Source organism: Triticum urartu, chromosome 2A (assembly GCF_056163025.1).
Source record: "Triticum urartu cultivar PI428250 chromosome 2A, HENAU_Tu73, whole genome shotgun sequence".
Taxonomy (NCBI): Eukaryota; Viridiplantae; Streptophyta; class Magnoliopsida; order Poales; family Poaceae; genus Triticum; species Triticum urartu.
In genome coordinates, this window is record NC_141874.1 from 344,217,454 (window position 1) to 344,289,542 (window position 72,089).

Sequence of the window (72,089 nt, forward strand, 5' to 3'; positions counted from 1 at the left end):
CCCCCGTGGCCTCTCTCGCGCCGCCACGCGTCCCTCCTGGCGTCCTGCGCCGCCGTGGCCCGCCCAGGCCTGGGGCAAGCCCGCAGAGCTCATCGGGGCCCGTCCCTGACCCCGCGTGCCGCAGCCTCTGATCCAGATCGTGAGATCCAGATCCAGCGCATCCCCGCTGCCTCGCGACCCCGCCGCCCGCTCATCGCCGGCGACCTCTCAGGCCAGCCCTGTCGCCTCGCCTCTCTGCTTCCCTCTCCTCCTCCCTCGGCCTCCCTCCCTAACCTCTCTCTCTCTCTCACAGGTGCGTCGCCAGAGGCCCCGTTCGCCGCCGCCTCGACTCAGTTCGTCACAGCAGGGAACCGTCGCCGCCATGGCCTTCCTCGACGCCGCCCTTGTTCAACTCCGGCCGGATCCGGTTCCTAGGGGTCGGATCCATCCGTCCTCGACCTTGTCTCTGGCTGTCCCGCTCCCTGGACCTCGCTGGAGCAGCGCTATGCCGCCGTCGTCCTGCTTCAGGGAGGAGCAGGAACCACTCGCTCCTCTGCTTCATTGACCGCGGCCACCTCCCCATGGGCCGATTCCCAGCGCACGGCCCGGCCTGCTGCAGCCGCTCCATCGAACTGGCCCACGAGGCCCATGGTGAGAAGCCGCCCAGACCCTATGCACTCTTGGGCCCGCCTGTTTTTGTTTCCTTCTGCGAATTTGTCTATTATCCAGTGGTTTATAGATTTGCAGAAAAACCCCTAAGCTCCATGCATATCATAACTCTCCAACCGTGCATCTTTTGTAAAAACTTTATATATGGAAAATGCTTAAAATTGTGTCTAGTTCCATAATATGCAACTTCCAACCATGTTTAAAATGTTTAAACTGTTATTTGATTAAATTTGCTTAAATAACTTGTTAAAATGTTTTATTTCATAATTAAATAACCGTAGCTCCAAATTTAATAAACTTTATACGTAATTGGGGTAGAAAAATGCCTAGTTTATCATGGCGACCTTACTTTGCATGTTTAACAACTCTAAAATATGGTTTAGGGCAGAACAGTACCAAACCTAAAATATGCACATGAGTTTCTGGACTTGTCGTTTGTTGTTCCAGCCTCATTTAAACTTGCCTAGATAGGTAGGTCCATTATGCTTCACCCCTTGCCATGCTAACCAACATTTAATTTTGTTGAGTACATAAACGGGAGAGAACTAAATAAGTCATGTGGTGTTTCATCAATATGCAACTCGTTGCATATTGAGCTCCACTCAACTTTTAGTTTTGCTTGTGCACTTTGCCATGCCATTCTACATTAAACCGGACATGCATCATAATTGGTTGTGCATCATGCCATGTTTATGTGATGGTTGTTTACTATGTTGTTTGCTTCTTTCCGGGTTGCTTCTCTCGTTACCTTTGGTTTCATTCCGGAGTTGTGAGGATACGTTCGACTACGTCCGTTCGTCTTCTTCATGGACTCGTTCTTCTTCCTTGCGGGATTTCAGGCAAGATGACCATACCCTCGAAATCACTTCGATCTTTGCTTGCTAGTTGCTCGCTCTATTGCTATGTCGCGCTACCTACCACTTGTTATATCATGCCTCCCATATTGCCATGTCAAGCCTCTAAACCACGATCCTAGCAAACTGTTGTTTGGCTATGTTACCGCTTTGCTCAGCCCCTCTTATAGCGTTGCTAGTTGCTGGTGAAGCTGAAGTTTGTTCCATGTTGAAACATGGATATGTTGGGATATCACAATATCTCTTATTTTAATTAATGCATCTATATACTTGGTAAAGGGTGGAAGGCTCGGCCTTATTCCCAATGTTTTGTTCCACTCTTGCCGCCCTAGTTTCCGTCATACCGATGTTATGTTCCTTGATTTTGCGTTCCTTACGCGGTTGGGTGTTATGCGGACCCCTTGATAGTTCGCTTTGAATAAAACTCCTCCAGCAAGGCCCAACCTTGGTTTTACATTTTCTAACAACCTATTACCCTTCCATTGGGTCGGCCAACGCAAGGGTCATCTTTATTTTAACCCCACAGAGCCAGTGCTTCTCTAAGTGTTGGTCCGAACCAAGCCACCTACGGGGCCACCTCGGGGAAACTCGATGTTTGGTTTTACTCGTAGCCTGTCTCATCCGGTGTTTCCCTGAGGACGAGATATGTAAGACTCTATCGGGATTGTCGGCACATCGGGTGGCTTTGCTGGTCTTGTTTTATCATTGTCGAAATGTCTTGTAACCGGGATCCCAAGTCTGATCGGGTCTTCCGGGGAGAAGGAATATCCTTCGTTGACCGTGAGAGCTTGTGATGGGCTAAGTTGGGACACCTTGCAGGGTTTTGAACTTTCGGCCTCTTATAACGTTGCTAGTTGCTGGTGAAGCTGAAGTTTGTTCCATGTTGAAACATGGATATGTTGGGATAACACAATATCTCTTATTTTAATTAATGCATCTATATACTTGGTAAAGGGTGGAAGGATCGGCCTTATGCCCGGTGTTTTGTTCCACTCTTGTCGCCCTAGTTTTCATCATACCGGTGGCATGTTCCTTGATTTTGCGTTCCTTACGCGATTGGGTGTCATGCGGACCCCTTGACAGTTCGCTTTGAATAAAACTCCTCCAGCAAGGCCCAACCTTGGTTTTACATTTTCTAACAACCTATTACCCTTCCATTGGGTCGGCCAACCCAAGGGTCATCTTTATTTTAACCCCCCGAGCCATTGCTTCTCTAAGTGTTGGTCCGGACCGAGCCGCCTGCGGGGCCACCTCGAGGAAACTCGATGTTTGGTTTTACTCGTAGCCTGTCTCATCTGGTGTTGCCCTGAGAACGAGATACATAAGACTCTATCGGGATTGTCGGCACATCGGGTGGCTTTGCTGTTCTTGTTTTACCATTGTCAAAATGTCTTGTAACCGGGATCCCGAGTCTGATCGGGTCTTCCGGGTAGAAGGAGTATCCTTCGTTGATCGTGAGAGCTTGTGATGAGCTAAGTTGGGACACCCTGCAGGGTTTTGAACTTTCGAAAGTCGTGCCCGTGGTTATGGGCAGATGGGAATTTCTTAATGTCCGGTTGTAGAGAACTTGACACTTGACTTAATTAAAATACATCAACTGCGTGTGTAGCCATGATAGTCTCTTTCCGGCAGAGTCCGGGAAGTGAACACGGTTCTTGTGTTATGCTTGAACGTAAGTAGTTTCAGGATCACTTCTTGATCACTGCTAGTTCACGACCGTTGCGTTGCTTCTCTTCTCTCTCTTATTTGCGTATGTTAGCCACCATATATGCTTAGTGATTGATGTAGCTCCACCTCATTACCTTCTCCTACCCATAAGCTTAAATAGTCTTGATCTCGCGGGTGTGAGATTGCTGAGTCCTCGTGGCTCACAGATACTTCCAAACAGTTGCAGGTGCCGATGATACCAGTGCAGTTGACGCAACCCAGCTCAAGTGGGATCTCGATGAAGATCTTGATTGTTGTTTTGTTTCATTTCCTGTTGATCAGCAGTGGAGCCCAGTTGGGACGATCGGGGATCTAGCATTTGGGGTTGTCTTCTTTTATTTTGGTTCCGTAGTCGGACCTTCATTGTAGTCTGGATGATGTATGTTTAACTTGTATTTGTGTGAAGTGGCGATTGTAAGCTGACTCTTTATCCCTTTCTTATTCAGTACATGGGATGTGTAAAGATTACCACTCTTGCGACATGCCTACCATGCGGTTATGCCTCTAAGTCGTGCCCCGACACGTGGGAGATATAGCCGCATCGTGGGTGTTACAAGTTGGTAATCAGAGCCTTCCCCGACTTAGGAGCCCCCTTCTTGATCGAATCGCTGACATTGTTGAGTCTAGAACAAAATGTTTTGAGTCTTAGGATTATATATATCGGAGAGTAGGATTCTTTTTACTCCTCAGTCCCTTCGTCGCTCTGGTGAGGCCTCCTGATGTAGAGTTTTGACTCTTTTCTCCTCCAATTTCACGAAAAAAATTAGGATCACGCGGGTATCTTGGAATCGTTTCGATGGTTTTTTGACGAGAACATTGTTTTTGGTGCCTCCTGACATTTAGGGGTTGTGGCAGTGTCCCGGGGAGTTGAGCTCCGAGGTGTTGTCATCACAATTTTATCGTTGCAGTTCTGGAATACCTAAGTTCGCCAACATCGAAAATCTCTTTTATGAAGTTGCTGGTGAGATAACCTCGAGCCACCCAGTACTGGGGCGGGAGTTCGGGAGTATTGCCATAACTCGTATAACGGATGCTTTTCGAAGGTTGAGGTACACGATTTCCGAAGGTTTCTTGGTTATGTGTTGAAGGATGGATACAGTTGGATGTAGGATTTGTTAGTTTTGGGTGAGATATTATGCTTCCCCTATATCCCCAACACCTGATTGCATAACCAGAAAGTTTCAGGAGTTTATAAGTGGGAATTCAAGTAGCTCCTAGAATATCTTTCCAACAGACACATGATACGATGTGGGATCTATCATATGTTTGTTTCGGCTTATTTTGCAAGCCAATCCTTTGTTTTGTTTTGGATTGTGGTATTCGAGTTGCTTCAATGTCAAGTGTTGATTCCATACCTTTCCTAAGCGGTGTTCTCATATTTCTATGTGAATACTTATCCTTCATGATTATCGAGATTGTCTTGTCAATCCTTTTCAACCGCCGTGTTTTCTCTTCAAGTGGATCCGATCATTTCAACATTCACGAGATAAATTCTAAGTTTTCTCAATGTTATTTGTTTCATCCGTCCCAAGTTTCCTTTGTTTTCCCGCCGTCCCACCCTTTTCTTCAAGGACTCAAATTTTCTTAATCAAGTATCCTTTTATTGATGGGAAGTCTCTTCATTCTTTTCAATCAATGTTTTTATCCGGTGATTCTCAGGAAGATGCTAACGGAGCTTCAAGTTCATCATTCTTCATTCTCTTTTCTTCTTCGGTAGATTCATGTCAAGCTTTGTCGATCATATCCTTTCCTCTTTTCAAATGTCTTCTCAGGCCGGTGCACCTCTTAATCATCCACTTCTCGCCATTCATTTGTTCTAGAGTGCTGAAGATATCTCAGAAGATTCGCGTTTCCATTGCTAATTCGTTTAAGCTATCTCGAGGTTGTTATCTCATTCAAGCCATTAAATTCAACCAGTGCAACCCCTATTTTAAATCGTTCAATGGTATTTTCTTTTGAGTGGGCCCTAACCCACAGGTCTTTTTCCAGGATCTTACCTAACTCTTCTAATTTTCCCGGAGTTATTCTCAAATTCATTTATAAGTTTGACGCAAGAATGATTTCAAATATCTTTCTCCAAGATCTTTCAAATTCTTTTCATCGCCGGTTCAACCTTTCTAATATTCATCCCGGAGTATCTCAACGATTCATGGCGGTGTTTCTCATTGTCATTCTCAACATTTGAAGACTGAAGAGGAGTTTCTCTTCAATCTTATCTGTTCTCTCGAAGATTCATGGTTCTAGCGTTATGCCATCCTCACAAATTATTCCGTTTGTCAGTAATTCTTTTCTTACCCATCCGGAGTAATTCAGGAGCCTTTTCAGTTTGAATCTTCTGAGCCCTTCATCTCAGAATTATTCATTCTCAGCATTGATCTCTCTTTCCCAATCTTACCGGTGCATCATTCAAGTATGCTCTAATCAGCTAGGGATCTCTTCGTTCACTTGCATCTAAATTCTCTCAAGTATCTTCGTTCATTTTCTAATTCTCCCCGGTGTTTCTTTATCTTTTCTTTGTTCATTTTCAATTCTTACGGTGGTTCATTCAAGATTTCTCTTCCTCCGTTATCATATCAATTCATTCATTGTTTCAAAACCCCACCGGTGGTTCGTCGAAGACCTTCTCAAGTTTGCTCTATATCTTTCCTCAATCCTTTCCAACGAGAATAAGTAGTATGTCAAATCCGTTGCTTGTCATCAATTTAAATTGGGGATGGATAAGCATAATGTAATTCTTATTCTTGTTTCATCGAGTGAATCCAATTTCTTATTCTGGAGGTTCATCAAAATTCTTGATCTCTTTTGTTCATCTTTCTTTTCCGGAGTTCCAAGTTTTTCCGCATTATCTCCTTGCGAAGATCCATCTAAATCATTGCAAGGCTTCACCTTGTGTTTACAACTTCTCTTTCTTTTTATCATCCTTTTATAACCGGAGTTCTTCATGGAGGCTCTACGTGGTGGCTCATCAAGGATTCCTTTCATTCTTCAATTGTTCTTCAAGTTTTCTCTCGGAGTTATGATACGCCAAGCTATACTCTAAAATAAACATGGTGCTCAACACATGTTTTGTTTTGAGGAGTTCAAGCATTTTTATCTTGCATTTGGAAGTGCAATTCTTTCTACCTTATCATTTGAGGTGGTGTTTTGTCATTCTCCATAATTTCCCTTTAGGTTTCATGATTCACAAGTTTTCAAAGAGTAACATATTTAAATCCATCATTTTCTCTTCGCTCAAGAGATCTTTTCAACCAATCAATCCTTTTGTTGGAGTTACCTTGGGTTAGTTTTCACCTAAAGCCTTCCCTAAGGAATGTTGCTTATTGTGGTGTCTATCAATGATTCATGTTTTTCTTCTATCCTCTCGGTGAAAGGAGTTGTCATCTCCTTGTTGACCTCAATCCAATCTTTTGTTTCCGTTAGTGGCAGAATTTCACCTCATAATTTTGAGACGTTTTCCATAAGCCCACAACAAGCTTGTTTCTTTCGTATTGTTTTCCCAACAACTCTGTCCAATTCTCTATGGAAGGATGCTTTCAAATTCATTCGAGGTAGAAGATGTTGTTTTCTCCTTCGTTACTTTCAATTTGTTCTATCTTTTGTTCCGGAGGCAGTGTGTTGTTGATTTCATCAAGTATCCTTTCATCTTGTCAAGCTCATGTTCAATTCCGTCCATTTACAATCGGAGTGCTGTCCAAATGATATCATTCTTATTCCTTCTCTATCTTGTTTTTAACCGGAGTGGTTTCAATATCTATCTTGCCACTTAACCTCTAGATTCTCGTCATATCCCATGTTCCTCTTATCTATCAGAGTGTTTTCAACTTCTTGCATCTTTGTTGGCTTCCTTCTTTCAATTTGTTCAACCTCGCAAGGTTCTTTGGTTTCACTCATTTGTCAAAGAAGCAACTTTGTTTTAAATCTTCATCTTTCGTTTTCTCTCCGGTGCCATCCTAGATCTCGGGACGAGATCCTCTCGTAGTGGTGGAGTGTTGTAACGCCACAAGACCATTGTGCCAAGTGTCTTCCAGTTATTCGCTATCTTTGCCATGTCATTTGATTGCGTGTTGCATCTTGCCATGTCATCATGTGCATTGTGTCATCATGTTTTCAAAACTTGCATCCGTCCCGGTCTCCCTGTTCCTTCCGTTGTCCGCTCTGAGCCCAGACACACTCGCATGTGCCCGCGGCATGTCTGAAATATTATTTTATAAGTGGCCAGAAAATGTTCTCAGAATGGGTTGAAAGTTGGCATGCGGTGTTGTTATAGTGTAGATAGGCCGCCTGTCAAGTTTCATCGCATTCGGAGTCTGTTTGACGCCCCAATGGATAACTATAGCGATAGTATAGCCGGTCTATCGTCAGACATTTTCGGTCTCCGGAAACAGTTGTCGAGCTGCACTCCTTCCCTCTCATCTCAGCCCAACCCCCTCTCTGCATAGCTCACCAAAACCCTCCTCGCTTTTTGAACCGTCCGATCGAGATCAAAAGGTCCGAAAACGGACTAGTTCACCTAACCCTAGCCCCCTTTCTATTTATAGATGTCTCCCCTGCCATTTTGGCCTCCTACCTACCCCCCTCCTTAATTTTCGCAGCCAACCGCCGCCTCCCTCCTCGGATCAGCCGCTGGCCACTTCTTCCCGCCACTTGGCAAGCCGTGAGTGGCTGCACCGCCGCCAGCCGCCCCCTGTGGCCTCTCCCGCGCCACCACGCGTCCCTCCTCGCGTCCTGCACCGCCGTGGCCCGCCCAGGCCCGGGGCAAGCCCACGGAGCCCATCGGGGCCCGTCCCCGACCCAGTGCGCCGCAGCCTTTGATCCAGATCGGGCGATCCCAATCCAGCGCGTCGCCGCCGCCTCGCGACTCCGCCGCCTTGTCGCTCATAGCCGGCGACCTCTCAGGCCAGCCCTGTCGCCCCGCCTGTCTGCTTCCCTCTCCTCCTCCCTCAGCCTCCCTCCCTAAACTCTCTCTCTCTCACACAGGTGCGTCGACAGAGGCCCCGTTCGCTATCGCCTTGCCTCAGTTCATCGCAGCAGGGAACCGTCGCCGCCATGGCCTTCCTCGACGCCGCCCTTGTTCAACTCCGGCCGGATCCGGTGCCTGGGGGTCGGATCCATCCGTCCTCGACCTTGTCTCCGGCCGTCCCGTGCCCTGGACCTCGCCGAAGCTGCGCTATGTCGCCGCCGTCGTCCTGCTTCGGGGAGGAGCAGGAACCGCTCGCTCCTCTTCTTCGTTGACCGCGTCCACCTCCCCATGGGCCGATTCCCAGCGCAGGGCCCGGCCTGCTGCAGCCGCTCCATCGAACCGGCCCACAAAGCCCATGGTGATCAGCCGCCCAGACCCTATGCACTATTGGGCCAGTCTGCAGATTCGGCCCGCCTGTGTTTTTTTCCTTCTGCGAATTTGTCTATTATCCAGTGATTTACAGATTTGAAGAAAAACCCCTAAGCTCCATGCATATCATAACTCTCCAACCGTGCATCTTTTGTAAAAACTTTATATATGGAAAATGCTTAAAATTGTGTCTAGTTTCATCATGTGCAACTTTCAACCATGTTTAAAATGTTTAAACTGTTGTTTGCTTAAATTTGCTTAAATAACTTGTTAAAATGTTTTATTTCATAACTAAATAACCGTAGCTCCAAATTTAATAAACTTTATATGTAATTGGGGCAGAAAAATGCCCAGTTTATCATGGTGACCTTACTTTGCATGCTTAACAACTCTAAAATATGGTTTAGGGCAGAACAGTACCAAACCTAAGATATGCACAGGAGGAGTTTCCGGACTTGTTGTTTGTTGTTCCGGCCTCATTTAAACTTGCCTAGATAGGTAGTTCTATTATGCTTCACCCCTTGCCATGCTAACCAACATTTAATTTTGTGGAGTACATAAATGGGAGAGAACTAAATACTTCATGTGGTGTTTCGTCAATATGCAACTCGTTGCATACTGAGCTCCACTCAACTTGTAGTTTTGCTTGTGCACTTTGCCATGCCATGCCTCATTAAACCGGACATGCATCATACTTGGTTGTGCATCATGACATGTTTATGTGATGGTTGTTTACTATGTTGTTTGCTTCTTTACGGGTTGCTTCTCTCGTTAGCTTCGGTTTCGTTTCGGAGTTGTGAGGATACGTTCGACTACGTCCGTTCGTCTTCGTCATGGACTCGTTCTTCTTCCTTGCGGGATTTCAGGCAAGATGACCATACCCTCGAAATCACTTCTATCTTTGCTTGCTAGTTGCTCACTCTATTGCTATGCTGCGCTACCTACCACTTGTTATATCATGCCTCCCATATTGCCATGTCAAGCCTCTAACCCACCATCCTAGCAAACTGTTGTTTGGCTATGTTACCACTTTGCTCAGCCCCTCTTATAGCGTTGCTAGTTGCAGGTGAAGCTGAAGTTTGTTCCATGTTGAAACATGGATATGTTGGGATATCACAATATCTCTTATTGTAATTAATGCATCTATATACTTGGTAAAGGGTGGAAGGCTCGGCCTTATGCCTGGTGTTTCGTTCCACTCTTGCCGCCCTAGTTTCCGTCATACCGGTGTTATGTTCCTTGATTTTGCGTTCCTTACGCGGTTGGGTGCTATAGGGACCCCTTGACAGTTTGCTTTGAATAAAACTTCTCCAGCAAGGCTCAACCTTGGTTTTATATTTGCCTACAACCTATTACCCTTCCCTTGGGTCGGCCAACCCAAGGGTCATCTTTATTTTAACCCCTCGAGCCAGTGCTTCTCTAACTGTTGGTCCGAACCGAGCCTCCTGCGGGGCCACCTTGGGGAAACTCGAAGTTTGTTTTTACTCGTAGCTTGTCTCATCCGGTGTTGCCCTGAGAACGAGATACGTGCGACTCCTATCAGGATTGTCGGCACATCGGGTGGCTTTGCTGGTCTCGTTTTACCATTGTTGAAATGTCTTGTAACCAGGATCCCGAGTGTGATTGGGTCTTCCAGGGAGAAGGAATATCCTTCGTTGACCATGAGAGCTTGTGATGGGCTAAGTTGGGACACCCCTGCAGGGTTTTGAACTTTTGAAAGTCGTGCCCGCGGTTATGGGCAGATGGGAATTTGTTAATGTCCGGTTGGAGAGAACTTGACACTTGACTTAATTAAAATACATCAACCGTGTGTGTAGCCGTGATGGTCTCATTTCGGCAGAGTCCGGGAAGTGAACACGGTTCTTGTGTTATGCTTGAACGTAAGTAGTTTCAGGATCACTTCTAGTTCATGACCGTTGCGTTGCTTCTCTTCTCGCTCTTATTTGTGTATGTTAGCCACCATATATGCTTAGTGCTTGCTGCAGCTCCACCTCATTACCTTATCCTACCAATAAGCGTAAATAGTCTTCATCTCGCGGGTGTGATATTGCTGAGTCCTTGTGACTCACAGATACTTCCAAACAGTTGCAGGTGCCGATGATACCAGTGCAGTTGACGCAACCCAGCTCAAGTGGGAGCTTGATGAAGATCTTGGTTGTTTTGTTTCATTTCCTGTTGATCAGTAGTGGAGCCCAGTTGGGACGATTGGGGATCTAGCATTTGGGGTTGTCTTCTTTTATTTTGGTTCCGTAGTCGGACCTTGATTGTATTCTGGATGATGTATGTTTAACTTGTATTTGTGTGAAGTGGCGATTGTAAGCCGACTCTTTATCCCTTTCTTATTCAGTACATGGGATGTGTAAAGATTACCCCTCTTGCGACATGCCAACCATGCGGTTATGCCTCTAAGTCGTGCCCCGACACATGGGAGATATAGCCGCATCATGGGTGTTACATCAAAGCTAATGACATTCAACTCAAGTTGAGTAACATGCATGCATATGCGGGAAAAGGGTGTCCGGCACAACATTTTCCTTACCTTTGATGTACTTGATGATATAAGGAAAAGACTCAATAAATTCACTCCATTTAGCATGACGCTTGTTTAACTTGGTTTGGCCCTTAAGGTACTTGAGCGTTTCATGAACGGTATGAATGATGAATTCATGAGGGCGAAGATAGTGTTCCCGTTCATGCAAAATGCGGACTAAAGCATATAGCTCTTTGTCATAGATGGGGTAATTGAGTTGTGCTCCGGAAAGTTTCTCACTAAAGTAAGCTATGGGGCGCTTCTCTTGCGTTAACACACCTCCTATGCCATTACTGCTAGCATCGCAATGAATCTCAAAGGGTTTGTCAAAGTTGGGTAATGCAAGCACGGGAGCATGCGTAAGAAAATTCTTAAGCTCATTGAAAGCGGTATCTTGGGATGGTCCCCAAACAAAAGGCACATTCTTCTTGCTCAAAGCATGCAAACGAGAAGCAATGGTGCTAAAATCTTTCACAAAGCAACGATAGAAACCCGCAAGGCCAAGAAAGCTACACACTTGTTGCAAGTTGGTTGGTTGTGCCCAAGTCTTAATAGCATTGATCTTGGACTCATCAACATGAACACCCTTAGAAGAAACAACAAAACCCAAGAAAACAAGCTTATCAACGCCAAAAAGGCATTTCTCCATATTAGCATAGAGACACTCTTTTCGAAGAGTTTGTAAAACGGTTCGGACATGGGTGACATGCTCTTTGAGAGTCTTGCTAAAAACAAGGTTATCATCGAAGTAGACCACAACAAACACACCAATGTAAGTGCGAAATACATGATTCATAAGACGCATAAAAGTACCCAGTGCTTCCGATAGACCCATAGGCATGACTAACCACTCATACAAGCCAAACTTGGTTTTGAAAGCGGATTTGATAGTAACCACTCTTAAGATCAATTTTGGAAAATATTATGGCACCACTAAGTTAATCAAGCATATCATCAAGGCGTGGAATGGGATACCTATAGTGAACGGTGATAGCATTGATAGGTCTACAATCGGAGCACATGCAAAAGCTACCATCTCATTTTGGCACAAGAATGACCGGGACGGCACAAGGGCTCAAACTTTCACGCACATGTCCATGGTCTATGTGATGCTTTACTTGCCTTTGTATTTCTTTGGTTTCTTCGAGGTTGACGCGGTAGGGATCTTTGTTCGGAAGAGGTGCTCCAGGGATGAGGTCGATGCGGTGCTCGATGCCTCGTAGTGGAGGTAGTCCCGGAGGTAGCTCGTCGGGAAAAACATTGTGAAATTCCTGCAAAAGAGAAGACAACACTAGAAGAAGAGTGTGAGATGTGTTAGCTTGTGTTTCATTGTCCTTGCACAAAAGGACGTAGTGTAGGACACTATATGGGTTCTCATACACTCCTCTTATCTCACTTTTGGTGGCAAATTGGACCAAGTTTTTCTTTTCGCTCATCGTGGAGGCACTCGATTTTGGCTTGTGGCGCTCACTCTCTTTGTGGTGGCTCGCTCTCACACTATGCTCTCCACGATGGGTGGCTTGCTTGTCGGTGATCACATGGCTTGGAGAAATGGGACGAAGTACATACTCCTTTCCTTTCATCTTGAAGATGTAGTGATTCGTTCGGCTGTTGTGGATGACCCCTCTATCAAATTTCCATGAACATCCAAGGAGAAGCTGGCAAACGGTCATTGGAACAATGTCGCACTCCAAAGTGTCTTCGTAGGCGCCTATTTTGAAGGAGACTTGTACTCGATGCTCGACTTGGATAGTGCCGGAGTCGCTAAGCCATTGAACTTTGTAAGGATGTGGGTGCTTCATCTTGGGCAATTGGATCTTGGAGCAATGTTCTTCACTTGCGAGATTATGACAACTCCCTCCATCGATGATGACCTTGACGGATCGTCCATTGATGTCGGCCTTGGTATGAAAGATGTGGCATCGTTGGTCTTCTTCTTGGTGATGTTGGAGAGTCAAGACCTTCGAGACAACAAGAGCGGGACTTGAACCTTCATCGCAAAAGACTTGTTCCTCTTCATCGTTCACTTGCCGGTGCATGGCGACTTGCTCAAGAGCGTCCATTTCCCCTTCACTCATCGAGTCATAGGTGCCATCGTCGTTGAGGATCATGGTCCGCTTGTCGGTGCACTCATAGGACTTGTTGCCTCGGCCTCCGCATGTGAAGCATTTGAAGGAAGTTGTCTTGACGGTCTCATCGGGAGGGGTTGTGGATTGTGAAGCTCTCGGCTTGAAGTTGCTTGTAGTAGGAGGGTGACTTGGAGTTGATGAAGCTTTCTTGTAACTCGACTTGTCAACGTTGCTTGTAGAATGCTTGGTAGATGGTGTTGGAGTTGTTGAAGCTTGGGTGTTGGAGAAACCGTATGACTTGGATGAGAACTTGGCATACTTGTAATCGTCTTGCACTTGACGTTCCGCTTTGGTAGCTTGATGCACTAGCTCGATGAGGTTTGAGTATGGTTGGAAGTTGGCGATCTTCTTAATAGGATGGTTGAGTCCATTCAAGAAACGTGCCATAGTTTGCTCATCATCTTCCGTGATATTGGCTCATATCATGGCAATCTCCATCTCCTTTTAGTACTCTTCAACGCCTCTGGTTCCTTGCTTGAGTAGTTGGAGTTTCTTGAAGAGGTCGTGGTTGTACTAGGTAGGCATGAAGCATGCTCTCATGACATCCTTCATTTGCGCCCAAGTAGTGATGGGTGGTTCACCTCTTGCCTCTCCGCGCTCGATAACTTGTTCCCACCAAATGAGGACATAGTCTTGGAACTCAAGAGATGCCATTGAGATCTTCTTCTCTTCTTGATAGTTGTGCAAATGGAAAATTTTGTCGACCTTCAATGCCCATGAAAGATAGTCTTCGGGATCATTGCTTCCATTGAACTTGGGCATGGTGAACTTTAGCTTGCCGTAGCGTTTCTCTTCATTGTGTTGGGGTTGGGGATGATGACGTCCATATTTTTGATGATTGTCAAGCTCGTGTTGCTCTTGGCGAGGAGGGTTGTCAACCTCAGGTTGCTCTTGTCGTGGAGGACTTCCATTGTATTCATGATCTTGATGAACTTTATGTTATTGGCGAGCTTGTGGAGGGGCTTGTCAAGCTCGAGGAGGAACTTGACGATGCACGCGAGCTTGAACTCTTCGTTCGTGAGCTTCTTCGCGAAGTGCTTCCTCTTGTTCACACCGATGGCGATTACGTGTGGCGATGGCGTGACTTGAATCTTTAAGGGCACGTTGCGCCTCAAGTGCTTGAGCTTCACGGAGTTGTTGTTCTTGTCGTTGTGCCTCGGGATCTTGTGCTTCTTGGTGTAGACGCGCTCGCTCTTTCGCTTCATGTTGGCGTTGCCGTTGCCTTTCTCGTGCTAGCGCAAAGGCCTCTTGGGTTTGACGTTGTCGGTGCTCTTGAGAGTTGGTGTCACATAGAGGACTGAGGCTTGCTTGACGATCATTGCACGCAGCACATCGAAGAGTGTTCGATGTCGGTGTACTTTAGCCGGAGAGGGTGAAGTCGGAGTGTTGACTTGAGTGGCTCCTTCTTGATGAAGACGAAGTGGAAGAAGAGTGGTTGAGCAACAAAGCGCGAATCTCGTCCATTCTTGCGTCGTTCTCTTGCTTGTGATCGTCGAGCTTGTGGACAAAGTAATCCCTTGTATGTTGCTCGGAGAGTCGCAAGTCGGCGGCGAGGTTGTCGATGCGTTCACTCATTGCTTGTTGCCCTTGATGCAAAGCATGTTGTGCACCGAAGAGGTGGCTCTTGGTGACGTAGGAGATCATATCGTCGTCGTGCTCAATGAAGAGTTGGTTGGTACAATTACTTGGCCTATCCATCATTCCCAGAGAAAAATGTGAGTGGTAGAAAGAGAAGAACGAATACCAAATGTACCTTGACCGAAGCTGAAAGTGGATCAATGATCACTCCAATGTGGACAAGGAAATATCACAATTGGTACCAATTCTTGTCGTTTTCTCACACCTACACAAGTAAAAGCTTATGGTGGAGTTTGGTTAGGATGGTGGCACAAAATTTAATGCAATTGTAAGAGAGCTTCAATAATGTTTGAAAAGATTCGCAAGTTCGCAAAGCAACAAGTAGACCAAGCAAGATAAGGTACACGGAAACACACACGCAAAAAGATAAGTGGGGTCGTGCAACCAAGGATGAGCCAAAATGTGGTATCCACAAAAATGCTCTTGTTGCACAACACTAGAGATACGCTAGCACGATTGCACAAGAGGCGGATACAAAGACTTGTGCACAACCTACTAAGCAAAAATGCAACAACTTCTATCCCAAGTATGCTCTATGCAAGGTGTTTCTATGATATGATCCAAGATGATCTAGTATAACAATCTTAATGTTGTATGATGCTATGGTTCTTGCTCAAAAGCTCTTTGCTTATCTTTTCCCTTTTGCTTAAAAGCTTGTTTGGCTCTTTGTTGGTTGAGCTCTTTTCTCATGCAATGCTTCACGAACCAAGAAAGCATTTGTGTATGCGATGACAACGTTGTGACACAAGAGATGATACCAAGATATGCAACAATTATGTATGTATGCTATGGGAAGTATGATCACTAATGTGCACAAGTCTCATTGCCGGCAATACTCAAAAGCTAGTCTCTGAAGGGTATATGCCCTAGAGGCAATAATAAAGTTATTATTTATTTCCTTATACCATGATAAATGTTTATTATTCATTCTAGAATTGTATTAACCGAAAACTTAGTACATGTGTGAATACATAGACAAACAGAGTGTCACTAGTATGCCTCTACTTGACTAGCTCGTTGAATCAAAGATGGTTAAGTTTCCCAGCCATAGAAATGAGTTTTCATTTGATTAACGGGATCACATCATTAGCGAATGATGTGATTGACTTGACACATTCTGTTAGCTTAGCACGATGATCGTTTAGTTTGTTGCTACTGCTTTCTTCATGACTTATACATGTTCCTATGACTATGAGATTATGCAACTCCCGAATACCGGAGGAACACTTTGTGTGCTACCAAACGTCACAACGTAACTGGGTGATTATAAAGGTGCTCTACAGGTGTCTCCGATGGTACTTGTTGTGTTGGCATAGATCGAGATTAGGATTTGTCACTCCGATTGTCGGAGAGGTATGTCTGGGTCCTCTCGGTAATGCATATCACTATAAGCCTTGCAAGCAATGTGAATAATGAGTTAGTTGCAGGATGATGAATTACAGAACGAGTAAAGAGACTTGCAGGTAACGAGACTGAACTAGGTATTGAGATACCAACGATCGAATCTCGGGCAAGTAACATACTGATGACAAAGGGAACAACGTATGTTGTTATACGGTTTGACCGATAAAGATCTTTGTAGAATATGTGGGAGCCAATATGAGCATCCAGGTTCCGCTATTGGCTATTGACCAGAGATGAGTCTTGGTCATGTCTACATAGTTCTCGAACCCGTAGGGTCCGCACGCTTAACGTTCGGTGATGATCGGTATTATGAGTTTATGTGTTTTGATGTACCGAAGGTAGTTCAGAGTCCCGGATGAGATCGGGGACATGACGAGGAGTCTCGAAATGTTCGAGCCGTAAAGATCGATATATTGGAAGGCTATATTCGAACATCGAAAAGGTTCCGAGTGATCCGGGTATTTTTCGGAGTACCGGGGGTGTTACGGGAATACGGGAGTACATATTTGCCTCAGTGGGCTTTAAGGGAAAAAGAGGAGAATCCACGAGGGCTGGCCGCGCGCACCCCATGGGCCTAGTATGAATTGGACTAGGGGAGGGGCTGCGCCCCCTCTTTCCTTCTCCTCCCCTTCTCCTTCCTTTCCCCTCCTAGTAGGACTAGGAAAGGAGGAATCCTACTCCTACTAGGAGGAGGATTCGTCCCCCCCCCCTTGGCGCGCCTAGAGAGGCCGGCCGGCCGGCCTCCCCTCCCTCCTTTATATACGTGGGGAGGGGGGCACCCTAGAACACACAAGTTGCTCATTGATCTTTTAGCCGTGTGCGGTGCCCCCTCCACCATAATCCACCCCGGTTATATCGTAGCGGTGCTTAGGCGAAACCCTGTTCCGGTAGCATCATCATCACTGTCATCACGCCGTTGTGATGGCGAAACTCTCCCTCGAAGCTATACTGGATCTGAATTCGCGCGACGTCACCGAGCTGAACGCGTGCAGATCACAGAGGTGCCGTACCTTTGGTGCTAGATCGGTTGATCGTGAAGACATACGACTACATCAACCGTGTTGTCATAACGCTTCCGCTTATGGTCTACGAGGGTACGTAGATGATACTCTCCCCTCTCGTTGCTATGCATCACCATGATCTTGCGTGTGCGTAGGAATTCTTTTTGAAATTACTGTGTTCCCCAACAGTTTTATCAGAGCCAGGTTTATGCGTAGATGTTATATGCACAAGTAGAACACAAAGGAGTTGTGGGTGTGGGTATATACATATTTCTTGCCATCACTAGTTGATTCTTGATTCAGTGGCATTGTTGGATGAAGCGGCCCAGACCGACATTACGCGTACGCTGACGCGAGACTGGTTCTACCGACGTGCTTCGCACATAGGTGGCTAGTGGTGTATATTTCTGCAACTTTAGTTGAATCGGATTCAATGAACATGGTTCTTTCTGAAGATCAAAAAGCAATCACTATACCGCATTGTGGTTTTTGATGCGTAGGTAAGAAAGGTTCATGCCCAGCCCGTAACAGCCACGTAAAACTTGCAACAACAAAGTAGAAGACGTCTAACTTGTTTTTGCAGGGCATGTTGTGATGTGATATGGTCAAGATGTGATGAGATATAAATTGTTGTATGAGATGATCATGTTTTTGTTGAAGTTATCGGCAATTGGTAGAAGCCTTATGGTTGTCTCTTTATTGCATAAGATGCAAGTGCCAAATAATTGCTTTACTTTATCGTTATGCGATAGCAATAGTTGCAAAAGAAATAGTTGGCGAGACGACCATGTGACGACACGTTGATAAAGATCAAGATGATGGAGATCACGGTGTCATGCCGGTAACGATGGTGATCATGATAGTGCTTTCGAGATGGAGATCAAAGGCACAAGATGATGATGGCCATATCATATCACTTATATTGATTGCATGTGATCTTTATCCTTATGTATCTTATTTTGATTAGTTCGGCGATAGCATTAAGATGATCTCTCATAAATTTCAAGGTATAAGTGTTCTCCCTGAGTAAGCACCGTTGCGACAGTTCATCGTGCCGAGACACCACATGATGATCGGGTGTGATAAGCTCTACGTTCACATACAACGGGTGCAAGCCAGTTTTGCACACACAGAATACTCAGGTTAAACTTGACGAGCCTAGAATATGCAGATATGGCCTCGGAACACTGGATACCTAAAGGTCGAGCGTGAATCATATAGTAGATATGATCAACATAGTGATGTTCACCATTGAAAACTACTCCATCTCACGTGATGATCGGACATGGTGTAGTTGATTTGGATCACGTGATCACTTAGATGATTAGAGGGATGTCTATCTAAGTGGGAGTTCTTAAGTAATATGATTAATTGAACTTAAATTTATCATGAACTTAGTCCTGATAGTATTTGCATATCTATGTTGTAGATCAACTGCTCGCGTATAGCTTCCCTGTTCTATTTTTTATATGTTCCTAGAGAAAAATAAGTTGAAAGATGATAGTAGCAATGATGCAGACTAGGTTTATGATCTGAGGATTGTCCTCATTGTTGCACAGAAGAATTATGTCGTTAATGCACCGCTAGGTGACGGACCTATTGCAAGGGCAGATATAGACGTTATGAACGTTTGGTAAAGCTCGGTATGATGACTACTTGATAGTTTAGTGCACCATGCTTTATGGCTTAGAACCGGGACTTCAAAAATGTTTTGAACGCCACAGAGCATATAAGATGTTCTAAGAGTTGAAATTGGTATTTCATACTCATGCCCGTGTCGAGAGGTAGAAGACCTCTGACAGTACTTTGCCTACAAGATGGAGGAGAATATCTCAACTAGTGAGCATGTGCTCAGATTGTCTGGGTACTACAATTGCTTGAATCAAGTGGGAGTTAATCTTCCAGATAAGATAGTAGTTGACAAAGTTCTCTAGTCACTATCACCAAGTTACTAGAACTTAGTGATGAACTATAATATGCAAGGGATAACGAAATTAATTCCCAAGCTCCTCGCGATGCTGAAATCGGCGAAGGTAGAAATCAAGAAATAGCATCAAGTGTTGATGGTTAACAAGAGCACTAGTTTCAAGAAAAAGGGCAAAGGGGAAAGAAAGAGGAACTTCAAAGAAGAATATCAAGCAAGTTGTTGCTCCCATGAAAAAGCTCAAAGCTAGACCCATGCCTGGAACTGAGTGCTTCTACTGCAAAGGAAATGGTCACTGGAAGTGGAACTGCCCTAGATACTTGGCAGATAAGAAGGATGGCAAAGTGAACAAAAGTATATATTTGATATACATGTTATTGATGTGTACTTTATAAGTGTTTATAACAACACCTCACTATTTGATACTGGTTCAGTTACTAAGAGTAGTAACTCAAAACAGGAGTTGCAAAATAAACAGAGACTAGTTAAGGGCGAGGTGATGATGTGAGTTGGAAGTGATTCCAAGGTTGATAAGAACACCATCGCACACTCCCTTTACCTCGGGATTAGTGTTAAACCTAAAATAAATGTTATTGGGTGTTTGCGTAGAGCATAATATGGTTGGATCATGTTTATTGCAATACGATTATTCATTTAAGTCAAGGATAATTGTTATTCTGTTTACATGAATAAAACCTTCTGAGGTTATACACCCAAGGTGAATGGTTTATTGAATCTAGATCGTAGTAATACACATATTCATAATATATGTGGCACTGCTGTTTAGGTCATATTGGTGTAAAGCGCATGAAGAAACTCCATGCTGATGGGCTTTTGGAATCACTTGATTATGAATCATTTGATGCTTGCGAACCATGCCTCGTGGGCAAGATGACTAAAACTCCGTTCTCCAGAACAATGGAGCAAGCAACTGACTTATTGGAAATAATACATACTGATGTATGCAATCCGATGAGTGTTGAGACTCGCGGCGGGTATCGTTATTTTCTGATCTTCACAGATGATTTGAGAAGATATGGGTATTTCTACTTGATGAAACATAAGTCTAGAACATTTGAAAAGTTCAAAGAATTTCGGAGTGAAGTGGAAAATCATCGTAACAAGAAAATAAAGTTTCTGCGATCTGATCATGGAGGAGAATATTTGAGTTACGAGTTTGGTCTTCATTTGAAACAATGTGGAATAGTTTCGCAACTCACGCCACCTGGAACACCACAGCGTAATGGTGTGTCGGAACGTCATAACCGTACTTTATTAGATATGGTGCAACCTATGATGTCTCTTACTGATTTATCACTATCGTTTTGGGGTTATGCATTAGAGATAGCTGCATTCACGTTAAATAGGGCACCATCTAAATCCGTTGAGACGACACCATATGAACTGTGGTTTAGCAAGAAACCTAAGCTGTCGTTTTCTTAAAGTTTGGGGCTATGATGCTTATGTGAAAAAGTTTCAACCTGATAAGGTCAAACCCAAATCGGAGAAATGCGTCTTCATAGGATACCCAAAGGAAATTGTTGGGTACACCTTCTATCACAGATCCGAAGGCAAGATATTCGTGGATCCTTTCTAGAGAAGAAGTTTCTCTCGAAAGAAATGATTGGGGCGAATGTAAAACTTGATGAGGTAATTGTACCTTCTCTCGAATTCGAAAGTAGTTCATCACAGAAATCATTTCTAGTGATTCCTACACCAATTAGTGAGGAAGTTTATGATGATGATCATGAAACTTCAGATCAATTTACTACCGAACCTCGTAGGTCAACCAGAATACATTCCATGCCAGAGTGGTACGGTAATCCTGTTCTAAAGGTCATGTTACTTGACCATGACGAACCTACGAACTATGAGGAAGTGATGATAAGCCCAGATACCGGGAAATGGCTTGAAGCCATGAAATCTGAGATGAGATCCATGTATTAAGACAAAGTATGGACTTTGATTGACTTTCCCATTGATCGGTGAGCCATTAAGAATAAATGGATTTTCAAGAGGAAGACGGACACTGGTAGTGGTGTTACTATCTACAAAGCTTGAATTGTCGCAAAAGGTTTTCGACAAGTTCGAGATGTTGACTACGATGACATTTTCTCACTCGTAGCGATGCTTAAGTCTATCCGAATTGTGTTAGCAATTGCCACATTTTATGAAATCTGGCAAATGGATGTCAAAACTACATTCCTTAATGGATTTCTTAAAGAAGAGATGTATATGATGCAACAAGAAGGTTTTGTCAATCATAAAGGTGCTAACAAAGTGTGCAAGCTCTAGCGATCCATCTATGGACTGGTGCAAGCATCTCGGAGTTGGAATATATACTTTCATAAAGTGATCAAGACATATGGTTTTATACATACTTGTGGTGAAGCCTGTATTTACAAGAAAGTGAGTGGGAGCACTACAACATTTCTGATAAGTATATGTGAATGACATATTGTTGATCGGAAATAAAGTAGAATTTTCTAGAAAGCATAAAGGAGTATTTGAAAAGAGTTTTTTTAAAGAAAGACCTTGATGAAGCTACTTACATATTAAGCATCAAGATCTATACAGATAGATCAAGATGCTTGACATATTTTCAATGAGTACATACCTTGACAAGATTTTGAAGTAGTTCAAAATGGAAAAGTCAAAGGAGTTCTTGCCTGTGTTGCAAGGTGTGAAGTTGAGTAAAGAATCAAAACCCGACCACAATAGAAAATAGAAAGCGAATGAAAAGTCATTCCCTATGCCTCAGTCATAGGTTCTATATAATTATCCTATACTGTTTAACTGTCCTATTGTATACCTTAGCATGATTCTAGCAAGGGAGTACAATAGTGATCTAGGAGTAGATCACTGGACAGCGGTCAAAATTATCCGTAGAGGACTAAGGAAATATTTCTCGGTTATGGAGGTGATAAAAGAGTTCGTCGTAAAGAGTTACATCGATGCAAGCTTTTTACATCGATCTAAATGACTCTAAGTCTCGATCTGGATACATATTGAAAGTGGGAGCAATTAGCTAGAGTAGCTCCATGCAGAGCATTGTAGACATAGAAATTTGCGAAATACATACGGATCTGAATGGTGTAGACCCGTAGACTAAACTTCTCTCACATGCAAAACATGATCACTCTTTGGGTGTTAATTACATAGCGATGTGAACTAGATTATTGACTCTAGTAAACCCTTTGGGTATTACTCACATGGTGATGTGAACTAATCACATAAAGATGTGAACTAGATTATTGACTCTAGTGCAAGTGGGAGACTGAAGGAAATATGCCCTAGAGGCAATAATAAAGTTATTATTTATTTCCTTATACCATGATAAATGTTTATTATTCATGCTAGAATTGTATTAACTGGAAACTTCGTACATTTGTGAATACATAGACAAACAGAGTATCACTAGTATGCCTCTACTTGACTAGCTCGTTGAATCAAAGATGGTTAAGTTTCCCAGGCATAGACATGAATTGTCATTTGATTAACGGGATCACATCATTAGAGAATGATGTGATTCGCTTGACCCATTCCGTAAGCTTAGCATGATGATAGTTTAGTTTGTTACTACTGCTTTCTTCATGACTTATACATGTTCCTCTGACTATGAGATTATGCAACTCCCGAATACCGAAGGAACACTTTGTGTTCTACCAAACGTCACAACGTAACTGGGTAATTATAAAGGTGCTCTATAGGTGTCTCCGATGGTACTTGTTGAGTTGGCATAAATCGAGATTAGGATTTGTCATTCCGATTTTCGGAGAGGTATCTCTGGGCCCTCTCGGTAATGCACATCACTATAAGCCTTGCAAGCAATGTGACTAATGAGTTAGTTGCGGGATGATGCATTACACAACGAGTAAAGAGACTTGCCGGTAACGATATTGAACTAGGTATTGAGATACCAACGATCGAATCTCGGGCAAGTAACATACCGATGACAAAGGGAACAACGTATGTTGTTATACGGTTTGACCACTACAGATATTCATAGAATATGTGGGAGCCAATATGAGCATCCAAGTTCCGCTATTGGTTATTGACCGTAGATGAGTCTCGGTCATGTCTACATAGTTGTCAAACACGTAGGGTCCGCACGTTTAACGTTCGGTGAGGATTGGTATTATGAGTTTATGTGTTTTGATGTACCGAAGGTAGTTCGGAATCCCGGAGGACATCAGAGACATGACGAGGAGTCTCGAAATGTTCGAGCCATAAAGATCAATATATTGGAAGGCTATATTCGGACATCGGGAAGGTTCCGAGTGATCCGGGTATTTTTTGGAGTACCGAGGGAGTTACGGGAATACGGGAGTACATATGGGCCTTAGTGGGCTTTAAGGGAAAAAGAGGAGAAGCCACAAGGGTTGGCCACGTGCCCCACATGGGCCTAGTCCGAATTGTACTAGGGGAGGGGCTGCACCCCCTCTTTCATTCTCCTCCCCTTCTCCTTCCTTTCCCCTCCTAGTAGGACTAGGAAAGGAAGAATCCTACTCCTACTAGGAGGAGGATTCCTCCCCCTTGGCGCGCCTAGAGAGGCCGGCCGGCCTCCCCTCCCTCCTTTATATACGTGGGGAGGGGGCACCCTAGAACACACAAGTTAATCATTGATCTTTTAGCCGTGTGAGGTGCCCCCCTCCACCATAATCCACCTCGGTTATATCGTAGCGGTGCTTAGGCGAAGCCCTATTCCGGTAGCATCATCATCACCGTCATCATGCCGTCGTGCTGATGAAACTCTCCCTCGAAGCTCTACTAGATCATGAGTTCACAGGACATCACCGAGCTGAACGGGTGCAGATCATGGAGGTGACGTACCTTCGGTGCTAGATCGGTCGATCGTGAAGACGTACGACTACATCAACTGCGTTGTCATACCGCTTCTGCTTATGGTCTACGAGGGTACGTAGACGATACTCTCCGCACTCATTGATATGCATCACAATGATCTTGCGTGTGCGTAGGATAACTTTTTGAAATTACTGTGTTCCCCAACAGTCTCGATGGGTAAGCGACACAAAGGAGTAAGGCTATGATGGCTATCAATGTAATGGCAAGGATGATATGTCCAATACCAAGGTGAGGGTACTCGTCACACTCTTGGGATCATTGTCATCCTCGTCCGTAAGCAAGAATGGATGATGATGATCCCAAGAGTGTGACAAGTACCAAGATGTAGTCGAGGTGGTCATTGTTGATGACGCGTCCGTGGCAAAGATGAGCAGCGGTGATGTTGATGTTGAACCGTACCTAAATAGCCAAAACACAAGTAGGACACGGAACCACAACTCAAATTCTCAAAGCAAAATTGGACCAAAATTGTCGGAGTTGGAAGTGGTAAGCGATGGTGGTGTATGTGGTATATGGTGGTGCTATGCGGAAGTGGTGGAGGTATGCCGAAGTATATGTGGGCACCGGAACAAAATTTGGTGAAATATGGGCGGAAAACGGGCGGTGGAGAGGAAGTGGTGCTTCCAGGGGCCGGATGTACGGGCTTGATGGCCGGATGTCCGGGGTGCCGGATGTCTGGGCTATCGGGCCGGATGTCCGGGCTCGAGATCTGGGGACGAATGTGATGAACACCGCGTGGAGAGGTCAAATCCGGGCAAAATTCGGAGGAATTTGTGGATGGAAATTGGGGAAAAGTGGATGGAAAGCTAGATCTACCTGCAACACAAGAAATCCGCGGATCAAATCCAACAAAACTTCATCACACCAACAAATCACAAAAAACATTTGGGGCTATTTTTGTGGGGAAATTTTCGAATTAGGGACAAAATCAACAAAAACTAGGCTAGCAACACAACGGGAGGCTCCGAAATTGTGATCAACCTAGCTCTAGATACCAAGATGATGTAGGGTGGAACCCTAGATGGCCGATCTTTCACGAATGGAGAGGATCCTGCAAAGAACACGAGGGGAAACACAAGGGGAAACACGAGGGGGAAACACGAGAGAATCACTCAAACCAACAAGATCGATCACACATGTGCTAGATCCTCTAAACACAAAGAGATACACGATCCAAATCCAACAAGGGACGATACAATAGCCGGTTCTTCTCCGTGAGGAGGTCTTGAATCCACAAGGGGATCTTCCCATAAAGGGGTCTTCAATCCAAGGTTTATCTTCTCCGAGGAGGGGTTGCGGTCTCTCTCAAGGAGTAGATCTGATATGGATGAGCGAAGCTCTATCGCACAAATGAGCTAACACAACGCTAACCCTAAAACGTAGGTAGGAGAAGAGTATATATAGTCTAGGGGGAGAAGGGGTACACGGGCCTCGGCCCTTACACTGTGCACAGACAGGGGAGGCCGGACGTCCGGGCGTCGGGCCGGATGTCCGGGCGTTCGCGGACGGCCGGATGTCCTGGCTGAGGAGGCCGGATGTCCGGGCTGGTGAAGCTGGCCATGTCTCTCTCGGGTTCGGGGGTGTCCGGATTTCCGGGAAGAAGGCCGGATATCCGGGACCTCGGGAAGGGCCGGATGTTCGGGCTTGCGGGGCCGGATGTCCGGAGCCTATAGGCGCTTGGTGGTTGAGTATCTATAGTGGACTACGCTCCAGGGGCCGGATGTCCGGGGTCACGGCCAGATGTCCGGGGCCTGGGAGATGTTCTTGGCTCCTTCCATTGGTTCTCTTCATCCATGGACTTGGGGACTTGTCTGTCCTCACGTGCATCTTTGGGAGGGTCTTCTTGGTACCTAATCATGCACAACGTCTCAGACTTTGGTAGCAGCCATGTCTCGAGAGGATCATATGCAATATCACTAAGGAGAGAAGTCACCTCGGTCTCGAGAGCTCTAGCTCTAGCTCGAGTCATGGGTCCTCTTGGCTCTTGTTGAGGCGATGGTAGGTCCATGGGGATGATCGTAGGATGCTCCGCATCAGGCATGCATAGCTACTATGTTGAGATTGAAATGATGCAATAAGAGATATCTCATTCATAGCATATGACAAGGTTAAAGGGTTGTCGAACATGATGTGACAAAAAGAATTTTCACATGATATCCTATGGAGCATAGCATCACAACTAGGCAACTCAACATGCTCATCATCATATTCATCATAAATTGGTAAGTCATGACATGAAGAAGTCGCACTAGCATGAAGCATGGGAATAGGTGGATCAACATCATGCAAGCAATCATTAGTGAGATTGTCCACTAGTGGGACAAGAGAAGCACCATCACCTATGTTACCTTTGGAGCATCGCTCATGTGTTGTAGGTGAGGTGTCGAAGATGAAGTCGTGGTCATCTTCATCTTGATGGAACCATGTGGGTGGTTCATCTTCTTCCACCATGGCCATCGTCGTCGTTGGAGGTATGCACTCGTCGAGGATAGGTGTGTCATCTTGTAGGAGACCTAGCACCAAAGAAGAAAACACACTCGGAGTAGAGGTTAAGTCATTAGAAATCATAGTGGACTCACATGCCATGTCAACTACCTCACTCACTCCCTCTCGGATGATCTCACTCATATGGTTGGTGGAGTCACTCAAATGGCTCTCAACGTCACATAGGATGTGTGGCATGCTCTCAAGTGTGGGGCTAGTGGTGGTCACACTCATCCTCTCCTCGAAAATGCACTCAATGTCACATATGGAGGAGTCACTCATCTCACTCATGGGGTGATGGCTCTCCTCACATGGGAGTTGGGGCATCGCTTCATATGTGGGTGTCGGAGAGATGTAGGTGCAAATGTCTCCATGCTCAATCATGTCGTGGTCGTAGCCATGGATGAAGGCCGAAGATGCCACATCATCACTCTCCTCCAAGACCAAAGATAAGGTCTCATGTGCGGTCTCGTAGCTTGACTCTGAGTATAAGTCCAATATGGGCACCGTCTTCATGTTGTTGAAGAGGTTCGTGCTCGTCGCCATGGTCGAAGGGGATGGCCCTTGCTCGACCTTCTTCCTTGAGGGGCTTCTGAAGATGGAAGTGTGGCCCTCGCTTGTTGGTGGTCGCCTCATTGGTGAAGATGTCGATGTAGGCGAACTCATGGGAAGTAGGCAAATATGCCATACGTCCGAAGGCGGAGATGCCTTGAGAACACTTGGCAAAGATGCCGAAGTGGTTGGTGCAGCCGTAGCTCCGTCTTGGTGGTGCTCGTCTCATGGTCTTCTCTTATGCTCATGAAGGTTGACCTTGGCGTGAAGTAGGACTTGTTGGGACTTGTGCATTTCCGCTTGGCGAGCATCTTCTTGATGATGGTGTCATTGTCATGCTTGAGCTCGATCGCGTTCGTCGTCGTCGTGCTCCTCCTTTTGTGCGAAAAGCTTGTTGTCGATGTAGTCCCTTTTCCTTGCTTCGGAGTGACGAATGTCGATGGAGAGGTTCTCGATGCGCTCTCGCAATCTTGATTGTGCGCCTTGCATTTGTTGTTGTAGATCGAAGATTGACGCTTTGGTGATGTAGTTGTTCACGCCGTCGTTGTTGTGGAAGACCGGAGATGAAATGCCTTGCCTATCCATCACAATACTCGAGAAAATATGAGTGGAGAAAGTAGAAGAACTATACCAAATGTACCTCAACCGATGTTGAAGATGGATCAATGATCACTCAATGATGTAACAAGGAAATAGCACAATTGGTACCAATTCTTGTCGGCTTCTCACACCTACACAAATAAGGCTTATGGTGGAGCTCGGTGAGGATGGTGGCACAAAATTTTTATGTAAAATGTTAGCAAGAGTCAATAATGTTGAAAAAGATTCACAAATTCACATGTGAGACAAGTAGACCAATAACAATGAATGGCACATGGAAACGCACAAACGGATAGATAAATGGGGTCGTGCAACCAAGGATGAGCACAAAATGTGGAATCCACAGAAAACGCTTGTGTTGCACAACTCAAGAGAGACACTAGCACGATAGCTCAATAGGCGGATATGACACTTGTGCACAACCTATAAGATGCAAAATGCATCAACTTTCTATTCCAAGTATGCTATATATATGATGTTCCGGTGGTATGATCCAAGATGATCAGATATGAAAATATTATGCAATGTGGTATGATGCTATGGCACTTGCTTACAAGCTCTTTGTTCACTCTTTTTCTTTGCTTAAAATCTTATTCTTTTTATGGCCACAATGCGAAATGCACAAACCAAGATAGCAATTGTGTACATACGGGAACAATCTTGTGACACAAGGGATGATATGATACCAATATGATATAGTATGTCTGCAATGTATGGTGTAGATCACTAATGTGCACAAGTAACGTTGTCGGCAATACTCAAATGGCTAGTCTCGATAGGCAAGTGACACAAAATAGGCTAGGGGTTATCAATGCAATGGCAAGGGAATATACAATGGAGGGATACCACGATACCTAGATGATATGGAGGTTACCGTCCGCGGTGATGATGAGTGGCGGTGTTCTTGGTGTAGATACCAAGATAATGGAGACTCATCCCTAAGTAGCCGAGACACCTTAGGAAACGGAGAAACTGCAAACTCAAAATCTCAAATGTCAAATGTCAAATGGTGGTAGCGGGAAAGTGGTGGTGGTTGCGGAAGCTCAATGGGATTGCGGAAATCCAAATGATGGGATTTGAGATGCAATGCGGAAGTGGAGGGTAAGGTGGTGGACTAGACACGGTGTCAGAGTTAGAAGCACGATCCCTAAGTAGCTAAAACACCTTAGGAGACACAACTCACAACCCAAACAAAATTGGGTTAAGTTCGGTGGCGGAAGTGTATGGTGGGAAGCCTATGCGGAAGTTATGGTGGTGGTTGATGAAGAAGCAATCATCCCTAAGTAGCCTAAACACCTTAGGAGACTCAAATCACAACTCAAACAACCACTAATGCTATGGGGAACAAATTGGGTTAGGTTGCGGAAGTCGGTGGTGGTTATGTAGATGATATGGTGGAAGCCCTAGGGAAAGATGCCAAAGTTCCAAAACTTTGATGGAGTCAAATGGTGATGGTAGTATTTTTATGGGAAGGGGGATGTCAAGAGTTTCAAAACGAGCTAAAGAACGTCAAAAGTGGACTCCGGATGAATTAGTTATGGACAAAACGGTGAAACGGGACAGGCTGAGTTGCCAGAGGCCGGATATCCGGGGTGGGGGCCGGATATCCGGCGGTGTATGTCCAGAACCGTGCGGATTTTGTGCTCCAGGAGCCGGATGTCCTTCTTGGGGCCCGGATGTCCAGCCTGAGGCTCAGATATCCGGCCCGATGATTCCAGATCGGGATTTGGACTTCGCAACTCGATTTGGGGGCGGAAATAGATGATTTTGGGGGCAAAATTGATGGGATTTCGTGGATGGAAAGTGGAGAAACTTGGGGATATGCTAGATCCACTTGAAACCAAGCAAATCCATGGATCAAAATCAACAAAACTTCATCAAACCAACAAACCACAAAAAATTTGGGGTTATTTTTGGTGGTTAATTTCCAAATTTAGGACAAAATCAACAAAATTAGGCTAGAAAACAAAGAGGGGAGGCTCCAAAATCGTGATCAACGTGGCTCATGATACCAAGATGATGTAGGGTAGAACCCTAGGGGCCGATCTATCACGAGAGGAGCGGAACTCGCGATGAAAATGAAGCACACAAGGGGAAACACGAGGAGAAACACAAGGGGAAACACGAGAGAAACACTAAACCAACAAGAAATAGTCACACATATGCTAGATCCTCGAGTACATAAGAGATCACACAATCCACGGATGACTAAGGATGAAACAAAAGGTAGCCGGTCTTCTCCGTGAGGAGGTCTTGAGGTCTTCTGCGTAAGGAGGTCTTGAATCCAAAGGGATCTTCTCCGAAGAGTGGCCGCAGTCTCTCTCGTGGAGTAGATCCAATGTGGATGAGCAATGCTCTATCTCTAATATGAGCTAAACCAATACTAACCCTAACTAGGAGGAGGTGGGGGTATATATATAGTGCTAGCCCACGAAGCGGTAAGTGAGAGGGGGGATACATGGGCCCTTGGCCCGATCTCTGCGCACACGCAGGTGCCGGATGTCCGGGCTGGGGGCCGGTTGTCCGGCGGCTCACGAAGAGCCGGATGTCTGGGCTGAAATTGGCCGACTTCGGTTGCATTCTGTGATGAGGGGCCGGATTTCGGGGCGTAGGGGCCGGATGTCCGGGGCTTTTGGAGGAGCCGGATGTCCGGGCTGACGGGGTTCAGCTTAGGGTGTGTTTTGGGATGGGCGCTAGATTTCGGGGGGTCGGGCCGGATGTCCGTGCTGGTCCGGATGTCCGGGTTGGGGCCGGATGTCCGGGGCCTGTAGCAGTTGGACCTTCTTCCTTCTCCTTCCTTTGCTTCCTCTTACGCTTGGCCTTGGTCCTTGGGCTCTCCATGGTCTCCCCGGGTGTACCTGAGTATGCACAAGGTCCGCGCTTGAAGTAGCATCCATGTCTTACATGCGGAAAGGGAAGATTCGTAAAGGAGCGAGTTCACCTTAGGTCCAATGGCGTATGGTCGAGTGTACATGGGGATGATCGTAGGATGCTCTGCATCACTTGGTCTTGGCCTCGCCTCATTCCCCTCTTCGGTATCCAGACCCTTCCCCGGTGGACCAGGAGGACATTGACACCGTCATTGAGGAGGTCGCCAGGGACGCCGAGGCCGAGGCCGCCAAGATCGCCACTGAGGAGGCCGCCATGGGTGTTGCTGAGGATGCCGCCAAGGTGCCGGGCAGGGAGACCGACAGGGTTGCTGCCGAGGAGGCCGGCAAGGGGCCTGCCGGGGAGGCCGGCAAGGCCGCTGCCGAGGTGGGGGTGGTTGACGACCAACCTTCCTCCTCCGCTGCCTCTGGCTCAGGCAAGTACCTGAAGGTGAGCGATGACTTGTTCATCCACCTCCCAGGGACGGCGAGCAATAGGGCGCCTACCGAGGGTGAGGTGTTTGATGACGAGGTGCTCGCCGCCGCCGGGCTTGAGGTAGTCGACGAACCGAGCGCCGGTGGTGGTGGTTCCTAGGAAGGGCGTGATAGAGGCGAGGGGCCTGATCTTTCGATGGGATGGTGGCTATCGTTTTGGCGGAAGTCAACTTTGACGATCCGACTACGAACGTGCGAGGACGTCGCGCCTTAGCAATCGCTAAACCAACTCCGAGATGCTATGGACCACGCCGGAGCACGATCAATCTGACCACGAGGGTCTATTTCCTACAAGCAATGAAGAACAAGCAAGAAATTGAAATTGCAATCTGGATATTGCGAATATAAGAGGAAAGCTTTATTGATGAAACTGGGGTTCCGTGACGTCTTTGTCTGGTCGTTGAACACAAACGAAGGACGTGAATTTGCAGCTAGGGCAAACTTTTAATCTAAACAAAGCCCAAAGTCTAAATGACGCCCTAAGGGCTGTATATATGGAGGAAGAGGGGGGAATTTTGTGGCCGTTGGAGGAGGGGTCCGAAACTACCCCATATTTTGTTTCCCCACACATACAGACTCTAAAAACAGCCTATACTTAAGTATTTCGAAAATACATGGGCCTGGCCCAATAATAAGGTGTCGCAGCACCTAGAATAGCCTCTAGACGAAATTTATGAAGTAGCATCTTGTATATTTCGTCCAAGGCTTCATGCACTCCTTATGGTGGCTTGAAAGTCCTTAAATCATCACTTGTAACTCCGTTCTTGATCCCCTTGCGCATGCCATCATCTCCATGCTTGGTCTTGCTCCAGTGTGCTTCCCTGTTATCCATGTCAGGCCCTTCATTTGTAAGCAAGATAAATGTATCCAATTTAGGCAGCATTGTATTCTCATGAACATTAGAATCATTACCAAGAAACGAAAGTACCTGATAATTTAATTGGCATGCGCGAGCTCTAGTAATTGGTCCAGTATGTATAGCAGCAGGGGCTGTGGGTGTAACAATGGTATTGATGTCCTCATCATCCTCCCCTTCTTGAAATGAAGTCGTCCTCGACGGAATCTCATCTTCCTCACCCAAATAAGGCTTCAAATCTGAAATGTTAAAAGTGGGACTAACCCCAAAATCTGCAGGTAGCTCAAGTTTATATGCATTATCATTTATTTTCTCTAACACCTTAAAAGGAACATCAGAACGTGGCATTAGCTTTGATTTGCGCAAATTAGGAAATCTATCCTTACGCAAATGTAACCAAACAAGTTCTCTAGGTGCAAACACAACATGTTTTCTACCCTTATCTCCAGCAAGTTTATATTTAGCATTCATACGCTCAATGTTTTCCTTAGTTAATTCATGCATTTTTAAAATCAATTCAGCACATTCTTTAGCATCAAAATTAACCTTCTCCGAAGATGGAAGAGGCAACAAATCAATAGGTGCACGAGGTAGGAAACCATACACAATTTAAAAAGGGCACATCTTAGTACTAGAATGCAATGAACGATTATAAGCAAATTCAATATGAGGCAATCATTCTTCCCACATTTTCTTATTATTCTTCAAAACAGCCCTAATCATAGTAGACAATGTTCTATTGACTACTTTAGTTTGTCCATCTGTTTGGGGGTGACAAGTAGTACAAAAAAGCAGTTTAGTCCCCAACTTAGCCCATAAACATCTCCAAAAGTGGCTAAGAAATTTAGTATCACGATCTGAAACAATAGTATTTGGCACACCATGCAAATGAATAATTTCACGAAAGAACAAATCAGCAACATTAACAGCATCATCGCTTTTATGACATGGTATAACGTGTGCCATTTTTGAAAATCTATCCACGACAACAAATATGCTATCCCTCCCATTCTTTGTTCTAGGTAAACCTAAAACAAAGTCCATAGATATATCCTCCCAAGGAACACTAGGTACAGGCAAAGGCATATATAAACCATGAGGATTGAGCCGTGACTTAGCTTTTTGACATGTAGTGCATCGACAAACATAACGCTCAACATCCCGTCTCATCTTTGGCCAAAAGAAATGTGTAGCAAGTATGTCCTCCGTCTTCTTGACACCAAAATGTCCCATTAATCATCCTCCATGTGCCTCATGCAACAATAAAAGACGAACGAAGCTTGCTGTAATGCATAGCTTGTTAGCACGAAACACAAATCCATCATTAACGACGAACTTATTCCAAGTTCTACCTTCTATACAATTCTGTAATACATCGTTAAATTCAGCATCATGCACATATTGATCTTTGATGGTCTCCAAACCAAATATTTTAAAGTCAAATTGTGAAAGCATAGTATAACGGCGAGACAATGCATCAGCAATAACATTTTCTTTACCCTTCTTGTGTTTAATGAAATAAGGGAAAGTCTCAATGAATTCAACCCATTTAGCATGTCTACGATTCAGTTTTGCTTGACTGTTAATATGTTTCAATGATTCATGATTAGTATGTATAAAAAATTCTTTGGGCCATAAATAATGTTGCCATGTCTCTAAAGTCCGAACAAGAGTATATAATTCTTTATCATAAGTAGAATAGTTCAGATTAGGCCCACTCAATTTTTCAGAAAAGTATGCAACAGGCTTACCATCTTGTAGTAACACACCTCCTAATCCAATTCCACTAGCATCACATTCAAGCTCAAAAGTCTTATGAAAATCAAGAAGTTGGAGTAAAGGGCATGTGTCAACTTATCTTTCAATAATGTGAAGGCTTCTTCTTATGCGGTACCCCAAACAAAGGGCTTATCCTTCTTTGTAAGGTCATTGGGAGGAGCAGCAATGGTGCTGAAATCTTTCACAAAACGCCTATAGAACCCAGCGAGGCCAAGAAAACTCCTCACTTGCGTGATCGTTTTGGGCTGCGGCCAAATCTCAATAGCTTCAATCTTGGATTTATCAACTTCAATTCCCTGTGGAGTAACAACATAGCCAAGAAAAGACACTCGGTCGGTGCAAAAGCTGCACTTTCCAAGGTTACCAAACAAACGTGCATCGCGTAGAGCAATAAAAACAGCACATAAATGTTCCAAATGTTCCTCCAAAGATCCGCTATAAATCAATATATCATCAAAGTAGACTACCACAAATCGTTTAATGAAATCATGTAAAACTTCATTCATTAATCTCATGAAAGTACTAGGTGCATTAGTTAACCCAAAAGGCATGACTAACCACTCATATATTCCAAACTTAGTTTTAAATGTTGTTTTCCATTCATCTCCCAATTTCATACGAATTTGATGGTATCCACTACGCAAATCAACTTTGGAGAATATTGTAGAGCAACTCAATTCATCAAGCATATCATCTAGCCTAGGAATAGGGTGACGATAACGAATAGTGATATTATTAATGCCTCTACAATCAACACACATACGCGATGTACCATCCTTTTTTGGCACTATTATAATAGGAACAACACAAGGACTAAGGAATTCGTGTATGTAACCTTTATCGAGTAGCTCTTGTACTTGACGCATAATCTTCTTCGTCTCCTCTGGATTGGTATGGTATGGTGCACGGTTAGGGTGCGATGCACCGGGAATTAAGTCAATTTGATGCTCAATCCCTCAAATAGGTGGTAATCCTGGTGGCACGTCTTGTGGAAATACGTCGGCGAACTCCTGCAAAATGTTAGTGACAGCAGGGGGCAAAGAGGAAGGCACGTCCTCGAATGAAAATAATGCCTCTTTGCACACAAAAGCATAGCAAACAGATGTGCTGAAATCGATCTCATCAATATCAATTGGTGGCAAGTAAACATGCACTTTTCAATTTAATTTCAGAAGCAACACTAGATGGTTTATTATTAGGCTTCATTTGTTGCTCAAATTCTTTTGCCACAATCTGATTTTCACTCTTATTTTGCTCCTGTTTTGCTTTACTGGCTCTACTAATATCATCTTTCAAAATAGAATCAGGAGACATAGGAAGCAAAGTAATATGTTTATCCTTATGAACAAGAGTATACTAGTTGTTTCTACCATGGTGTACATAATTTTTATCAAATTGCCATGGTCTACCAAGTAATAAGGAACATGCTTGCATGGGTACCACATCACAATCAACAAAATCAGCATATGTAGAGATACTAAAATGCACACGAACAGTACGTGTTACCTTAACCCTGCCGCTATTGTTGAACCATTGGATATAGTAAGGATGTGGATGTGGTCTTGTGGTGAGAGAAAGCTTCTCCACCATCTCCATGCTAGCCAAGTTGTTGCAGCTCCCTCCATCTATGATGATGCGAACAGAACGTTCCTTCACAACTCCCTTTGTATGAAACAGATTATGCCTCTGATTTTGCTCAGCTTGTGTGACCTACACACTCAAAACACGTTGAGCAACTAAACATTCATACATGTCTGTGTCTTCAGGAGCCATGTATTGTGTCTCATGATCAGAATCATCTCCACCGTGTTCTTCATGTGTAATAAGAGCCAAAGTCTCCTCATCATAGTCACTAGCGGACTCATACTCACCATCCTCAGTAGCAATCATCACATGCTGAGATTTGCATTCTCTTGCAAAATGTCCTCTTCCCTTACAACGACGAAAAATAATATCAGTTGTGTGCCATGTTGATGCCATGGAAGAAGAAGAGCTCTGCGCAGGCCCGGCAGGTGTGTTCTTGGCAAATAGTGGTGGTTGTGCCTGCTTTCTTGTATCACGGCTGGAGGTGGCACCTAATGGAGGTGCTGGTGTAGTGGAAGTAGAGGATGCACGTGGTGTCCATGATGAAGATCAACCTGCAGAAAAGTTAGTTCACACCAATGCCTGTCGATCCTACACTTCACGTTCAGCTTCACAAGCAAGATGGAATAAATGAGTGATATTATTATACTCCTTATACTCTACAATGGTCTGAATCTCTCTATTTAATCCACCCATAAAATGTGTAAGCATAGCTTCATTCTCCTCAACAATACCACATCTAATCATGCCAGTTTGTAATTCCTGATAATATTCTTTTACAGAATTTTTTCCTTGTCTTAAGCGCTGCAATTTTTGAAGTAATTCACGTGTCGATAATAAGGTGGAACCCAACGAGTATGCATAGCAGCTTTCAAAGCAGCCCAAGTAGCTGGAATGGGCTATAATCTACAATGTTTAGACCACCAAACACATGCAAAACTAGTGAAAGCACAAAGTAGTAGGAACACGTCTCTCCTCAGGATATTGTAAACATGTAAAACATTGTTCAATTTCTAACTCCCAAGATATATATCAGGAACATATCTACCCTCAAATGGTGGAATATTCAATTTCACTTTAGGAAGATGGTCATGATCTCGTACCCCAAGTGGTGGTGCAGCCCTACCGTTGCGATGGTATTCATGAAGACGACCTGGTGGTGGTGGTCCTGGTGGTTGCATGTAGTTCTGATTTTGATCAACCTCATCCTCGTAATGGTCCTCCACCTCTGCAGTAGCAGCAGGAGCTACAGAAGCACCAACAGTAGGTACAACAGCGCCAGAAGTTTGACCAGGCTCAATGGGAATGCGCTGTGCTCGTCCCACTTGATTTTGAAGATGTTGTTGTTGTTGTTGCTGTAGAGGTGCGACTGGTGCAGCGGGTGGTGGAAGACGCGCGAGAAATTCATTAAACTTGTTATCGAGCTTTGTTTTGAACGCCTTCTCAATGCCATCTATCTTCTCCATGGCCTCTTTAAATCTATTTAGCACATCTTCCACCTGTCCACTCATCATTTGCTGAAACTTATCATGTAACTCTTTGTTTGTCATATTCTCCCAGTCAGTCTCGTCGGCTTGTGATCCTGCCATGGTTAGCAGCAATAGAAACACACAAGAATATGATCCTACAGACTACTAGGAAGTGGTGGTGATGGTGTGGTGGACCGACACAAATCCATCAAGCGAATCTCAAATTCTTACCGGTTCTTACCAAGCAGCTGGTGGTGATCAGCAACCGTTGTAGTCAAAACTCTCAAAGCTTGCATAGAGTGATTACCAGGGAGTTTCAAATGCACGGCGTAGATGTATGTAGAGCTAGGAAGGCTTATAATATGGTAGCAAAAAGGGTCAGAAATAATCAATTCAGATATGCAAAGTTGAATAAATGCTCAACGACGGTACTGTGCTGGTCCTAGGCGAGACCGTACTAGAGACGCGAGCCTAGAACACTAACAAAGCCACGGCGCTGCACGTAAACAAGGGAGGAGCACACTCTATTTTTTCTATTTTTTTCACTTTTCCCTTCTTTTGCTCTGCAACATTTTTTTTCGAAAAAGTCTACAAATGTCCTAAAAACTGCCTAGCCAGAATTTTCCAGACTTAGTTTTTTTTGAAACTGGAACTATTTTTTTCTGTGGAAGGCTCGGAAGTTGGGGAGTCCTACTCTGTCACGACTCGGAGTATCGCGTGATCTGGAAATCAAAAACAAAGCAACAATTACTGGACTCGGACTGGTGGCGGAGATGAATCTGGTGGAATCTCGGACTGGTAGCGGAGATGAATCTAGTGGAACTCAGACTGGTGGCGGATTTATGTTGCAGGTGGACTCGGATTAGCGTGATGGCGACTGATATGTGGTGGTGTATATGGACTCGAATTGGCGGTGAATATGTGTGGTGATATATGGCAGCGGTGTCGTGACAACCTGTGAACAGAACTCGAAACTCTAAAGGACTAGACGCTAAGACTGGCAACTTGACACGACGATGCAACTGCAAATTCAACAAAGCAAATACAGAAAATATTATGCAAAGGCTCAGACTGGTTCGGATAGGATGAACTAACCCTAATTTTTTTGGCTTTTTCATGGACTATAGGTTGAAGAATAGACTCGATCTAAACTATGAAAAACTATAAAATCTCACCGAGCAACCTGGAAGTCTGATACCACTTGATAGAGGCGAGGGGCCTGATCTTTCGATAAGATGGTGGCTATCGTTTTGGTGGAAGTCGACTTTGACGATCCGACTATGAATGTGCGAGGATGTCACGCCTTAGCAATCGCTAAACCAACTCCGAGAGGTTATTGACCACGCCAGAGTACGATCAACCTGGCCACGAGGGTCTATTTCCTGCATGCAACGAAGAACAAGCAAAAATTGAAATTACAATGTGGATATTGCGAATATAAGAGGAAAGATCTATTGATGAAGGTGGGGTTCTGTGACGTCTTTGTCTGGTCGTTGAACACAAACGAAGTACGCGGGGTTGCAGCTAGGGCAAACTCTTAATCTAAACAAAACCCAAAGTCTAAAAGATGCCCTAAGGTCTGTATATATGGAGGAAGAGGGGGGAATGTCGTGGCCCTTGGAGGAGGGATCCGAAACTAACCCTATCTCTTGTTTCCCCACACATACGGACTCTAAAAATAGCCTATACTTTAGTATTACGAAAATACATGGGCCTGGCCCAATAATAAGGTGTCACAGCACCTAGAATAGCCTCTGGACGAAATTTATGAAGTAGCATCTTGTATATTTCGTCCAAGGCTTCATGCACTCCTTATGGTGGCTTGAAAGTCCTGAAATCATCACTTGTAACTCCGTTATTGATCCCCTTGCTCATGCCATCATCTCCATGCTTGGGCTTGCTCCAGTGTTCATCCCTCTTATCCATGCCAGGCCCTTCATTTGTAAGCAAAACAAATGTATCCAATTTAGGCAGCATCATATTCTCATGAACATTAGAATCATTACCAAGAAATGAAAGTACCCAATAATTTAATTGGCGTGCACGAGCTCTAGTAATTGGTCTAGTATGTATAGAAGTAGGGGCTGTGGGTGTAACAATGGTATTGATGTCCTCATCAGAGCGGCTCCTCCAGGCCATGAGCGTCAACTTCCAAAAGCTACAGGCACTTCACTGTGCCCGCCTGGACAAGGCCAAGTCCAGGATGGCGGCGGTGGACAAGGCGGAGGCGGATCTCGAGGAGCGCGTCGCGGAGACGCAGGCTTGGTTCCGCCAGGCCTGTGAGGAACTGAAGTCTGCCCAAGATCTGCTGGCCGAGCGCAAGAAGGAGCTTGTCCTGGAGCAGGCTGGCATCGAGAAGGCCCAGGAGGCGGTGAAAGCACATGCCGCCAAGGACGAGGCCACTCGGCACCAGCATCAGGACATGCTGAACTCCCAGGAGGAGGACCTTGCCGCTCATGAGGAGAAGCTCACTGCGACACTCCGCAGCAAGGATGAGGAGGTCGAGAACCTTGTCGTGCAATGGACCCAGGAGCTGGAGCCGAGGCACGAGGAGGCACTCAATGCTCAGTCCCAGGTCCAGGCCGGCAAGGTGAACGAGTTGGAGGTGGAGCAGGACGGGCTAAAGAAGCAGGTCCTGGAGCTGACGGATTAGAGGGATGTGGCCAAAGGTGCCTTGGCTGACTTGCAGGCCACAGTCCTCGGCAAGGTCGAGCTGCTCTCCGAGGCCAATGACTCCATCAGGGATCTGAAGCTGAAGATGGAGGGCCTCGAGGGGACGCTTTCGCAGGTCAGGGCCCGGGAGGAGACCCTGACCAAAGACATGGATGCTGAGAGGCAGCTGCGGAGGAATGATGCCACCAACCACGCGGATTTTGTGAAGCGCGAAAACCTCTGGATCAGCCGCCTTGCCGACATCGCCGACAGGATCACCACGCAGCTGGCTACCATGGGGATGCCGAATGTGAGGTACGCCTCGGAGCTGAACGTGAGTCCCAATGCCAAACTGACCCTGTTTTTCGAGGGCGTTCTTGGAGCTCTAGAGCAATTCTGCTCGAACAGAGCGACCTCCCTGGCCAATGAGGCCCGGAAGCTCTGCCAGGGTGTCCTGACCAAGGTCCTCACCAAGGTGGCGTACTAGAACCCCAACCTCGACTTCGACGCCGCGCTGGAGAGCTTGCCGGAGGGTGTGGACCTCGCGGCGCTTGAAGAGCGTATCGAGCCCATCATCAGTCGCGTCGACGGAGTTCGGAGGATAGAGGGCCAGCTCCTGGATTATGCACCCCGTTTCTCAGCGGCGCTGCAGGTTCATGACCAAGACAATTTTTATCTTTAGTTAGAACCGCATCAACAATTCATATAATATAACTCTGCAGTACCTTGAAACGATGCATGTTATTTTCCTATTCGATCGTTCGTTGTATGTACCCCCTATGCTCAACTGGATAGGCTTGCCGGCACGCGAACCCAGGCTGCAGTGTGTCGAGGACGGATCCTCGCAACCGGCTGAGTGTGCCTGCGGTCAAGTAAACCACCTTGCCATTCTCAGCATGGCCGCTTGAACTGTTGAGCGAACTCGAAACGGAACAAGGGCGTTGCCAATAGCGGGAAGGCCACCTTGCCGTTCTCGATGCGGCCGCTTGAACTGTTGAGCAGACTCAAAATAGAACAAGGGTGTTGCCAATAGCGGAAGGCCCCCATCATGTGTAGGTTTTTCATACCAAGAGAAGGACCTCTGATGAGGACATGAATACCATTGTTACACCCATAGCCCCTACTGCTATACATACTGGACCAATTACTAGAGCTCACGCACACCAATTAAATTATCAGGTACTTTTGTTTCTTCGTAATGATTCTAATCTTCATGAGAATATGATGCTGCCTAAATTGGATACATTTGTATTTCTTACAAATGAAGGGCCTGGCATGGATAAGATGGATGAACACTGGAGCAAGACCAAGCATGGAGATGATGGCATGCGCAAGGGGGTCAAGAACGGAGTTACAAGTGATGATTTCAGGACTTTAAAGCCACCATAAGGAGTACATGAAGCCTTGGACGAAATATACAAGATGCCACTGCATAAATTTCGTCCAGAGGTTATTCTAGGTGTTGCGTCACCTTATTATTGGGCCAGGCCCATCTTTTCGAAATACTTAAGTATAGGCTGTTTTTAGAGTCCGTATGTGTGGGGAAAAAGAGTTGGGTTGGTTTTGGACCCCTCCTCCAAGGGCCACGAAATTCCCCCCTCTTCCTCCATATATACAACCCTTAGGGCGTCGTTTAGACTTCGGGTTTTCTTTAGATTAAAGTTCGCCATAGCTGCAACTTCACGTACTTCGTTTGTGTTCAACAACTAGACAAACGCATCAAAGAACCCCACCTTGATCAATAAAGCTTTCCTCTTATATTCGCAATATCCAGGTAGCAATCTTAGTTTCTTGCTTGTTCTTAATTTGCATGCAGGAAACAAACCTCTGTGGTCAGGTTGATTGTGCTCCGGCGTGGTCAATAACCCCTCGGAGTTGGTTTAGCGATTGCAAAGGTGCGACGTCCTCGCATGTTCGTAGTCGGATCGTCAAAGTCGACTTCCTCTAGAACGATAGCCACCATCTCATTGAAAGACGGGACACTTTCCCTCTATCAACCTCCGCGGAAAACAACCTTATAAATAAAAGAATTACTCAATGTTTCGAATGAATTAGCTTTTCTGTCGCCGCGCGAGCATTTACTGCATCCGCGAATGATGTCGCTCGTTCGGTCATCTTCTTCCTTGGGGCGACGACCATGACGAAACCGCTGCGCTAACTAGACCAAATTTCCACAACTGCGCCCCCCTACCTGGCACGCCAGAGATGTCGGTGGAAACGACACCTATGGAATCACCGGGATCCCTTCTATGGTTGGCGGGCGCGGGGTTGTGCAAAGAGCGGGTCTAGTAGCCAGCGCAAAGATCGTTTACCCAGGTTCGGGCCGCAAGGATGCGTAATACCCTAGTCCTGCTTTGGTGTATATTTGAGTGTTCTTGAGCTTTCGAACTAGCTGCGGTGCATGCGTAGTCCAAAAGATCTGAATCCTTCTCCAGTATGCCTCGGGCCTCCTTTTATAGTCAAAGGGGTTGCCACAGTGGCACACAGGAGGTGGAAAGGTATATAGTGTACAAGCTTATCACCTGTCATTATGGGACAAAGCTCAGTAAATGTGCTCCTGAGGTATCACATTGCTTTATTGGGGATGGTAACGAGGCCCATCCTATCCGTCGCCATTCCGCCTCGCTCCGACACACGTCCAGGCCAACGAGGCATGCAGCACCACGTGAGCTGGCAGGCTGCTGAGATGGCGTGGTGGTAGGGTCTTGACGAAAATATGCATGCCACCACGCAGGTGCTTGACTAGCTGGATTAGCATCCACGTACCGCCACGTGGGTACTAGCCTCAGTTCGTGGGTCGGCCGCTGAGCTGGGGCGGTGAGGGGCGGCAAGGTCTTGTCGCGGTCCCACGTATATTCCCGGCAAGGGTCTTGCCGGGGTCTTGTGATCACCCTCGGCAAGAGTCTTGTCGGGTGATGCCGAGCATCCCAAGGTCATCCCATGGACCTACCATCGTCTCACAAAGTGCCCGGCGGACCGATGACACGAGAACGTGCAAGAGCTCTCGAAACCAAGGTGACATCTCTCCTCTCACAAGTTCACTTCGATGCACATGAGACATGGCTACTACCTCAAACGGGGATATTGTGCATACTCAGGTATCAAGGAGTTGGCCATGAAGAAGCTAAGGAGTAAGGAGGATCAGAAGAGGAAGATGGGCGTGCAGACGGAGAAAGAGAAGAAGAGCTGCAGACGAAGCCCCAGCCACTGGACGACCGGCCGGGCCCGGACGTCCGAAGCCTGAAGCGCCAGCCATCGGACGACCGGTCGGGACCGGACGTCCGGCGCCTGAAGCCACATCAGAGATACAGCGAGCGGACGTCCGGCCCGGACCGGATGACCGACGACCCCGCACCTGATGCGGAGCATCCTATGGACATCACCATGTCAAGAGTCCGTTCGGCGAGTGACACGTGTGACTTCTACTTCACATACACAAAGGTGAATCATCTCCTTTACACATGCTCACTTGACCCCTTCGGTGATGCTATACTACTTGACACGTCACCCGTGTGCACGCATAGGTATTGTCGGAACTTCACGGATGATGAGGAGTGCAAGTGCCAAGGAACAACTACACCATCCGCGAGGGAAGCCTGGAAGCGACGACGGAAGAAGACAGAGTTGCTGAAGCTACATCGGCTGGACATCCGAGCCAGAGGCCGAACATCCGGCGCCTGTGCAGCCGCCCAACAGTTGCATCAACAGACGGCCAAAGCATCAGCGGCCGGACATCTGGTGCGACACCATAGCCCGGACATCCGTCCTCCCCCTGGAAATCCGGCATCAACAATAGGAGCCAGCAAAAGGCCACCCCTCTCAGGCCGGACATCCGGCCAACCGCCCCAGACATCTGGCGTCTCACGAGAGCCCGGACATCCGGCGCCTGCCTGAGCGTAGAGTCGGGCCAGAAGCCCATGTATCCCTTTCCCACTTACCCCTTTGTGGCTTAGACTATATATACTACTCCCCCTCCCCCTAGCTAGGGTTAGCAAAGTAGTAGCTCATTAGAGATAGAGCTTTGCTCATCCATTACAGATCTACTCCACGAGAGAGACCGCGACCCCTCTTCGGAGAAGAACCACCTTGGATTCAAGACCCCCTTGTGGGAAGATCCTTCTAGGATTCAAGCCCCCATCTCCTTTGGATTTGGGATGAACTCTACCATCAAGACCTCCTCATGGAGATGAACCTTACCTTGTATCTTTCCCTTTGTTGTTCATGTACCTTGTGGATCTTGTGTGTTTGATTGTGTAGTGGATGTGTGGTTGGACTTCTTCTTGAGTCTTTGCCCTTGTGTTTTCTCTCCGTTCTTCCCCTTGTTCTTCGTGTTCTTCGCGGGATCCGCTCCTTTCGTGAAAGATCAGCCGTATAGGGTTCCACCCTACATCATCTTGGTATCATGAGCCACGTTGATCACGATTTCAGAGCCTCCCATCTTTGTGTTATAGCCTAATTTTGTTGATTTCGTCCTAAATTCGAAAATCCCCACAAAAAATAGACCCCAATTTTCTTTGTGATTTGTTGGTTTTCATGCTGTTTTGTTGATTTTGATCCATGGATTCATTGTGTCTTGAGTAGATCTATCTTTCCCCCAAGTTTCCCCACTTTCCATCCACGAAATCCATCAAATTTACCTCTGAAATCATCAATTTCCGCCCCAATTCGAAAATTTCCGCCCCAAACGAGACCTGGAATCGTCTGGCCGGACATCCGGCTCCTAGAGCACCAAATCTTCACGGTTCTGGACATCAGGTCCCGGATTTCCAGCCCCGAGCCTGGATGTCCGGCCCGTGACATCTCAGCCACCCCCGTTTCACCGTTTTGTCCATAACTAATTCATTCGGATTCCGATTTTCGCGTTCTTTAGCTCGTTGAAAAGCTCTTGACATCCCCCTTCCCACAAAAATACTACCATCACCATTTGACTCCATCAAAGTTTTGGAACTTTGGCATCTTTGCCTAGGGCTTCCACCACAACCTCTGCATAACCACCATCGACTTCCGCAACCTAACCAGTTTTGTTCCCCATCGCATTAGTGGTTGCTTGAGGAGTGATTTGAGTCTCCTAAGGTGTCTAGGCTACTTAGGGACGGTTGTTTCTTCATCAACCACCACCACCACTACCGCATAGGCTCGACCACTATACACTTCTGCCACCCCGACTTAACCCAATTTTGTTGTGTCGAGAGTTGTGTCTCCTAAGGTGTTTCGGCTACTTAGGGACCGTGCTTCCAACTGCGACACCGTGTAAAGTCCACCACCTTACCCTCCATTTCCGCATTGCGTACTCCACAATGCATCTTTGCCATTCTGCAATTCCATTGAGCTTCCGCCACCACCACATCCCGCTACCACCATTTGACATTTGACATTTGACATTTGAGATTTTGAGTTCGCGGTTTTTCCGTTTCCTAAGGTGTTTCAGCTACTTAGGGACGGTTCTCCATCATCTTGGTATCTCCATCAAGATCACCGCCACTCATCATCACCGCGGACGGTAACCTGCATATCATCTTGGTATCGTGATATCCCTCCATTGTATATTCCCTTGCAATTGCATTGATAACCACTAGCCCATTTTGCGTTACTTACCTATTGAGACTAGCCATTTTAGTATTGCCGGCAACGTTAGTTGTGCACATTAGTGGTCTACACCTTCCATTGCCAACATACCATATCATATTGGTATCATATCATCCCTTGTGTCACAATATTTTTCCCGTATATACCCAATTGCTATCTTGGTTTGTGAATTTCGCAAAGTGGCCATACAAAAAAAAGAAGAAGAATAAGCTTTTAAGAAAAAGAGATAGAGCAAAGAATCTTGTAAGCAATAGCCATAGCATCATAACACATTGCAAATAAGATTGTCATATCCGATCATCTTGGATCATAGCACCGGAACATCATACATATATAGCATACTTGGGATAGAAGTCGTTGCATTTTTGTCTCCTATAGGTTGTGCACAACTGTCGTATCCGCCTATTGAGTAATCATGCTAGAATCTCTCTAGAATTGTGCAACAAGAGCATTTTCTGTGGATTCCACATTTTGAGCTCATTCCTTGGTTGCATGACCCCATTTATCTACCGTGTGTGCGTTTCCGTGTGCCATTCATTGCTATTGGTCTACTTGTTTTACTTGCGAATTTGTGACTCTTTCAACATTATTGACTCTAGCTAACATTTTGCATTAAATTTTTGTGCCACTATCCTCACCGAGCTAATCCATAAGCATTAGATTGTAGGTGTGAGTGAACAAGTCCGATAGCAATTCCACTATTCTTTCATCTCACATTGAGTGAAACGGGATACGTCCTCAACTTTGGGAAAAGGTAACTTGGTATTGTTTATCTCATTTCCTACTCACCTCTACTCGAGTCTTGTGATGGATAGGCAAGGCATTTCACCTTCGGTCTACAACAACAATGACGAGTTCGATGCCACGAATAACTCTACCGACGCCAAGATGCAAGCTCAAATGGAGGAGATCAAAGCCCTCATCAAGTCCTACAAGCGATCTTCCTCATCTTCGAGAAGACGCTCAAGTACACATGCTTCCAAGCTACCATCTCCGGCAAGGTCACATCGACATCGACACCATCACCACCATGAATGTGAAGGTCAAGAGCTCAACACCAACTACCGCTCAACGACTTATCCATTTCCCTTGGCATCTTCGCCAAGCGACTTCAAGGCATCTTCCCCTTCGGATATACGGCATCTTTGCCAACAAGCACCTCAAGACTACGCTCAAGAGAGGCTTCCCAAGCTCAAGTCCGTGACTTGCATGAGCTACTACACCCTCGACATCGACCATGAGATTCCTTTCTATGGAACTCTAGAAGCCGAGGAGTGTCTTGAGTGGGAGCGTTTGATGGACGACTACCTGAAGCTACATCAAGTTTATAACACCCACGATGCGGCTATATCTCCCACGTGTCGGAGCATGACTTAGAGGCACAACCGCATTGTAGGCATGTCGCAAGAGGGGTAATCTTTACACATCCCATGTACTGAATAAGAAATAGATAAAGAGTTGGCTTACAATCGCCACTTCACACAATACATAAATAACATTACATCATCCAGAATACAATCAAGGTCCGACTACGGAACCAAAATAAAAGAAGACTACCCCTAATGCAAAAGATCCCCGATCGCCCCGACTGGGCTCCACTACTGATCAACTGGAAAACGAAACAACACACCGAACACGATCTTCTTCGAGCTCCTCCTTGTGCTCGGTTGCGTCACCTGCACGGTATCATCGGCACCTGCAACTGGTTTTGGAAGTAATCTGTGAGTCACGGGGACTCAGCAATCTCACACCCTCGTGATCAAGACTATTTAAGCTTATGGGTAGGAAAAAGGTAGTGAGGTGGAGCTGCAGCAAGCACTAGCATATATGGTGGCTAACTTACGCAAATGAGAGCGAGAAGAGAAGCAAAGCACGGTCGTGAACTAGAAGTGATCAAGAAGTGATCCTGAAAACTAGTTACGTCAAACATAACTCAAGAACCGTGTTCACTTCCTGGACTCCGCCGGAAAGAGACCATCACAGATACACACACGGTTGATGCATTTTAATTAGGTTAAGTGTCAAGTTCTCTACAATCGGACATTAACAAATTCCCATCTGCCCATAACCGCGGGCATGGCTTTCGAAAGTTCAAAACCCTGCAAGGGTGTCCCAACTTTGCCCATCACAAGCTCTCACGGTCAACGAAGGATATTCCTTCTCCCAGGAAGACCCGGTCATACTCGGAATCCCGGTTACAAGAGATCTCGACAATGGTAAAACAAGACCAGCAAGACCACCCGCTGTGCCGACAAATCCCGATAAGCATACAGGAGCCGACGTAACCCAAGTTGCCAAGGGATGGCCCTGCACGGTGCTCTAGTTTGGCTCAACACTCAGAGGAGCACTGGCCCGGGGGTTTAAATAAAGATGACCCTTGAGTCTGCAGAACACAAGGGAAAAAGGCTTAGGTGGCAAATGGTAAGACCAAGGTTGGGCCTTGCTGGAGGAGTTTTATTCAAGGCGAACTGTCATGGGTTTCCCATTATAACCCAACCGTGTAAGGAACACAAAATCAAGGAACATAACACCGGTATGACAGAAACTAGGGCGGCAAGAGTGGAACAAAACACCATGCATAAGGCCGGGCCTTCCACCCTTTACGAAGTATATAGGTGTATTAAAGTAAACAAGATATAATAATGATATCCCAACAATAAACATGTTCCAACAAGGAACAAACTCCATGTTCACCTGCAACTAACAACGCTATAAGAGGGGCTGAGCACAGCGGTAACATAGAGAAACAACGGTTTGCTAGGACAAGGTGGGTTAGAGGCTTGACATGGCAATATGGGAGGCATGATATAGCAAGTGGTAGGTATTGCGGCATAGCAATAGAGCGAGCAACTAGCAAGCAAATATAGAAGTGATTTCGAGGGTATGGTCATCTTGCCTGAGATCCCGCAAGGAAGTAGAACGAGTCTACGAAGAAGACAAACAGACGTAGTCGAACAGGTCCTCACAACTCCGGAACGAAACTGAAGCTAACGAGAGAAGCAACCCGGAAAGAAGCAAGTAACATAGTAAACAACCATCACATAAACATGGCATGATGCGCAAACAAGTATGATGCATGTCCGGTTTAAATATGCAAGGCATGGCAAAGGGCACAAACAGAACTACAAGTTATTAAGTGGAGCTCAATATGCAACGAGTTGCATATTGATGGAACACCACATCAATTATTTAGTTCTCTCTCGTTTATGTACCCAACAATATTAAATGTTGTTAAACATGGCAAGAGGTGAAGCATAATAAAACCACCTATCTAGGCAAGTTAAAATGAGGCCGGAATAACAAACAACAAGTCCGGAAACTCCTCATGTGCATATTATAGGTTTTGCTACTGTTCTGCCCTAAACCATATTTTAGAGTTGTTAAGCATGCAAAGTAAAGCCACCATGTTAAACTAGGCATTTTTCTACCCCATTTACATATAAAGTTTATTAGGTTTGGAGCTACGGTTATTTAGTTATGAATTAAAGCATTTTAACAAGTTATTTGAGAAAATTTAAACAAACAACATCTTAAGCATTTCAAACATGGATGAAAGTTGAAAATTATGAAACTAGACAAAATTCTAAGCATATTTCATATAAAGTTTGTTTTAAACCGATGCACGGTTAATTAGTTAGGATATGCATGAAGTGCAAGGGTGTTTCTGCAAAACTGGCAGTTCTCAGGATAAAATGACAAAATCGCTAGAACTGAAAAAACATGAGGCGGGTCGAATCTAGTTGGGCCAAAGGAAGGGGGGAAAAGAAAAAAAAAGGAGGCGCTGGGGGGTTTGCCTCACCATGGGCCTTGGCCCAGTCGGTGGAGGAAGGAGGCCCACAGAGGCGCGCAGCTGGGCCTTGGAGCCCACCAGATGTACGATTGTGGACGCGGCACAGTCATCGCGGGCATCGACCCCGTTGCGCTCTGTCGTTCGAAGCAGAGGATGCAGGGAGGCGCAAGGCAGAGGTGGTCTCGGGGCTCCGGCGAGAGGAACTTGAAGCGCCAGGCACGAGGCGCGGCTCGGCGGCGCAGGGCATGAGAGGAGGCCGTCGGCGGAAACGGCGGGGACGGAGCAAGGCGGCAGCGACACGGGACTTGAAGCACAGGGGCGAAGCAGACGATGCCGGCGCACGGGCGAGGCACAGGATGGTGGGTGGCGATGGTGCTGGCATTCTCTGGTGGGGTAGCGCGGCGAACTTGGCGCGGGAAGTAGTAGAAGTAGGGAGGCCGGCGGGTGCAAAGGTCCATGGTGCTCTGGTGGCTTGCGGTCGCCGGAGGCGCAGAGACGAGCAGAGGCGGGCGAGTGCTGCTGGTCTTCGAGAAGAACGTGCGGCAGCGCACGGCTAGGAGACGAACAGGGGCCGCCTACAGAGGAAGCAGGGCTCGGAGAAGGTCGGCTTGGCGTCCATGGCAGCAGGGGACTCGGGAACGGCGGTGGCAAGAGTTCGAGGCCATGGTGACGAGGTCCTCGGGCGGTGGCGCGGCTGAACCACGACGAGGCTTGCGAGACAAGGGAGGCAGGCGCGCGCGTGTGTTCGATGCAGAGGCGAGGACGGGACGTCGGTGGTCGGACGGAACCCGAGGCGTTAGAGCACCGCGGAGACAAGGTAGCCGGAGTTGGAGCTCCCTGGCGGCAGTGGCTCTGCAGAAACGACGACGTCGCAACACAAAACAAAGAGAGATGAGATGAGGGGACCGGAGGAAGGAGAGAAAGGGAACCAGCGCGGCGCCCAACTGAGACGGCAGCGATGGAGATGCTCGAGACCCTCCTGGTCCAGATGGAGCGAGGCAGGAGGACTCGGGCTGCAGCCATGGCGCCGGAAGCTCCTGGTTGCTGCCGGAGGACGACGGGGTCCGGGTCGGTGGCTTCGGATGCCGGCGGGAGAAGTGGCTCGGAGTCGTGGACGGTCGAGGAGGGAGGTGGTTGAGCTGGTTGGCGGGATTGGACGAATCGGATCTGGGGGGATCCGGAGAGAGAGTGGCGGCGGCGCTAGGGTAGTATCCCTAGAAATTAGCTCGTTTGTATAAATAGTAAGTGGGTTAGACATAGGGGTATATCTTGTCCCTCCGATCAAAATCGGACGGTCAGGAAAAATAGGCTAGGGAGTCCAAAAAGAAAAATGCAGATATTTTGTAGATGTTTGGGGATGATCCGGACCCAACGGTGACGACTGCCCGGGTCGGGTCCGGGACAGCTTTCGGGCGCGCGCGAGGAGGGTTGCGGGCTGACGAGAGAGGTTAGGTAGGGCCTGGCGGTGAGTGGTAGTGGGCTGTGCAGAAAGCCTAGGGCTGAGAGGAGAGAAGAGAGAGACCTGGCGACTATTTTCGGAGACCGAAAACGTCCGATGATTTGACCGACTATATTGTCGCTATAGTTATCCGTTGGGGCATCAAACGAACTCCGAATGCGATGAAACTTGACAGGCGGTCTATCTACACTATAATAAGACCACACGTCAACTTTCATCCCATTCCGAGCACATTTTCTGGCCACCTATAAAATATTATTTCGGAGGTGCCGCGGGCGCGTGCGAGTGTGGTCAGGCTTAGAACGGACAACGGAAAGAACGAGGAGACCGGGACGGATGCAAGTTTTGAAAACATGATGATGCAATGCACATGATGACATGTCAAGATGCAACACACAAGAAAATGACAAGGCAACAACATCGAATAACTGGAAGACACCTAGCATATCGGTCTCGGGGCGCCACAACACTCCACCACTACGAGAGGATCTCGACCCGAGATCCTAGGGATGGCACCCGAGGGAAAAGGAAGAGGAAGAGGTGAGGTGAAACTAAGTTTCTCCTTGGAAAAATGAGTGAAACCACGAACTTTGAGAGGTTGAACAAATTTGAAAGAAAGAATACAACAAAGATGAACAAAGTTGAAAACACTCCGTTAGAAAAGAGGAACAAGGAACATAACGAGAACCTTTGTCGGTTGAAAGACGTAAGAAAATTGTTGCAATGGACAAGAAGTACTCCGGTTGAAATGAGATGTACAAGGAAGGATAAAGATCAAATACGACAACACTACGGTTGGAAATGGAAGGCAATAATTTGAACTTGGCAAAATGAAAGCACTTGGATGAGACTCCGGTTAGAAGAGGAATGATAGCCACAACACTCCAGTTAAAACAAGATAGAGAAGGAAATAGAATGATATATTTTGGAGAGCCCTCCAACTAAAAGGAGAAGGAAAACTTGATCAGTTGCAAAGAACTTGAAAGGAGGGCATGACACTCCGGTAAATGGATAAGCAAAGGAAAGAACATGATCTTGATGAAACAAGATGATGGGTCGAATTGAGCAACATCACAATGCTTCCAGAAGAAAGAATAGAAGCTAGATCGTTAGAAAGAAAGAAAGTAGAAGAAAATGATAACTTCTACCACCAATGTCAGGACCCTGATTCCAAATCACACCGATCTAGCCTGTAACACCTCATATCACTTTGCGGCCTCACGCACGGTATTCCCACGGGTGTCGCCTTACCATGGCCCGGGATCGTTTGCGCCTTTTGGCTCACGTATATGACAGTGTCGCTAGAATCCATATGACAGAGAACCCAGGCCGACATGGTTAGTCGTGAACCCAAAGCGGCACTAACGTAAGGGGACAGGCATACATGAATCACATCGAGCATGTCGGTCAGCAGCGTGTGAATCCGGGCTGTAACACTGGGCTAACAGGACTCCGGGAACCTGGGCTGTAGCAGGCTAGGCAGGACTCCGGATGTCACCGCATGACATTTCCCCGAAGGGACAGACATAGGAACGACGTGAAACACATGTCGGCCAGTCAAGTGTCCTGAGCAGTAGTGCTGGGCTAGCAGGACTTCGGTGAACCGGGCTGTAGCGGACTACTATGGCTCATGGAAGCACTAGACTACATTTCCCCATAAGAGAGGCAGCCAAGGATAAGCAACTAGATTGTCGGATCCCACACATACCAAGCATTTCAATCATACACACAATATGCTCGATATGTGTAAATACAACATGGCATCAAAATGGAACTCTACAACTCAAAGTACTTTATTTAAAGGCTCCGGAGAGCCATACATAACATGTTCATACAGGTAGGGGTCACATGACCCAACACTCAAGTCATACAAGCATACAAGCACATGCGGAAGCAAATTAGGCTAAGTACAGACACTAGAAAGAAGAAGGCTTGACGAAGCCTGTCTATCTACATAGGGCCCTCCATGGCCAGAATCACCACCTGGGTGGCAAGTCACTCATCGATGTCGAGGTCTACGTAAAACCCATCGGAGGGGGCGGTGTTGTCGTCTGAAAACAGTAATTAAAGCAACATGACTACAAAGGTACTCAGCAAGTCTTACAACAGATCCTACTATACATGCACATTCTCAAGAAGGTGGTGGAGTTATTGCAGCAAGCCACTTTTGACTCTTGGCTAAGCTATCCTACGAGACACCACTTGTAAAATAATTTTCGCACACGAGTCCACTAAACAAAAACACAATATTCCACCGTGGATCCTCCCTCGTCATCCTACGAGAGGGCCATCCTCGGTACTCACACTTATCTTGAGTCTTTTAGTAGTAACCATTAACTCGTCTATGAACTGTATAGGCAACCAAGTAGTCCTTTACTGCGGACGCGGCTATTCGAATAGATGATGTTAACCCTGCAGGGGTGTATGTCTCACACATGTTTCCACCACTTAGCGTCTGCACACGACATGTGCTCGGCAGACTTCAAGCGAAAGCCGATGTGGGTGTAGACCACGACCTGACTAACTGCACAAGTCTCTAGTCCAGGTTTATCGCCTATTCGGGTTCCATCCGCAAGGAAATCCGGCCGGGGTGTCCTCAACGGCCCCAAACGATGTGTGCAGGTTTCCTGAGACACCAAACGGGCGACTCGGTACACCGTGCCATGGTGTATCTACCGCATCATAGCCCACCCCTGGGGTCAGCGCTACGCACGGCCGCCAACACATAACCTATAAACACCAGAAACTAGTTGCAACTCCTGGACAGAGGACGAGAGGGATCAGTAAGTCGAGCGGGGTCATATTTCAGGGCCCAATGTGTGGTAGTAGCCGAATCTTAAATCACGCATACAGATCTCAGTTCTTAGGGACGGCCTCAATGAAACAACCCACCATGTACTCCTACATGGTCTCTCATCGATACCTTTACCAAAACATGTTCAACACATCCCTCACATTACCGACGTAATCATTTCACTCTAGCCCATCACCCAGATGAACCAGACCTGACACAACTCTAAACATAGCAGGCATAGCAAGGTAGGAAACACATACATGGCTCAATGAACTCCTACACATGCTAGTGGGTTTCATCTAGTTACTGTGGCAATGACAGGTCATGTAGAGGATAAGGGTTCAACTACCGCAACACACAGTAGTTTGAAACGTTGTTGTCTTAATGCAGTAAATGAGAGCAGGAGCGAGAACATGTGATTGTATCGATATGATCAATGGGGCTGCTTGCCTGATGGAGTAGTAGTAGGGTACTGCCCTTCAGTTGGATACTCGAGAATATCCTCGGAGGCAGAACCTACCACGAAAGACATCACAGAACACAATCATCACATGGCAATATGCAATAATATGATGCATGCTATGACATGGCAATATGAGGTGTCCTGGCTAATGCATTGTGAAACAAGTTGGTTTGAGTCCATTTGAATCAAAGGTTCAAATGGAAGCTTAGTTATTAAGTCATATAAGTGCATTTGCTTGTTTCACCTAAACAGCAAGGTTAAAGTGTTTTGTCATGCATGAAACCATATATAACTCTGATCAAATTTTTCTGATCAAATTTCATATATAACTCTTTGCATTTAGAGTTACAGATTAAAAGTTATGAAATTTTGAAGTTTGTAGTATTTTCTGGAATTTCCTGTATAAGAATAATTCCAGTAATTGAATTAATGCATCAGCTTTGCATCAGGGTGACGTCAGCGGTCAACGGAGCCGGTCGAGGTCAAACCTGACAGTGGGACCCGCGTGTCAGTAGTTATTTAAACTAACTAAATAAAGTTAGTGCTAATCTAAGTTAATTAGCAGAGCGGCCCCACTTGTCATAGACTCAGGGGGAGTCAACCTGGGCCAACATGGGGTCAACCAGGGTCAAACAGGGTCAAACTCGCTGGCGTTTAGCCACTGGCGAGGCCAGACGCGGCGGGGCAGTGCGGGTTTCGTGCTCCGGCGACCAAATGGATGGCGGAGAGCATCTACGCGTAGCTGGGAACAAACCGCGTCGTTTGGTGGCAGTGGTGGACCTCGGGGTGGCCGGAAACGTCGCCGGCGAGGAGCTGTACGGCTGCTGGAGCTCGGGTGAGGTCAAACCCGATGCTATGGGGCACGGCGAGGCGCGTGGAGTGGTGCTACGGGTTCCTGCGAGTGCGGTGAGTGTGTTAGTCACGATGGAGTGGCCGGTGGGTGGCCGGAGTCACATCGGCGACGAGCACATGTGGCGGCGGGTGCGGGTGATCTTGGTGCGGTGCATACGATGCATGAGAGAGGTAATGGAGAGGGAGAGGACGGAGCAGGGCTCACGGCGATTGCAGCAGGCGTCGAAGCGGGCTCGGGGAAGGCCGGAGCTGAGAGGGGCGGTGATGGCGATCTCGGCGGCCGGAGTTGGGGAAGACGGGGTCAGCGGCGACTCCAGAGCGGGCGAGTGCTCGGGGCTCGGGCTGCTCGACGTGGACGACGGCGGCGAAGCTGTTGGACTTGGCAGCGTGACGCGGGGACGACAGCGGACGCGTGTTTCACGGTGGCACGGGCACGACAGCGTCGGCCATGGTGCGGGAGAGCGAGGGAGAGGGGCTGGGGAGGAAGGGGTGTGTCTGCGAGCTCGGGGGAGGAGTGGGTGATCGACCCAGTCCAGCAGAACGGCGAGGGGAGGAAGTAGGGCGGCGGGCAGCTGCATGGCGCGCGCGTGCCGGCGTCGAGCACCTGCCTGCCTGCCTGGCCGAGTCAAGCAGCTCGCTGGAGCGGTTGCTGGGCTGGGCCGGCTAGGTGGGCCTGCTACTGGTGCCAGGTAAGTCCTATGCTCTCTGCTTTATCTTTTTTATTTGTTCCTGATCTGTGTTTTGAAATAGTGAAAATACTATTCCATTTAGGAAAAACCTAAAAATATTCAGAGGCACATTTGAAAATATTCTCAACAGCCTAAAAATACCTTCAAGATTATTTGGGCATTTTAAAATATTTATAGGATTTAAATTGCTCAAATGCAAATACTTATGGCTTGGTGCAAAAATCCAGAATAGCCTCTGAAACCATTTTTGGTAGAGGGTTTAGCCAGGACCAAAGATGGTGAACATTTATGAAGGGCATTTTGGGTTCGTTGAAAATAATTTTAGTAAACCCTAGTTGTTTCCAGGGGGGTGCTGGGGGTTCTGCCATCCCCATTTCAGTTTTCTGGAAAAGTAGACATGATGCAACACTCTAATGCATGAACTAGCTAGGGTGTGACAACTCACCCCCACTCAAAAGAATTTCGTCTCGAGATTTAGGATCCGTTGGAAAGAAGGTGGGGTACTCAAGTCGAAGACGATCCTCCCTTTCCCAAGTGGCTTCTTTTTCAGAGTGGTGTGACATTGAACCTTGAGAAACTTGATGTTATGGCGTCGAGTGGTACACTCGGCTTGATCAAGGATACGAACGGGATATTCCCGATATGTGAGATTATCTTGGAGATCAAGCGTTTCGTGGTCCACTTCACGGATTGGATCCGCGAAGCAACGCTTGAGTTGAGAAACATGGAAGACATCGTGAACTCTGGAAAGATGCGAAGGTAGTTCCAATTAGTAGGCAACTTCTCCTCGTTTGGCAAGAATGCGAAAGGGTCCAATGTAACTAGGAGCCAATTTGCCTTTGATACCGAAACGATGGGTTCCCTTTAAAGGAGTAACCCGAAGGTAAGCCTTCTCGCCGACTTCATAAGTCATGAGCTTATGTTTGCGGTCATATTGGATCTTTTGACGAGATTGGGCTGTTTTCAATTTCTCACGAATAATGCGAACCTGCTCTTCTGCTTCCTGAATCATATCCGGGCCAAAGAGTTGTCTTTCCCCGGTTTCTGACCAGTTAAGAGGCGTTCGACATTTTCATCCGTAGAGAACTTTGAAAGGAGCTTTGTCCAAGCTAGCTTGATAACTATAGTTATAAGAGAACTCCGCGAATGGAAGGCATTTCTCCCAATCCATTCCGAATGAGATGACCGAAGCTTGGAGCATATCCTCCAGAATTTGATTGACTCGTTCTACTTGACCACTTGATTGAGGGTGGAAGGCGGTGCTAAAAGAGAGACAAGTCCCCGTAGCATTTTGGAAACTTTCCCAAAATCGAGAGGTGAAGAGACTCCCACGGTCTGAGTTAATTTCCAATGGGACACCATGAAGAGACAATATTCAGGAGATGTATAAGTCAGCTAGCTGGCTAGCGGTGATACTCTCACGAACAGGTAGGAAGTGGGCTACTTTGGAAAGACGATCGACAACGACGAGGATAGCATTATTCCCTTTCTTGGTCCTGGGAAACTCGGTAATGAAATCCATACTGATTTTATCCCATTTCCATTCGGGAATAACCAAAGGTTGGAGGGTGCCAGCAGGCCGTTGATGCTCTGCTTTAACACGATGACAGACGTCATAACTAGCAATGTATTGAGCAATTTCTCTCTTCATCCTAGTCCACCAAAACCTCTGGCGTAGGTCTTGATACATTTTAGTACTACCAGGATGAATGGTGAGAGGGGATTCATGAGCTTCCTTAAGAATCAGCCACCTCGGGTTTCGTGCCTTGGGAACCACTAAGCGGTTTCCAAATAATATGACACCTTGATCATCGACGGAGAAACAATTCGCGACTCCTTTCTTAATATTTCTCTTAATACGGGAGATTCCCGAATCTACCTTCTGTGCTTTGATGATCTGATCCGTAAGGGTAGGTTTCGCCACCAGGGTGGATAGCAATCCTTGAGGAACAATGTGAAGGTTAAGCTTCCGAAATTCCTCATGGAGAAGTGGTTGACCCTGTTGTAACATCAGATTGTTACAGTAGGATTTACGACTTAGTGCATCAGCCATGACATTAGCTTTTCCCGGGTGTAAGTTATTCCTAAGTCGTAATCCGTGATCAACTCGACCCAACGTCTTTGCCTGAGATTCAAATCCGGTTGGGTGAAGATATATTTCGGACTTTAGTGATCAGTGAAGATCTCGCAACGATTACCGAGAAGGTAATGTCGCCAAGTTTTAAGTGCATGGACTACAGCTACAAGCTCTAGATCATGTGTGGGATAGTTTTCCTCATGTGGGTGTAACTGCCGTGAAGCATAGGCAATTACCTCACGATATTGCATGAGTATGCAACCTAGTCCTTGTCGCGAGGCGTCGCAATAGATAATAAAGTCCTTGGAGAAATCTGGTGGTACTAGTACGGGAGCAGATGTCAGGCGTCTTTTCAGTTCCTGAAAGCTGAACTCGCACTGTGGGGTCCACTCGAACTTTTTATTTTTCTTGAGGAGTTCAGTTAGAGGTTTAGCAACCTTGGAGAAATTCTCGACGAAGCGGCGACAATAGCTCGCTAAGCCAAGGAAGCTCTGAACTTGCTTGACCGTTTCGAGTGGAGTCCAATCAAGGACGGCTTGAACTCGCTCGGGATTGACAGCAATACCCTTACCAGAGATTACATGGCCTAGATAGGTCACTTCTGGCAACCAAAATTCACACTTGGAGAATTTGGCATAAAGGCGATGCTCTCGAAGTTTCGTCAATACCAGCCTTAGATGTTCGGCATGTTCTTCCTCACACTTGGAGTAGATGAGTATATCATCGAGGTATACCACGACGAATTTATCCAAATACTCCATGAAGATCGAGTTCATTAACCGAGAGAAGGTGGCTGGGGCATTGGTTAAACCGAAGGACATAATGGTGTACTCGTATTGGCCATAACGAGTAACAAAGGCCGTTTTGGGAATGTCCCCGTTTTTGATTTTGATTTGATGGTAGCCCAACCTCAAATCCATTTTGGAGAAGACCAAGGATCCAGCGAGCTGATCATACAGATCGTTGATCCTGGGGAGCGGATACTTGTTCTTGATAGTGACCAAGTTGACAGGTCTGTAATCTACAACCATCTGATCCGTTCCATCCTTCTTCTTGACGAAGAGGACGGGGCAAGCCCAAGGAGAAGAACTAGGACGGATGAAACCCTTTTTCAAGGACTCATCGAGTTGACTCTTAAGCTCGGCTAGTTCTAAGGGTGCCATCTTGTAGGGTCTTCTAGAAATTGGGACGGTTCCTGGAACAAGGTCTATCACGAACTCAACATCCCTGTCAGGTGGAACACCTGGCAGTTCTTCTGGAAAGACATCCAGGAAGTCTCGGACTACCGGAATATCTTCAAGGTCTAGAAGGGGGTTGGCATTTAGGGAGTAAAGCTGGCACTTGGCCACTCGAGTTAAGACATTGACTGTCTTGCCCGATGGGTGAGTAAGTTGAACGGTTCTAGTGGCACAATCAATCTTAGCATAATGAGCTGACATCCAGTCCATACCCAAGATGATGTTTATGTCCGAGGACTTGAGAGCTATTAAAGATGCAAGGAAGACAAGTCTATCGACAAGAATTTCATTACCATGGCTTACGCTAGAAGTTTGCCATTTGGAACCCAGAGTTTGAATTACCATGGAAGTGGGCATGTCATAGAATGCCGTGTTATGCAATAGAGCATAGCTCTCAGATATGAATGAATGAAATGCTCCAGTATTGAAAAGAACAGATGACGGATGGCAATTAACAAGGAGCGTACCAAGGACGACGTTAGGATCATCACGAGTCTCCTCAGCTGAGACATAGTTGACATGGCCACGTGTAGTGGTGGCTGGCTTGACGTAGAATGTCTTTCCCGCTGGCTTACCACGGCCAATGGACTTTCTAGACTCGTTGGGGTTGTTGTTCTGGGGACACTCTCGACTGTAGTGACCCGGCTCTCCACACTTGAAACATGTCACACCATGGGGGCATGGAGCAGCATTAGTAGCGGGGCCACCATAGGTCTTAGGCGGTGCAAACTGCTGGTTGGGCCGAGGCGCCTCAAAGGATGGCCTCGGGGTGAACCTGGGTGGTAGCGCTGTGTTTGGAATCTACACCCGGCGCTTCTGAGATCCAGAGCCGGATGAAGAGCCAAAATCACGGGAGTGCTTGCATGAAGCGTCATAGTCAGTCTGACCTGTCTCAGCACTGATGGCCTTATTGACCAGCTTCTGGAAGGAGGTGCACTCGTGCAGACGAAGATCATGGCAAAGCTCGGGGATAAGTCCCTTGCGGAACCTTGCCTGCTTCTTAGCGTCGATGGATACCTCTTCAGGAGCGTAACGTGCTAAATTTCCAAACTCACGGCTGTATGCATCCACAGTCAGTCTGCCTTGGGTGAAATTGCAGAACTCTTCCCTCTTACGATCCTTGAGACCCTCCGGGATGTGATGCTCATGGAAAGCCTCACTGAATTAAGCCCAAGTAGTGATTTGGCTGACCGGGCGCATAGCCTCAAAGTTTTCCCACCAAAGGCTAGCACGGCCTTCGAGGTGATAGGCAGCATAGGTAACCTTATCAGCTTCGGCTATGTTGGCAGAACATAGCTTATGGGTGATGCTGCGAAGCCAATCATCCGCATTGAGAGGCTCGACGGAATGATTAAACTTTGGTGGGTACAACTTGATAAAGTCATTGATTGACACCAAGTCGTTCCTCTGATGACGTGCAGTGTTCTGCTCAATCCGCTCCAGCAAGCGGTTAGTCTCACGCTTGTTTCTTTCTGCCTTCAGCATAACTTCGGCTAGAGAAGGCGGGTGAGGCAGATTCTCATCCCTAGCTGCACTGGCTTCCCCCTGCTCCAGGGCAGCAGGGTTGCTGTGGGTGTTGACCATCCTAGGAAAAACAAGACAATGGTTTAGACAAGGATGGCACAATCTTGGCAAGGAAGTGCGGAATGTATTGGATAACATGGAATGCTGAGATGTTCATTGCACGACATTGTAATATAGAAACTACCATATATATACCATCGATCATATGCACCGTACATAGTTTAGTACAAGCCCAGGCTAGAGTACAACTACGGTGAAAGATGTTACATCTCATCGGAGGCATTCCAAGCTCCTATACATTATTTTCTACACCTCCGGAGTGTGATACACACCAAGTCATATATCACGGGTCACGCAGGACTGTGGAGAATACAACTATTACAGTACTAGTGAAACTACTACTAGCTCAGACAGCTCCGTAGTAATCCTCATAAAAGTCACCACCAAAACCTTGAAGCGGAACATGATCATCTGGGAACAGACGGTCCTGTGTAACTTGCGGGCCATAGGGACTCGGATGTGGCCTTGGTCCAACAAATGGTGGCAGCCGGGGACCACGAGGAGGGGTGATGCCCCCTGCATCACGCCAGTCCATACAATCTGGCAACCCAGACCGCACGGGGTACAGGTCCCTCATGTCCATATATCCGGCCTGCACGGCAGGTGCGAACCGTGTCAAAGTGGCAAAGTGGTCGGAGCGAGAGTTGAAGAGCTCCATTCGCAAGGCACGATTTTTGTGGTCATTGTCCTCGAGCATCTCGGCAGTGGTGCGGAGTAGTGAATCTTCATGTGTAGAGTCATAGTACAAAGCCTGATAGTACCCCTGTGCCCCAGGGAGTGAGGCTGGCATGTAGCGGAAATCGGTGTTCTGAAGCAAGGCAGTTCTGGCTCGAATGATAGTCATCATTGAGTAAGTTGCGTCCTGCACGGACATCTCGATAGTGAACCCAAGTCCATAAGAGCAGTGGAGGGGTTTAGTGGCTCTAGGATAAGAGGGATATATCTTGACGGTACAAAGGTATTGGCTCTGATTGAAGTCTCAGAACTGCTCCTCAACGTTATACTCAGGATACCATCGATAGTCTGTCTCAACCATCACTCGGACCAGCATGGCCGTGTGACCGGGTACATCGAGGCACCGAGTCAGACGAACCACTTGGTTCTGGGAACGGGTGGCCATCTGAAAGCACAGAATAATGCAAAGGCATTAGAATTTTCTAGGAGAAATCGGACAGCATAATGGCTGTAAATGCTCAGAAAAAGATTTGAGACATTCGCAACAGTTTGCAAAACCACTCAACAACATCATATCAAGGTTCTTGTTCAACTGACAACATACTAAAAGTAGTAGAAACTGAACTGAGGCTTGAACCCGCAATCCTATAAGTTGCTACGGATTAGTAACACGTGAACCTGATAGAGAGAAGGGAACCTAGTCCTTAACCCACGTACAATGAGAAGATAATGACTCAGATCAGAGGGCATAAGGTAAAGGAGTAAAAGAGCCTTACGTTCCCTCCCACAATTAATTCCCCTACATATAACTAAAACATTTCTAGACTCGACATCGACCAGTTTGGCTCAACGAACCTACAGGCAGTCCGGCTCGGATGCCAATGCTGTCAGGACCCCGATTCCAAGTCACACCGATGTAGCCTGTAACACCTCATATCATTTTGTGGCCTCACGCATGGTATTCCCACGGGTGTCGCCTTACCATGGCCCGAGACCATTTGCGCCTTTTGGCTCACGTATATGATAGTGTCGCTAGCATCCATATGACAGAGAACCCGGGCCGACATGGCTAGTCGTGAACCCAAAGCGGCACTAACCTATGGGGACATGCATACGTGAATCGCATCGAGCATGTCGGTCAGCAGCATGTGAATTCGGGCTGTAGCACTGGGCTAACAGGACTCCGGGAACCCAGGCTGTAGCAAGCTAGGCAGGACTCCGGATGTCACCGCGTGACATTTCCCGAAGGGACAGACACAGGAACGAAGTGAAACACATGCCAGCCAGTCAAGTGTCCTGAGCAGTAGTGCTGGGCTAGCAGGACTCCGGTGAATCGGGCTGTAGCGGACTTATATGGCTCATGGAAGCACTAGACTACATTTCCCCATAAGAGAGGCTGCTAAGGATAAACAACTAGATTGTCGGATCCCACACATACCAAGCATTTCAATCATACACACAATATGCTCGATATGTGTAAATTCAACATGGCATCACAAAAAAACTCTACAACTCAAAGTACTTTATTTAAAGGCTCCGGAGAGCCATACATAACATGTTCATACAGGTAGGGGTCACATGACCCGACACTCAAGTCATACAAGCATACAAGCACATGCGGAAGCAAATTAGTCTGAGTACAGACACTAGAAAGAAGAAGGCTTGACGAAGCCTGTCTATCTACATAGGGCCCTCCATGGCTAGAATCACCACCTGGGTGGCAAGTCACTCATCGACATCGAGGTCTACGTAAAAGCCGTCGGAGGGGGTGGTGTTGTCGTCTGAAAACATTAATTAAAGCAACATGAGTACAAAGGTACTCAGCAAGTCTTACAACAGATCCTACTATACATGCACATTCTCAAGAAGGTGGCAGAGTTATTGCAGCAAGCCAGCTTTGACTCTTGGCTAAGCTATCCTATGAGACACCACTTGTAAAATAGTTTTCGCACACAAGTCCACTAAACACCAACACAATACTGCACCGTGGATACTCCCTCGTCATCCTACGAGAGGGCCATCCTCGGTACTCACACTTATCTTGAGTCTTTTAGTAGTAACCATTAACTTGTCTATGAACTGTATAGGCAACCAAGTAGTCCTTTACCGCGGACGCGGCTATTCGAATAGATGATATTAACCCCGCAGGGGTGTACTTCTCACACATGTTTCCACCACTTAGCGTCTGCACACGACATGTGCTCGGCAGACTTCACGCGAAAGCCGAAGTGGGTGTAGACCACGACCTGACTAACCACACAAGTCTCTAGTCCAGGTTTATCGCCTATTCGGGTTCCATCCGCAAGGAAATCCGGCCGGGGTGTCCTCAACGGCCCCAAACGATGTGTGCAGAGTTCCCGAGACACCAAATGGGCAACTCGGTACACCGTGCCACGGTGTATCTACCCCATCATAGCCCACCCCTGGGGACAGCGCTACGCATGGCCGCCAACACATAACCTAAAAACACCAGAAACTAGTTGCAACTCCTGGACAGAGGACGAGAGGGATCAGTAAGTCGAGCGGGGTCATATTTCAGGGCCCAATGTGTGGTAGTAGCTGAATCTTAAATCACGCATACAGATCTCAGTTCTTAGGGACGGCCTCAATGAAACATCCCACCATGTACTCCTACATGGTCTCTCATCTTACCAAAACATGTTCAACACATCCCTCACATTACCGACGTAATCAGTTCACTCTAGCCCATCACCCAAATGAACTAGACCTAACACAACTCTAACCATAGCAGGCATAGCAAGGTAGGAAACACATACATGGCTCAGTCAACTCCTACACATGCTATTGGGTTTCATCTAGTTACTGTGGCAGTGACAGGTCATGCAGAGGATAAGGGTTCAACTACCGCTGCACACAGCAGTTTGAAATGTTGTTTTCTTAATGTAGTAAATGAGAGCAGGAGCGAGAACATGAGATTGTATCGATATGATCAATGGGGCTGCTTGCCTGATGGAGTAGTAGTAGGGTACTGCCCTTCAGTTGGATACTCAAGAATATCCTCGGAGGCAGAACCTACCACAAAAGACATCACAGAACACAATCATCACATGGCAATATGCAACAATATGATGCATGCTATGACATGGCAATATGAGGTGTCCTGGCTAATGCATTGTGAAACAAGTTGGTTTGAGTCCATTTGAATCAAAGGTTCAAATGAAAGCTTTTGTTATTAAGTCATATAAGTGCATTTGCTTGTTTCACCTAAACAGCAAGGTTGAAGTGTTTTGTCATGCATGGAACATCTACAGATGGAGAGATTGAATTTTTCTGATCAAATTTCATATATAACTCTTTGCATTTGGAGTTACAGATTAAAAGTTATGAAAATTTGAAGTTTGTAGTATTTTCTGGAATTTCCTGTATAAGAATAATTCCAGTAATTGAATTAATGTGTCAGCTTTGCATTAGGGTGACACCAGCGGTCAATGGAGCCGGTCCAGGTCAAACCTGACCAGTGGGACCTGCGAGTCAGTAGTTATTTAAACTAACTGAATTTAGTTAGTGCTAATATAAGTTAATTAGCAAAGCGGCCCCCACTTGTCATAGACTCAAGGGGAGTCAACCTAGGCCCACATGGGGTCAACCAGGGTCAAACTCGCCGGTGTTTAGCCACCGGCGAGGCCAGACGCGGCGGGGCAGTGCGGGTTTCGTGCTCCGGCGACCAAATGGACGGCGGAGAGCATCTACGCGTAGCTGGGAACGAACCGCGTCGTTTGGTGGCAGTGGTGGAGCTCGGGGTGGCCGAAAACGTCGCCGGCGACGAGCTATGCGGCTGCCAGAGGTCGGGTGAGGTCGAACCCGAGGTTACGGGGCATGACGAGGCACGTGGAGTGGTGCTACGGGTTCCTGCGAGTGCGGTGAGTGTGTTAGTCACGGTGGTGGGGCCGGTGGGTGGCCGAAGTCACATCGGCGACGAGCACAGGCGGCGGCGGGTGCGGGTGAGCTTGGTGCGGTGCATACGGTGCATGAGAGAGGTAACGAAGAGGGGAAGGACGGAGAAGGGCTGACGGCGATCGCAGCAGGCGCCGAAGCGGGCTCGGGGAAGGCCGGAGCTAAGCGGGGCAGCGATGGCGATCTCGGCGGCCGGAGTTGGGGAAGACGGGGTCAGCGGCGACTCCAGAGTGGGCGAGCACTTGGGGCTCATACTGCTCCACATTGTCGACGACGAAGCTGTTGGACTTGGCAGCGCGACACGGGGACGACGGCGGAAGCGTGTTTCACGGTGGCGCGGGCGCGTCAGCGTCGGCCATGGTGCGGGAGAGCGAGGGAGAGCAGCTGGGGAGGAAGGGGTGTGTCTGCGAGCTCGGGGGAGGAGTGGGTGATCGTCCCAGGCCAGCAGAACGGCGAGGGGAGGAAGCAGGGCGGCGGGCAGCTGCATGGCGCGCGCTGGTGCCGGCGTCGAGCACCTGCCTGCCTGCCTGGCCGAGTCAAGCAGCTCGCTGGAGCGGTTGCTGGGCTGGGCCGGCTAGGTGGGCCTGCTACTAGGTGCCAGGTAAGTCCTCTGCTCTCTGCTTTATCTTTTTTATTTGTTCCTGATCTGTGTTTTGAAATAGTAAAAATACTATTCCATTTAGGAAAAACCTAAAAATATTCAGAGGCACATTTGATAATATTCTCAACAGCCTAAAAATACCTTCAAGATTATTTGGGCATTTTAAAATATTTATAGGATTTAAATTGCCCAAATGCAAATACTTATGGCTTGGTGCAAAAATCCAGAATAGCCTCCAAAAATATGAAACCATTTTTGGTAGAGGGTTTTGCCAGGACCAAAGATGGTGAACATTTATGAAGGGCATTTTGGGTTCATTGAAAATAATTTTAGTAAACCCTAGTTGTTTCCAGGGGGTGCTGGGGGTTCTGCCATCCCCATTTCAGTTTTCTAGAAAAGTAGACATGACGCAACACTCTAATGCATGAACTAGCTAGGGTGTGACAACCAATGAATTTGAAGGTATCCTTAGAATTAAGGATTGAATGGTGTTGTTGCAAATTAAACAACAAAAGAATGAGGTTGTTGTGGGCTTATGGAAAATGTCTCAAAACTGAGTTGAAATTCTGCCACTAACGAAAGCAATTGATTGGATTGAGGTCAACAAGGAGACAAGAAACTTATATCACTGGTAGGACAAATGAAGAACTTGGATCATTCATAAGCACCATAAATAGCAACAATCCTTAGGGAAGGCTTTAGGTGAGATATGACACAAGATAACTCCAAAGAAGAGATTGGTGGATTTAAAATATCCCATTCTTGACAACATGTGAATCATGAAACACGAAGGGAAATTATCAACAATGACTTAACACCACCTCAAAAGATAAGATAGAACGAATTGCACTTTGGAATGCAAGATGAAGAAAGCTTGAACTCCTCAAGGCAAGACATGTGTTGAACACCATGTTTATTTAAGAGTATAGCTTGGCAGATCTTAGCTTAGAGAGAAAACTTGAAGAACAATTGAAGAATGAAATGAATACTTGACGAACCACCATGTTGAGCCTCCATGAAGAACTCCGGATAAACAAAAGAATAATCAAATGAAATGAAGGATGAAAAGAATAAGGTTGAAGCCTTGCAATGATTAGATGAAGCTTTGCGACGAGATAAAGTGGAAACTTGGAACTCCGGAAGAAAAGATGAACAAATGAAATCAAGAAAATTTTGATGAACCTCCGGAATAAGGAATTGAATATAAACGATGAAACAAGAATAAGAATTACATTATGCTCATCCTTCACCAATTAAATTGATGACTAGCAAACGGATTTGGCATTCTACTTATTCTCGTTTGGGAAGGATTAAGATAGATATAGCGCCAACTTGGGAATGTTTTCAATGAACCACCGGCAGGACTGAAACAACGGATAAATTAATATGATAAGATGGAAGAGAAATCTCGAACAAACCACCGTAAGAATTAAAAATGAACGTAGCATAGGCACAATTCACCGGGAAGAATTGGAAAACGAATGAAGATACTTGAAGGAATTTAGATACATGAGAACGAATAGATCACGAGCTGATTAGAGGATATTTGAGCGATGCACTGGTAAGATTTGGAGAACGAGAGCTAAAAGATGGAATGAATAATTCTGAGATGATGGGCTCCGAAGAATCAAACTGAAAAGACTCTTGAATTTCTCCGTATGGGTGAAAAGAATTATCACAATCGAAAACAATTATGAGAGGATGCATAGCGCTAGAACCATGAATCTTCAAGATAACATGTATGATTGAAGAGAAACTCTTCTTCGGTCTTCAAATGTTGGTAATGACGATTAGAAACACCACCACGAATTGTTGAGATACTCCGAGAGAATGAAAAGTGAAGAGGTTGAGCCAACAATGAAAAGAGTTATAAGATCTTGGAGAAACCAACTGAGTGATGATAATTCATTCTTACATCAAACTTTGAAAGATTTGAGAATAGCTCCGGTAAAATTAGAAGAGTCAGGTAAGATCCTGGAAAAGGACTTGTGGGTTAGGGCCCACTCAAAAGAAACACCGTTGAAGGATTGCTTGAAAAGGGAGATTTCACCGGTTGAATTAAATGGCTTGAATGAGATAACAACCTCGAAATAGGTTGAACGGATCTTGGATGACAAGACAAGCCTTCTGAGATATCTTCAGCACTTCAGAACAATTGAATAGCAAGTGGGGAATGATTATGAGGTGCACCGGCATGAGAAAAACATTTGAAACAATGAAAGGAATATGATCAACAAAGCTTGAATTGAATCCACCAGAGAAGAAAACGAGTGAAGAGTGACGAACTTGAAGCTCCCTTAGCATCTTCATAAAAAACACCGGGTAAGAACATTGACGGAAAAGAATGGAGAAGCTTCACATCCATAAAATGGATATTCGATTAAGAGATATGAGTCCTTGAAGGAAAAGGGTGGGAGGGTGGGAAAAACAAAGACAATTTGGGACGGATGAAGCAAACACCGTTGCAAAGAACTGAGAATTGATCTCGCGAATGTAGAAATGATCGGATCCACTTGAAGAGAAGCACACCGGTTGAAAAGGATTAACATGACAATATCAATTATTAGGAAGGATTAGTATTCACATAGAAATATGAGAACACCGCTTAGGAAAGGTATGGAATCAACACTTGACTTCGAAGCAACTCGAATACCACAACTGAAAACAAAATAAGGATTGGCTTGCAGAATAAGCTGGAACAAACATATGATAGAGATTTTGTCCGAAGTTTTCGTGCTGGGGCCCACACGGGCTCGATCGTACAACACCATCATGTACAAGGCAGTGCACATGACATACGAAGCGTCCCCGAGTCAGCATAGCCAAGGACTCTCTAAGACACAACGAGACCACTGTAAAACCAACGGTGGATAGGCAGACCACTAGACGTCGAACCCCAATCTCATATCATGCATCTATCGGAAAGATATCCTAGGAGCTACTTGAATTTCCACTTATAAACTCCCGACACTTTCTGGTTATGCAATCAGGTGTTGGGGATATAGGGGAAGCATAATATCTCACCCAAAACTAGCAAATCCTACATCCAGCTGTATCCATCCTTCAACACATAACCAAGAAAACCTTCGGAAATAATTTACCTCAACCTTCGAAAAGCATCCGTTATATGAGTTATGGCAATACTCCCGAACTCCCACCCCAGTACTAGTTGGCGTCGAGGTTATCTCACCAACAACTGCATAAAAGAGATTTTTGATGTCGGCGAAACTTAGGTATTCTATAACTGCAACGATAAAATTGTGACGACAACACCTCGGAGCTCAACTCCCCGGGACACTGCCACAACCCCTAAATGTCAGGAGGCACCAAGAACAATGTTCTCGTCACAAAACCATCAGAGCAATTCCAAGATACCCGCGTGATCCTAAAAAATTAGTGAAATTTGAGGAGAGAAGAGTCAAAACTCTACGTTAGGAGGCCTCACCAGAGCGACGAAGGGACTGAGGAGTAAAAAGAATCCTACTCTCCGATATATATAATCCTATAAGACTCAAAACATTTTTCTAGACTCAACAACGCCAGCGATTCGATCAAGCAGGGGGCTCCTAAGTCGGGGAAGGCTCTGATTACCAACTTATAACACCCACGATGCGGCTATATCTCCCACGTGTCAGAGCATGACTTAGAGGCATAACCGCATTGTAGGCATGTCGCAAGAGGGGTAATCTTTACACATCCCATGTACTGAATAAGAAATAGATAAAGAGATGGCTTACAATCGCCACTTCACACAATACATAAATAGCATTACATCATCCAGAATACAATCAAGGTCCGACTACGGAATCAAAATAAAAGAAGACTACCCCTAATGCAAAAGATCCTCGATCGCCCTGACTGGGCTCCACTATTGATCAACTGGAAAATGAAACAACACAACAAAAACGATCTTCTTTGAGCTCCTCCTTGAGCTCGGTCGCGTCACCTGCACGGTAGCATCGGCACCTGCAACTGGTTTTGGATGTAATCTATGAGTCATGAGGACTCAGCAATCGCACACCCTCGCGATCAAGACTATTTAAGCTTATGGGTAGGAAAAAGGTAGTGAGGTGGAGCTGCAGGAAGCACTAGCATATATGGTGGCTAACTTACGCAAATGAGAGCGAGAAGAGAAGCAAAGCACGGTCGTGAACTAGAAGTGATCAAGAAGTGATCCTGAAAACTACTTACGTCAAACATAACTCAAGAACCGTGTTCACTTCCCGGACTCCGCCAGAAAGACACCATCATGGCTACACACGCGGTTGATGCATTTTAATTAGGTTAAGTGTCAAGTTCTCTACAACCGGACATTAACAAATTCCCATCTTCCCATAACCGTGGGCACCGCTTTCGAAAGTTCAAAACCCTGCAGGGGTGTCTCAACTTAGCCCATCACAAGCTCTCACGGTCAACGAAGGATATACCTTCTCCCAGGAAGACCCGATCAGACTCGGAATCCCGATTACAAGACATCTCGACAATGGTAAAACAAGACCAGCAAGACCACCCGCTGTGCCGACAAATCCCGATAGGAGCTGCACATATTTCGTTCTCAGGGCTCACCGGATAAGCTAAGCATACAGGAGCCGACGTAACCCAAGTTGCCAAGGGATGGCCCTGCACGGTGCTCTAGTTTGGACCAGCACTCAGAGGAGCACTGGCCCGGGGGTTTAAATAAAGATGACCCTTGAGTCTGCAGAACCCAACGGAAAAAGGCTTAGGTGGCAAATGGCAAGACCAAGGTTGGGCCTTGCTGGAGTTTTATTCAAGGCGAACTGTCAAGGGGTTCCCATTATAACCCAACCGCGTAAGGAACGCAAAATCAAGGAACATAACACCGGTATGACGGAAACAAGGGCGGCAAGAGTGGAACAAAACACCAGGCATAAGGCCGAGCCTTCCACCCTTTACCAAGTATATAGGTGCATTAAAGTAAACAAGATATAAGAATGATATCCCAACAATAAACATGTTCCAACTAACAACGCTATAAGAGGGGCTGAGCAAAGCGGTAACATAGCCAAACAACGGTTTGCTAGGAAAGGTGGGTTAGAGGCTTGACATGGCAATATGGGAGGCATGATATAGCAAGTGGTAGGTATCGCGGCATAGCCATAGAGCGAGCAACTAGCAAGCAAAGATAGAAGTGATTTCGAGGGTATGGTCATCTTGCCTGAGATCCCGCGAGGAAGAAGAACGAGTCCATGAAGAAGACAAACGGACGTAGTCGAACAGATCCTCACAACTCCGGAACAAAACCGAAGCTAACGAGAGAAGCAACCCGGAAAGAAGCAAGTAACATAGTAAACAACCATCACATAAACATGGCATGATGCGCAAACAAGTATGATGCATGTCCGGTTTAAATATGCAAGGCATGGCAAAGGGCACAAACAAAACTACAAGTTAAGTGGAGCTCAATATGGAACGAGTTGCATATTGACGGAACACCACATCAATTATTTAGTTCTCTCTCATTTATGTACCCAACAATATTAAATGTTGTTAAAATGGAAGAGGTGAAGAATAATAAAACTACCTATCTAGGCAAGTTAAAATGAGGCCGGAACAATGAACAAAAGTCCGGAAACTCCTCATGTCCATATTATAGGTTTTGGTACTGTTCTGCCCTAAACCATATTTTAGAGTTGTTAAACATGCAAATTAAAGACACCATGTTAAACTAGGCATTTTTCTACCCCATTTACATATAAAGTTTATTAGGTTTGGAGCTACGGTTATTTAGTTATGAATTAAAGCATTTTAACAAGTTATTTGAGCAAATTTAAACAAACAATATCTTAAGCATTTAAAACATGGATGAAAGTTGCAAATTATGAAACTAGACAAAATTCTAAGCATATTTCATATAAAGTTTGTTTTAAACCGATGCGCGGTTAATTAGTTAGGATATGCATGAAGTGCAAGGGTGTTTCTGCAAAACTGGCAGTTCTCAGGATAAAATGACAAAATCGCTAGAACTGAAAAAACATGAGGTGGGTCGAATCTAGTTGGGCCAAAGGAAGGGGGAAAAAGAAAAAAAAGGAGGCGCTGGGGGGTTTGCCTCACCATGGGCCTTGGCCCAGTCGGTGGAGGAAGGAGGCCCGCAGAGGTGCGTAGCTGGGCCTTGGAGCCCACCATATGTACGCGTGTGGATGCTGCGCAGTCAATGCGGGCGTCGACCCCGTTGCGCTCTGTCTTTCGAAGCAGAGGATGCAGGGAGGCGTAGGGCAGAGGTGGTCTCAGGGCTCCGGCGAGAGGAACTTGAAGCGCAGGGCACAAGGCGCGGCTCCGGCGGCGCAGGGCATGAGAGGAGGCTGTCGGCGGAAACGGCTAGGACGGAGCAAGGCGGCGGCGACACAGGACTTGAGGCGCAGGGGCGAAGCAGACGGCGCCAGCGCACGGGCGAGGCATAGGACGATGGGTGGCGATGGTGCTGGCGTTCTCTGGTGGGGCGGCGCGGCGAACTTGGTGCGGGAAGCAGTAGAAGTAGGGAGGCCGGCGGGTGCAAAGGTCCATGCTGCTCTGGCGGCTTGCGGTCGCCGGAGGCGCGGAGACGAGCAGAGGCGGGCGAGTGCTGCTGGTCTTCGAGAAGAACGTGCGGTGGCGCACGGCTAGGAGACGAACAGGGGTCGCCTACAAAGGAAGCAGGGCTCAGAGAAGGTCGGCTTGGCATCCATGGTAGCAGGGGACTCGGGAACGATGGTGGCAAGAGTTCGAGGCCATGGCGACGAGGTCCTCGGGCGGTGGCGCGGCTGACCCATGACGAGGCTTGCGAGACGAGGGAGGCCGGCGCGCGGTCGGACGGAACCCAAGGCGTCAGAGCACCGCGGAGACGAGGTAGCCGGAGTGGGAGCTCCGTGGCGGCAGTGGCTCTCCAGAAACAGCGATGTCGCAACACAAAATAGAGAGAGAGAGATGATATGAGGGAACCGGAGGAAGGAGAGAAACGGAACCAGGGTGGCGCCCAACTGAGACGGCAACGATGGAGATGC